The following is a 59,091-nucleotide window of genomic DNA, read 5'->3' as shown; positions in this document are numbered from 1 at the left end:
TTCATCAATAGTTAAATTTTAATTTTAAATTCATCTCCCAGATATTCCATTGTTTTATGCTATTGTAAAAGTAATCAATTTCTTTACTTCCTTTTCAGAAATTTTACTATTGATGTATAGAATTGCTACTGATTTTTGTATGTTAATTTTGTATCCTGTAACTTTCCTGAATTTTTTGATTAGATTTAACAGGTTGGGTCTAGGATTTTCAATATATAAATTATCCCATCTGCAAATAGAGACAATTTTACTTCTTCTTTTCCAGTTCTGACACCTTTTATTTCTTTTTCTTGCCTGATTGCTCTAGCTAGGATTTCCAGTACTATGTTGAATAGGAGTTATGAAAGTGGACAACCTTATCTTATTCTTGATCTTAGAGGAAAACCTTTCATCACTGAGTATATTAGCTGTGGAATTGTTATATGTCATATATGGCCTTCATTATGTTAGGATATGTTCCTTCTATCTCCAATTTGTTGAGTTTTTATTGTCAATGGATGTTGAATTTTGTCAAATCCTTTTTCTGTGCCTATCGAAACTATCAAATGATTCTTTTTATTTCATTTTATTAGTGTAATATGACATTGATTTGTGAATGTTGAACCAATCTTTTTTAATTTTATTTATTTATTTATTTATTTATTTGAGAGAGAGAGAGAGCATGAGGGGAGGAAGAAGCAGAAAGGGAGGGGGAAGGAAGGGGAAACAATCTCAAGCAGACTCCACACTGAGTGCAGAGCCCAATGTAGGACTTGATATCATGATCCTGAGATCATGATCTGAGCTGAAACCAAGAGTCAGATACTTAACCAACTGAACCACTCAAATGCCCCCAATGTTGAATCACTCTTGCATCTCAGGAAAAAAATGCTACTTGAATCTATGAATAATCCTTTTAAATGAGCCACTGAATTTGGTTTGCCAGTATTTTATTGAGGATATTTACATTCATCAGGAATATTGGCCTACAAGAAATATTTTTAACAATCAAATATATAGTTGTATAATTTGTCAATGAAAAAGCAAGATTTAAAACATTTAAATAATTTATTTTTTAAGATTTTATTTATTCAAGAGAGACACAGAAAGAGAGAGAGGCAGAGACACAGGCAGAGGGAGAAGCAGACTCCATGCAGGGAGCCCGTCATGGGACTAGATCCCTGGTCTCCAGGATCAGACCTTGGGCTGAAGGCAGCGCTAAACTGCTGAGCCACCAGGGCTGCCCACTTCTAAGTAATTTAAATGGAATATCAATACCAGGTCTATTTATCTTGCGATTATAATATGGGAACAACTGAATAATATTAAGAAACTTCAAAAAAAGCAAAAATTAATAAAAATAGCCTACTGTTGATGAAATAGTGGATATAACTAATATTGGCATGATTAACTGCCTTTCACAAAAGAAAATATGAAGAATGTTGTTTGTTAGGTATTTCCAGGAGACAATGTAATGTGAATGCTCCCAAAATCCTAGTAAGAATAAGTATTTCCAACTTAAAAAAATCTTAAGGGGTATATGTGCCTGAAATCATAAACTAGTCATTATAAATTCATTGGCTTTCCCACCTAAACACATTCTTGTTTGGCTGGAATCACTAGAGTGAAAGCAATGGAGAAAATTAAGAATGAAGAAGAATAACATATATGGTTCAGATACCAGGATGTAGTAGTACTCAGTGAATGTTAGCTAGGCAGTGGTCTTATTCAACAATACTGAACTGCATCATTGGCCAGGGACCAGCAGATTTACTCATTTAGAAAGACCCTCTAGATTCACCATCACTCACTCTTTCATCATTGGAAATTAAGAATCGTCAATCAGCACAGAGATTGGTGGTGAAAAGAATAGTAATGCCAAGCAAGGAATGAAAAGCAGAACAGAGAGATTTGGTAAGTTCAAATTAGTGGGGGAAGGGGAAGAAAGCATTCAGTCTTGCTATTTGCCAAGTCAGTTCTTCTAGGGTACATAGTTGCTTCAACAGGAAATATTATTGACCCACAGCTCAAGATTGAATTCTCCCACAGCTAAGGCTTCATGATTCTGTACATAAGGGGCAGGTATTTTGCATTTTATTCAGATAGGTAGAATTGTGAGAATCTTCCATTAAAACCATTTTAGTATTCTCTGTGACTTGCAGAAATGTTTTTCCTCTGCTTGATTCACAGCTTGCTCTTGCACTATTTTCCAGAAGGATAAGAACCAAAAGAGGACATTTTTTCAATTCTATTAACCTTTCAAAGAAGGAAGTGGTTTGAATTTGCACCAAGGGAAAATATGGGTTTTATTTTGGGGTTTCTCAATTTATGATCTATATATTTTTGTTATTATTACCAAAAATATTTTTGTTCTTAGAATAAATCCTGTGAAATAATATGGTGCCTAGAATTTGCCTCCAGCTTATCCAGTGGGGGCAGGAACTGAGTAGAGGTGTAGAAGAATTGAAAGTGACCATGAGTTTATTATTATTGTAGCAGGGTGATTAATACACACACGTTCAGTTGACTGTTTTCTACTTTTTACTATGTTTGGAATTTTCTATTAAACTGAAAAAAATCTAAAGTAAAGATCAAATTGCACAAAGTCACAGAGCCAGTGAGTTGAAGAACTAAAATTTAAGTTTCATTGCATTCAGTTCCAAGACCATGTTGTAATCTCAGGTCAGCCTGGAAATGAAAATGGATTTAAGCCACGTCAAAAGAAGAAAGATCCTGACTGTAAAGAACTAGTATTTGTATTGAATAAAGACAGGCAGATCTGGAAATTTCTCCATAAAATGTATCTTGTAAAATGGATGGGAATAGATGTTCTAATATGTGTGCCTATTACTTTCCATTTGTATAGATTTTTATTCCAGTACCAAAAGCCTACTGTTATCAATTCCCCAGGAGACCTCCAGAAGATAAAAGGGAGAACATGTGCCCCCCTAGGTCCTGTGGGAAAGTCTAAGAGTCTCTTCAGAAGGAAACACTGGGATGCTCTAGAAGCCATGGGACCATGGGGTACAGGTGCCTTAACCAAGTTGTAGTACCTATTTCTAGGGGTGGTTTGGATTTCATTCCTCAGCTATATTTACTTCCTCTCTGTTCTAGAGCTCTGTGTCCCACTAATATCACTGGAAGCTATTGCCCACAGGAATGGAGGCTTATATGTGTAACAAATCCCACCCATCACCTGAAGCTAAGGAAAGGGACTTTACACTAGCAAGGGCCTTTCCTTGGGAGTAGTCTTTTTGTCTTTGAGAACTTAGACCCTGCTTCTCCCCCAATCTTCCAGTTCATTACCAAGGACAAGTCCTTGTATGAAGACAAGCATCACATCTTTCTCCTCCTTCCATCTCCTTGTTCCCAACTGACAGTTGGCATCTTCTGAGGGCCCTCAAACCCATATATTCATTCCCCACAGCTCCCTGTGCTTGGTGCCAATGGAATGCCTACTGTACCAGTGCCACCTCCTACCACTGTGATCCTGGATTCACTTCTCTGTCTGGAGAGGTCATCTTTACCACCCCCTTGGAGGTCTGTACAGGTAGAGTCTCTACTGAGAGACAGTAGAAAGGGTCATCATAGAGGCATCTCTTGGGTGTATTCAGACTCCTCAGCCCTTGAAGCAAGACTAAGTTCTTTGTCAAGGGCAGGAGAGAGAAGCCAAGAGATAGGCAATCATGTCTCAAGGTCAAGCAGTATAGTGTTGAAAGTTTAGAATTTGGAGCAGGACTATCTGAATTCCAGCTCTTGTACTGACCAGCTGTGCAAATCCAAGCAAATTGTTTCATCTCCCAGTGCCTCAGTTTTCTTATCTGTAAACCGGGGACAATGATAATATCAACCTGCTTACTTATTACATGCTTTAAATCAATGAATACATATAAACAATCCATAAAAACAGAAAGCAAATTGGTGGTTGCCACATGCTGGAGAGGGATGAATGGGGAGTGACTACTTAATTGAGTAAGGGTTTTTCTTTTTTTTAATTAAGTTTTTAATTTTAATTCCAGTATAGTTAACATACAGTATTATATTAGTTATATTAGTTTCAGGAGTGGTGTAGTGATCCAAAAATTCTCAGTGATTCACAATTATTCAGTGCTCATTATGAGAACTGTACTCTTTTTTTTTTAATTAACTTTTATTGGTGTTCAATTTACCAACATACAGAAAAACACCCAGTGCTCATCCCGTCAAGTGTCCACCTCAGTGCCTGTCACCCATTCCCCTCCAACACCCGCCCTCCTCCCCTTCCACCACCCCTAGTTCATTTCCCCGAGTTAGGAGAACTGTACTCTTAATCACCTTTCACCAAAGGGGGTTTTCTTTTGGAGGGATAAAAGTGTTCTGGAACTAGAGACAGTTAGTGCTTCCACAACATTGTGAATCTAATCAATCCCGGTGAATTGTTCACTTTAAAACAGTTTATTTTGTTATGTGAATGCTACCTCAATAAAAAAAATACATAAATGATAAATTATACATGCAAAACATTTAGAACAGCGCTTTGCACCTGATAAGAAACCAATACATTTTGCTGTTGTTGTTATTGTTGTTGGCTGTTAATTGGTCAAAGACGGAGGCAGCATGTTGAAGGAGGTGTTTAGGGAGGGCAGTGCAACCATGAGAGATTTGGAATGTTCTACCAACCCTAGTACTCACTTTCTGGGAACTCCCTATAAGCCATAATCTCAGTTCCTCCATCCAAAAATACCCACATGCAATCTCATGCCAGGATGGCCATTCGCCATTTGTAAAATACTATTTCTGAAATTAAAATTAAACTACCCAACAACCAAATGGGTGGATATTGTTATTATCCTTGATTTATAGAGAAGATAACTGAGACATTGAGAGGTGGTTTTCTCACACTCATACAGCTGGTCATACAGCTGGAATTCAGAAAGGGATAATTTAAAGTCCACAAATCTCTCAAACGCTGTCCTTGAAGAAGTTCCGATCAGCCCCTTGATAAAGTCAAGTTGGTGCCATATTGTAGATAAGGAAACTGAGCTCAGAGAGGGAAATCCCTTCGTCCAAAGTCACACAGCTAGGAAATAGAAGAATCTGGACCCATGGTTCAAACTGTAGCAATCTGATGTCTGTCTGGGTGGTCATGAGTTGGATAAAATATGAAATACTTCTATGGAATATCTAGAGGCATTAAAATCATTTATTATTTTTATGTGGAATAGTAGTCATAAAATATTCTAAAATCCCAGGAGAATTTATATATGCCAAAAGCTGTGAATTTTTTTAAGCTATGGTCTGATGCCATGGGAAATTGATGAAAAAGTAGTAGAATTATCTTCATAATTGATAACACTGGGTGACAGGTATATATGGATTTATTATACTGTTCTCCATTATTTAAAAAAATTGTTGCAATCTCACTGGTAGGGTCTTTATGTGTGCATTTTCTGATTTCCTAGTTTTGTTCAAAAAACACTTTATTTTGTTTGGAAAGAAAATGTAAGGGGTAAAATCATTTGAATTTGGCTGCTACCAATCCTACCAGAATTTTGGACATTCCTAGCAGTTCTGACTTGTGTTCTAGATATCGAGTGTGGCCCACCTCTACATGTCTTATGGAAGCCTTGCACATTGTCACAATGTGGAGGAGGGTCACTACTGTGAGTGTGCCTTTGGGCAAAAGCTCCTTTTAGACAGCACCAAATTTCAAAAAGAGAACACTTTTCAAGGTAAGTAGCTTCCCATGACTCACATTTCTCCCACTCCCAGAACCAACCTCATCCTGTCAATTTTGACAATTGTCTTAGAACCATTATCCGTTAGGTCTGAGAGTCCAGGAGAGAGTACCTTGGGTCTATCAGAGGCTCATTCTTCCTATTTCTCATTCTTGTTCAGACTTACAGTGCCATGTTAAGGTATATCTAGAAGATTCTTTATTGCAACATTGTATGCAATAGTTAAAGATTGGAAACAGATGACTTCTATTAATGGAGAAGAGTCTGACATATTATGGTACTGCCATACAATGATAAGCTTCAGAGCCTTTTTATCAACTTGTTTTTCCCTTTGATGAACAGTTCTGAGTTTTTTCAAAGATTTTATTTCTAAGTCAACTCTATACCCAACATGGGGCTCGAACTCACAATCCCAAGATCAAGAGTCACATGTTCTTCTGACTGAGCCAGCCAGGGCCCCAAAGAGGTCTATGAATTTTAACACATGTACATATTTGGATTACCAACACTACATTCAGGATCTAGACCAATTAGTTCCATTATCCTGAAACATTCCTTCCTTCTGTTCCTTTACAGTCACTCCACCCCTCTATCCTACAAACCCAAACCTACAGATGTTTTTTCCACTTGTAACATTGTCTTTTGAAAATGCCATATAGATGAAATAATACAATATGCAGCCTTTTGAGTTATATTCTTTCCACTCAGTGTAGCATTTTTGAGGTTCATTCATATTGTTTGTGTATCAATAGTTTATTCCTTTATTTACTTCACTTTTTCTTTTTCTTAAAAGATTTTATTTATTCATGACAGACACAGAAAGAGAGAGAGGCAGAGATGCAGGCAGAGGGAGAAGCAGGCTCCATGCAGGGAGCCCGACATGGGACTTGATCCCTGATCTCCAGGATCACGCTCGGGGCCGAAGGTGGTGCTAAATCTCAGAGCCACCCGGGCTGCCCTTCTTTTTTTTTGTTGTTTTTTAATAATGTATTTATTTTTTTATTGGTGTTCAATTTGCCAACATATGGAATAACACCCAGTGCTCATCCCGTCAAGTGCCCCCCTCAGTGCCCGTCACCCATTCACCCCCACCCCCTGCCCTCCTCCCCTTCCACCACCCCTAGTTCGTTTCCCAGAGTTAGGAGTCTTTATGTTCTGTCTCCCTTTCTGACATTTCCTACCCATTTCTTCTCCCTTCCCTTCTATTCCCTTTCACTATTATTTATATTCCCCAAATGAATGAGAACATATAATGTTTGTCCTTCATCGATTGACTCATTTCACTCAGCATAATACCCTCCAGTTCCATCCACGTTGAAGCAAATGGTGGGTATTTGTCGTTTCTAATGGCTGAGGAATATTCCATTGTATACATAGACCACATCTTCTTTATCCATTCATCTTTCGATGGAACAAATTATTTTAAGATTTGTGTGGCATCAGAAAAGACTCCAAATAGCCAGGGGAATTTTAAAAAAGAAAACCATAGCTGGGGGCATCACCATGCCAGATTTCAGGTTGTACTACAAAGCTGTGGTCATCAAGACAGTGTGGTACTGGCACAAAAACAGACACATAGATCAATGGAACAGAATAGAGAATCCAGAAGTGGACCCTGAACTGTATGGTCAACTAATATTCGATAAAGGAGGAAAGACTATCCATTGGAAGAAAGACGGTCTCTTCAATAAATGGTGCTGGGAAAATTGGGCATCCACATGCAGAAGAATGAAACTGGACCACTCTCTTGCACCATACACAAAGATAAACTCAAAATGGATGAGAGATCTAAATGTGAGACAAGAGTCCATCAAAATCATAGAAGAGAACACAGGCAACACCCTTTTTGAACTTGGCCACAGTAACTTCTTGCAAGATACATCCACAAAAGCAAAAGAAACAAAAGCAAAAATGAACTATTGGGACTTCATCAAGATAAGAAGCTTTTGCACAGCAAAGGATACAGTCAACAAAACTAACAGACAACCTACAGAATGGGAGAAGATATTTGCAAATGACATATCAGATAAAGGGCTAGTTTCCAAAATCTATAAAGAACTTATTAAACTCAACACCAAAGAAACAAACAATCCAATCATGAAATGGGCAAAAGACATGAAGAGAAATCTCACAGAGGAAGACATGGCCATGGCCAACATGCACCTGAGAAAATGCTCTGCATCACTTGCCATCAGGGAAATACAAATCAAAACCACAATGAGATACCACCTCACACCAGTGAGAATGGGGAAAATTAACAAGGCAGGAAACAACAAATGTTGGAGAGGATGCGGAGAAAAGGGAACCCTCTTACACTGTTGGTGGGAATGTGAACTGGTGCAGCCACTCTGGAAAACTGTGTGGAGGTTCCTCAAAGAGTTAAAAATAGACCTGCCCTACGACCCAGCAATTGCACTGTTGGGGATTTACCCCAAAGATTCAGATGCAATGAAACGTCGGGACACCTGCACCCCGATGTTTCTATCAGCAATGGCCACAATAGCCAAACTGTGGAAGGAGCCTCGGTGTCCATCGAAAGATGAATGGATAAAGAAGATGTGGTTTGTGTATACAATGGAATATTACTCAGCCATTAGAAACGACAAATACCCACCATTTGCTTCAACGTGGATAGAACTGGAGGGTATTATGCTGAGTGAAATAAGTCAATCGGAGAAGGACAAACAGTGTATGTTCTCATTCATTTGGGGAATATAAATAATAGTGAAAGGGAATAGAAGGGAAGGGAGAAGAAATGGGTAGGAAATATCAGAAAGGGAGACAGAACATAAAGACTCCTAACTCGGGGAAACGAACTAGGGGTGGTGGAAGGGGAGGAGGGCGGGTGTTGGAGGGGAATGGGTGACGGGCACTGAGGGGGGCACTTGACGGGATGAGCACTGGGTGTTTTTCTGTATGTTGGTAAATTGAACACCAATAAAAATTAATTAAAAAAATAAATAAATAAATGGTGCTGGGAAAATTGGGCATCCACATGCAGAAGAATGAAACTAGACCACTCTCTTTCACCATACACAATGATAAATTTTTTTTAATTTAAATTCAGTTAGTCAACATCAACATTCAACTAGTAAACATACTTAGTTTCAGATGTAGTGTTCAATAATTTATCAGTAGTGTATAACACCCAGTGCTCTTCACATCACATGCCCTCCTTAAATCCCCATTTTTGAAATTTTTAGTTTCCAGAAAGAAATATGGCTACAGTTAGCTTGGATTTATAATGACCATTTTCTTCTCCTATTTATCTGGATCCTGGGTTTGGCTAATAATACAGTTGCATAAAATTACTTTCCCTGTGTGGGCTGCATAATTCTAATCTGTTGTTGGATCTACAAGTCATATTAGTCCAGGGATTTTTTACAGAAGTGGGCATAGTAATTCTCAACTTGGGCTCTCTGGTAGAATCACACTGTATTTTAAAAAAAATACAGATGCCTAAGCCCTCCCTACCTAAGATGTACTGAACCATGCCTAGACATGTGGTTCGGATATTTATATTTCTTCAAAGTTCCAATGGTAATTTTGATGACTAGCTCATTCCTTTTTATTGCTAAGTAATATTCCTTTGTACAGCTCTACCGGAGTTGGCTTGTCCATTCACCTATCGAGGGACATTTGGGTTGTTTACAGTTTAGGATGATTAATAATAGAGTTAAAAGACATGTCCTTTGATGAGTTACATTGGAATGCTTTCCAACTTGTTTTAAACAGAAAAGCATGTTGTGGGGTGGTACCTATGCCAATGGCATAGGTGGTATATTATGCCAATGGCTTTTCTTCTCCCTTATCTTTCTTTTTCATTAATCTCAAGCATATTTCCATAAGTGTATTTTAATTTTAAAACTTTTCAAGTAGTAGTCCAAAAAGTAAATCCTACTTCTTAGTAGTATTCAGACAATAATTTCATCATAGGCATGATTTGGTTGTCTACCACTGCTCTGGGCTCTATGATAGGCACTGTGACTCCAACACTAAATAAGCATAGCCTCTGTCTTCTGGAGCTTTTACTCCAGTGGGCAGACAGACCTGTAGACAAATGCAATATAAATCAAGGGTTTGTGAAAAATTATAGTCACTCTTCACAAACCATACACTTCATGGGTAAACAAGGTATTTCTCACCACTGTACCCCAGTGCCTAGCACATAGAAGGAACTCTGGAAATATGCATAAGTGAAAAACTGGAAAATAGCTCCATTATCACAGTAATCAGCTCTATGAAAAATCAGAGAGGGTGACAAAACATGAGAGACTCCTAATTCTAGGAAATGAACAAGGGGAAGTGGAAGGGGAGGAGGGCGAGGGGATGGGGTGACTGGGTGACAGGCTCTTGATGGGATGAGCACTGGGTGTTATACTATATGTTGACATATCAAACTCCAATAAAAAATATACAAAAAAACAAACAAACAAGGATTTTCTTTAAAACTTGGTAAGTACTAGGATTTGTAATGAATCATTAGCAATAGAGAAAAATGGGAGGGAAGCAGGGGAGACAGATCATTGCATGTGCTTTTGTGATCCGTGTTATTTTTCCCAGCCCAAAAATATTATTTTTTAGCTGACCTGGTACAAATCCTCATGAAGGTGATCTCACCTGAGTAGGACTGAAGCATCATTTCCAGGAGAGCAACATGTAAAACTAATGAACATAGTGATCCACAAATTTCAGCATCAAAATAAAATCCTAGTATATTAAAGTCTTGATATCTTGAAGGAGGATTATCCTGTCACACAGGTACTGCTGAATTAATATGAGCTCTACTTCTCTTCTAGATATCAGACCGTCAGGTAATTCATTTTTAAAAAAATGAATTCTATGGGTTCAATATATTTGCAATAAAAATCAGGTTATAAGTGTACATACACTCCATGAGTTTTCCCAATTGTAAAGACCCTGTACTACAACACCCACTGAGCTATAGAACCATTCCATCACCTCAGAAAGACCCTCGGTGTCCTCTCCGTGTTCCCATCCCTAGTCCCAAGAAACCACAGACCTCATTTTATTGTTACAGTTTCCTTTTGACTGTCCCAGAGTCATTCAGTAAAGTAGAATTATTCTCTTTTGTGCCTGGCTTCTTTTGCTCAACATTCTATGAGAGTCTCCAGATATTACCATGTTACCATGTAACAATAGTTCACTCCTTTTTATTGCTGTATCGCATTCCAATATACACTACTCCACAAGTTGTTTATCTGTCCTCCAGTTAATGGGCATTTGCATTGCTTGCAGTTTGGGCTACTATGAATAAAGCTGATATGAACAATCTTCAACATTGCTTTTGTGGACACTTGTTCTCATTTCTCTTGGGTAAATGCCCAGAAATGGAATTGCTGAGTCATATGGCAAGTGTATGCTTAGCCTTAGTGTATGTTTACTTTATTGAAAAAAAAAACTCTCAAACTCCACTCCAAAATAGTAGTTATCTTTTATATTCTCAAACAGCAGTATATGAGAGTTCCAATTGCTCCATTTTGCTGGTATTTGGTATTATTAATGTTTTAAGTTTTCCCATTCTAGTCTGTGCTTTTTTATTTTTTTATTTTTTTATTGGAGTTCAATTTGTCAACATATAGCATATCACCCAGTGCTCATCCCGTCAAGTACCCCTCTCAGTGCCTGTCACCCAGTCGCCCCAACCCCCCACCCACCTCCCTTTCCACTACGCCTTATTCATTTCCCAGAGTTAGGAGTCTCTCATGTTCTGTCCCCCTCACTGATATTTTCACTTATTTTCTTTCCTTTCCCCTTTATTCCCTTTCACTATTTTTTATATTCCCCAAATGAATGCTTTTAAAGGTGTGACTGTGATCCCCTCTTTGATGAGTCTCAGAATGAGGGTCCTGTGCTGACTGTAATCACCTACCTGGAGCTGGGCCTCTCTCTGCTGTGTCTCCTCCTGGCAGCCCTCACCTTCCTGCTGTGCAAAGCCATCCATACCACCAGCACATCCGTCCACCTGCAGCTTTCAATCTGCCTGTACCTGGCTCCCCTGCTCTTCCTCATGGCCATCGACCAGACTGAAATCAAGGTACTGACACTGTTGCAGAGGTACCCCTGCCCTGCAACAGGGGATGCTCAGTTTATGGACCTGTGCTGCATTGGTACCTTAATAAAATGGCCTTGGGTTCTGAGGGGATTGGAGGGGTAAGTAGCCTATTCCACATTGACTAATGAACTAGAAGACAAATCCTCCCCTGACAACTCGACCATATACATGAGCATCTCTCCAATGGCAAGGTATGGAATAGGTCCTGGGGCCACCCTCCTCTCTGACAATGCCTCCTGGTGACCCTTTCTCCTCCCCTAGGTGTTGTGTGCCATCATCACAGGTGCCTTACACTATCTCTACCTGGCCTCCTTCACCTGGATGCTGCTGGAGGATCTGTACTTCTTCCTCGCTGCATGCAATCTGAAGGTGGTCAACTACTCCAGTGTGAATAGGCTCATGAAGAAACTCATGTTCCCTGTGGACTATGGAGTCCTAGCCATAATCGTGGCCATTTCTGCTGCATCCATGCCTCACCTTTATGGAACACCCACCTGGTAAATGCAAATTCCCACTGTCCTTTTCTCCAGCATGACCATAGCCATCATAGAACCAATAGTAAGTTAATTTCACCAGATCGTGATAGACAGAGAAGAGTCTGTGACCACTCCAAAAACATCTACCTGGTGGAAAATTGTTTAATTAAAGAGACTGTTTTTATTTAAGTCTCTAAGATTTAATTATTTAATTATTTTGTAACTTTTTATTTTCATCCCTATTTATTTATTCTTTTTCAATTTTGTATTTATTTATTTTTATTTTTTTATTGGAGTTCAATTTGCCAACATTTAGCATAACACCCAGTGCTCATCCTGCCATCAATTTTTCTTTATAACACATTCAGGAAATCACATAGCAGTTTCCAGAACCACTGCACTCCATCATGCCCACACCTTCGTGCATGCTCTGCCCTCTGCCTTCCCCTTACCTTGCACTCAGTGAACTCAGCTTCATCATCCACATATCACATCATCTGAGAGTTTGGAAATGCCCTCTGCTCTCCTCAACTTTTCACAGAATCAGAGGCCTCTATTTTAGGCAAAGCATGTCCTGGCTCATTCATGGAGAAGGTGAGGACAAGAACAGCCCTAGACTGGACCTGAGCAGAAGTAACTCACTTTGCAAATGGTGTAAGTGATCATTTGTTTTTGGGTTTCCACTAGACTTTAAGGCCTATAAAAACAGAAGTCTTATCTTTGTTGTTTTGAATCCCCTGGCCCCAGCCTAGAGCCAGCTGCACAGAACATTCTGGGTAATGTTGGTCGAATAAAATCAGGGGTCTTCATGAAACATCATGAGCTTTTTGAAACTCACATTCTGGAGTGTCATCATAATCCTCAGTCCTAGTCAAAATGCCATCCTGGACCCAAATAGTGTTTCTTTTTAGGGAATCATTGACAATAAAGATCAAAGTCGATCACAACTCAGTCAGAAACGTCTATGCAAGAGATATGAAACCAGCTCTGGTTGTGTTGCTCTTTGTGCAGGCATCATGAGCCTCCTTTCTCTTCCTACCCAGGATGCTGACATTTAAAGCCACAGCTCAGCTCCTCATCTTAGGCTGCACGTGGTGCCTGGGCATCCTGCAAGTGGGTCCAGCTGCCCACATCATGACTTACCTGTTCACCATCATCAACAGCCTGCAGGGTGTCTTCATTTTCCTGGTGTACTGCCTCCTCAGCCATCAAGTATCACTGCCCAGCTCTCACCTGGGACTCGTCCCCTCCTCAGTCCCCTCAGTGAGCTGACCGAAGAGTGATTTGCTTCGGCAGGTCCAAGAACAATACAAGAAATGGTTCAAGGGTGTCAGGAAAACCAAAGCCAAGTCTGAGAAGTACACTTTTTCAAGTGGGACCACGTCTGATGCCTCCAAACACAGCGTGGTAAGATTTTGCAGTGTTCCCAGAGCACTTCACTAACCAATCCCCTTGAGAAGTTCATGCCTACCTCACTAGACAACCTAGATGTATAATGGGCAATGCTCTTGGATGTCTCACACTTGATTTACCCCTGGACTCATTTGAAGGCACTTCTCTGTCTTGAAAGGAGGTCTTCCTGGACTTACACTCTATGCTCATATTGACCTTTGCACATGACTGTTCTCTTTTCCCACAATTGTACAGCACCCACTTCGTGTGACATGTTTCATATGGTTTTTAATTGTATTTGGTGAGAAGATAAAAAGATGGATACTTGTAAGCAGAGAAGGAACCCTGGTCAGCTAAATAATCAAGAGTTAATGATCTAGAGCAGTGATGCACAAAAAGCACAGAATCACCACACATCCTTTATGTGCAATGTCATTCCAGAAAGAAAGTGAGACCTACAGAGTTTATGTAAATTATGCAAGGTCTTCAGCCTCCTCTACTTTCCCCCAATTTCAGTGCCCCCTCACCCTGACTGGCAAGTCATCTGCACATCTCTCCCCAACTTATTTGTCCTCCTTCTAAAACCGTTCCTTCCCAAATGCTCTACTCATCAAAATCTCATCCTTCTAACTCTTTCCTCTTCCCAGCAGATGTTCTTACCTACTTCTTCATATCAAAAACATGACTCAGCAGACAAGAAACAAGATCAATTTTGCACTCTCAAAAACACCAATCATTTGGCATCTTGTTCATTGTCTCCTTATTCCATCTTGTTACCACAGATAGACAAAATATGCTTCCTATCTTTTATGGTTAACCCCTCTACCTGCACTCCTCTTGGCTTCTCAGTAACTTCACATTACTGATCAGACATTTACTCTCTAGTATATTTGCTCTCATGTTCTCAAAAGCATCCTTTCCACCTGCATTGCAATATGCTAAACCTTTCTCTGACTCTGAAATATTAATTTTATATATTTGATTCTTCCTTCATCCTCCTCCAGATATTCAAACCCAAATTTTGCCTCCATCATTCTACCAAAAGAGCTCTATCTTAGGCCTCCAATGTTCTCCACTTAATAAATATCCTTTGGTCCTCTTAGCATTCCTGTTAGCATTTGATACTCTTTGCAGTACTGGATGCCATCTTTGCCTCCCCCGTTTTGAAATACTCCTCTTGTGTCTCTGGCTTCTATGTCTTAACAATCCCTGGAATACTTGCTATCTTTCTACTGAGCTTTCTTCGTCTTTTATATTTCAACTACTCTACCTGGCTGAGTTCTAAAAACACTTCTATTCTTATAGCTTGGTACAATATTTTATGATGTATGTAGATTAATGTTTAGGAAAGTTAGTGAGTACATTTCAAAGTGTAAATCATAAGTGCCTTTGTAAAGCCCCTGAAAAAATCTATGTCCACATGTGCCTATGTATTGGAGGAGGCAGCCATAGGATGTGGGGGAGATGTTTCTTATTTTTCTGTATCTATATGTTGTTGGGTTTTTTTTAAGATTTTTTTAAATTTATTCATGGGAGACACACGAGAGAGGTAGAGTCGTAGGCAGAAGAAGCAGACTCTCTGTGGGTACCCCAATGCAGGACTCAATCCCAGGACCCGAGGATCACGATCTGAGCCAAAGGTAGGCTCAACCACTAAGCCACCCAGGTGCCCCTATCTATACGTTGTTAACATTATATGTTGGCAAATCGAACTCCAATAAAAAATATATATACAAAAAAAACCACATCATTTAAAAAAGAATATTCACATATTTGTGATTTGAAAAATAAAAAAAATTCTAAGTTGCTGCAAACCACAAAGAAAGAAATCTACATGATGTGTAAAACTACCTACTTTTCAATTTAAAGTGTTCACATCTAGGGCAGCCCTGGTGGTTCAGCAGTTTAGCCCCACCTTTGGCCTGGGCATGATCCTCGAGACCCGGGATTGAGTCCCACATCGGGCTCCCTGCATGAAGCCTGCTTCTTCTTCTGCCTGTGTCTCTGCCTCTCTCTCTCTCTCTCTCTCTCTCTCTCTCTATATATATATATATATATATATATATATATATATATATATAATGAATAAATAAATATAATTTAAAAAATAAAGTGTTCACATCTAGAAGGGCTTCTCCAGATCTTTCCTTGGTGCATTTATATTTTCCATACTAGTTACTCTTGCAGCAATCTCTTTTCCTGGAAACTGTTAATCGTCCACAAGACATAGAATATCCTTTGGATCGGTTAAGTAGGAGGAGTGAACAACTTTCAGTTACTCACAATATGATCTCCCCACTTCACTATGTGGAAATGCCTACCTGAAGCAGACAGTATACAGTACTTTTCCCCAAATGCAAATGCCCCTGAAAACAAGGCCCTCCCCACAAAAAGAACCTACAGAACAAAGTCCCAAGCAGAAATCCCAGAATGACCTTCTAACACACTCCTAGGGTGTTTTTACAGCTGGGAAATTCAGTTTGTACTGGCCTGAGTTCAAATACTGGCTCAGCTATTTGCTCTTTATTACACTTTAGACAAACTATTTTATATCATTTCTCATTTCAAAACCCTCTCCTATCCTCCCTGACTGCTTCCAGCACTGCTCCAGATTTCTCCCACCTAGCTGCTCCTCCAGGACCCCACCCCTCTTCCCACCATCAGGCACTCACATTCTTTTATCAGGACCCCTCAACCACTCTGGAGTATCCCTCTGGCCCAGACCAGTCTTCCCCATTATCAGACTCTCTCCAATTCCTTTTCAGGCTCATTCTTACAACTCCTCACATCTCCCACATGCAGAACTCCCACTTCCCAGCTTCATAGAATCCCCAACACCCAGTCTTGGATTTCTAGGTACAGGAGGCAGGGGTTTCTTGTGCCCAGGCTCCTCGAGTCACAAAATTCCAGTTTCCAGATTCTAAGGATTCCAGCTTCCAAGAATCAGCCACAAAGGTTTGAATCCCCGCTAATAAAGGTGCTCTTCATCCAGAGGAGTGTGTGCAGTCTTCTCTGCTCTTAAAAGCCTCTGAAGTAGGGGGCTCAGGGAAATGATGACTTCATTATATTCACTGAATCACTGGAAGGCAGAAAAATATAAACCACTCAAGTGAACCATCAATAAGAAATGGCAAAATGAAAAGTTATCTTGGATTTAAGGAATGCCAGTCCATAGACACAAAGATCAAATCACTTCTACCTATGTTGACATGGAAAATCTCCATGTACAAGTTGTTGGGTGTCTGTAGTACAATGCTGTATAATTCTAAGAGCCTAGATTTATTAACATCTTAATGTTTGCACAGATAGACTTTTTGCCTTAATTTTCTTTTTTAATTTATTTTTGTATATTTTTATTGGAGTTTGATTTGACAACATATAGTATAACACCCAGTGCTCATCCCTTCAATGCCCTCCTCAGTGCCCATCACCCAGTCACCCCGTTCCCCCGCCTACCTCCCCTTTCACTACCCCTTGTTCGTTTCCCAGTGTTAGGGGTCTCTCATGTTCTGTCTCCCTCTCTGATATTTCCCACTCATTTTTCTCTCCTTCCCTCTTTAATCCATCTCACTATTTTTTATATTCCCCATATGAGTTAAACCATATAATGAGTGAAGTAAGTCAATTAAAAAGGACAAACAATACACAGATATACTTTTATTTAACTTCCGTAATTCAGTTAGAGATTCTATGTTTGGCAGAACAAATGATAATTTGTTGATAATAGAGAATGCTTATTTAAGGGAGATTAGGTCAAGGTGAGGATCAATCAGATATCTCTTGCATTTGTGGTGTTATATTTTTTATAACAAAAATAAGTTCATGTTTTTACTTGTTATCAAAAATAAGTTTGTAAATATTTTAAATAAGGTGCCCTCTCCTGGAAAAAGCAAGAATATACTTGCTGAAGAGGAAAGTATAAGGCATGACATACTCCAACTCTAATTCTTTTTTTTTTTAATTGGAGTTCAATTTGCCAACATATAGCATAACACCCAGTGCTCATCCCATCAAGTGCCCCCCTCAGTGCCCGTCACCCAGTCACCCCATCCCCCCATCCACCTCTCCTTCCACCACCCCTTGTTCATTTCCCAGAGTTAGGAGTCTCTCATATTCTGTCACCATCTCTGATATTTCCCTCTCATTTTCTCTCCTTTCCCCTTTATTCCCTTTCACTATTTTTTATATTCCCCAAATGAATGAGACCATATAATGTTTGTCCTTCTCTGATTGACTTATTTCACTCAGCATTATACCCTCCAGTTCCATCCACATCAAAGCAAATGGTGGGTATTTGTCGTTTCTAATGGCTGTCCAACTCTAATTCTTAATTGGTTTTCTGCCCACAGTGCTTCTTAAAATTCCTTATGTATCCAGAACAGCTTAGATCTTTTGTTAAACTGTAGATTCTGATTGAGTAGCCATTGGGCCTTTACTTTTGCTTAGGAAGCAGACTTGTGAAGCAATCTCACACTCCCCATGGTAAATACTCATTTCAAAATAATTTGAAAATCAATACTTGAATAGGCTCACAATTCATTATGCTACCTTCAAGGTCATTCCCTTGGAAAGGAAATAAAAAAATAAGAGTCACCAGTACCTGAAAGAAAGATAAAGCAGTCATTATTCAGAGAAAGCATAATTGTCTGCCAAGAAAGCTTCAGAGAATTCACTGGAAAAATACTGACAGTCCAATCACATGCCAACAGCAAGGTCAACATTAAAAATGCAATGGTTTTCCTATCAAGGGAAAAACAAATTTTAAAATACAAAGCGCTATTTAAAATTTAAAACTAAAACTTCCACATTACCTGAGAACAATCCTACAAGAAATGCATGAAGTTCTCAAGGAGAAAACTATCAAGAGTAACTGGAAGAAATCATAACCTAGACAGAGAGTTAGTTTGGTGGGGTGGGGAAGTCTTAATACTGTAAAGAAGCTATTATTTCCAAATTCAATTACACAGTCAATGCAATACAAAGTCCCAAAACATTTTCATGGAATTTAGTAAACTAGCCAGCAGGTGTTTATAGAAGAAAAAAATGTGACAGAGGAGACAGTTCACTTGAAGAATAAGTGAACAGGAGCTCACAATGTCCCATGTCCTACTCTCTGCTTCATCTTGGCCAAACTTTAATCTGTCCCCTCTTTCCTACAGGCTTCTGAATTCTGCTTACCCTCAACTCTGAGCAAGTAACCAAAAAAGTGGAACATGCCCTCCCCATCAGCCTTTCCTGGGAATTGGCTGACCACAGCAAGACCCTCTTTTTGTCACAACACATTGATAATTTCCCCTTATTTGTCTAGCTTCCCCTCCGAAGATGCTGCTTACTTCTCTCTGCTTCTTCCTTTACACTATAAAATAAAAATATTTTCCTGTATGATTTTGAGATGCTCATGGGTTTCTGAGATCACAATCTTCTCCTTGTTGCAATAGTCCTTCTATGTGAAATCTCTCCTTATTCAAGCCCATACAGAGATCTGCCTCATAACATCTATAAAAACAAAAACATGGCATTTTTTAATGTGTGGGATTGTTCCAGGAACAGAAAATAAGTCAATGAAACAAGATAAAGGATATGTCATATATAGCAATGCAAGGTGCCACAGAGATTGCATTTCAAATTAATGTGTGAAACATTGCATGTGAAGTTAGGGAAGTCACAGATTTTCTCAATAAATGATGTCAGGACAACAGGGTATTCATTTAGGAAAAAATTATTTTTTTTAATAATTAAACTTTTTTTAAAAGATTTTTTATTTATTCATTCATGAGAAAAAGAGAGAGAGAGAGAGAGAGGCAGAGACATAGGCAGAGGGAGAAGCAGGCTCCACGTAGGGAGCCCGACATGGGACTCTATCCTGGATCTCCAGGATCAGGCCCCAGGCCGAAGGCGGCGCTAAACCACTGAGCCACCCAGGCTGCTCAGGAAAAATTATTTACTGAACAAATTCCAGGTACATTAAAATCCACCAAAATTATTAAAATATTAGAAAATGAAGGACATGTCCAAGGCAAGGTTAAAGCAAAATTCGTTTAGTCAGTAAATGAAAAAACCGGGACCAAAATGAAATTATAAGTTTATGGTGACACCACACTCAATTTCATCCTTATTACAATTATAATAGGATTGATATTTACCCAGTTTGTTATCAGTGTGAGCCTGGACATGCAGAAACATCAAGTGACATGGGTTTTTCAAGATACCCCTGCCCATGGTGGCCCCAAACCATACAATGAACAGGGTGTGGAGATCATCCTGGACCCCATACAGAGTGGTATGACTATTTGACTGGTGCATCCTCACTCACAGTGTCTGTCCTGCCTGTCGACTTGTTTACAGAGTCCCATCCCTGGGGGCAGTCCTGAGCTAGGCGATCAGATTCCAGTTTGGAAGGGGCAGCTGGATTGTATCCGGTTAATAATGCACATGATTTTTGGGTTCCTGGAGATCCTGTTAAGGGTAAGACAAGGGTTGAATCAAGAGACTAAGACCAGGGATGCCTGGGTAGCTCATTCAGTAAAGCATGTGACACTTGATCTTGGGGAGGTCACTTCAAGCACCACATTGGGTGTAGAGATTGCTTTTTTTGTATATTTTTTATTGGAGTTTGCTTTTAAGAAAATGAAATACTTTTTTAAAAAGAAGCAATACAACTATGATTTATAACTATATTTTTATTAACATTTTGCTTTTGCAAGGAGAAAGTTGGCCTTATTTTCTCTTATAAAACCTCATCTGGTGCTATTGGGGTTTTTGTTTCTTCTCTTTTTGTCTTTGTGAAAATGGATGCTCTTGCTCTGGAAAAATATTTATCTCTTGACTTTTCAAATTAGGAATTTTCAGTATTCCATTATTGACCAGAATGGCTTGAGGCCTAAAATTTTTGGTAATATTCCTTCTAATTTAGTTGCCTCTCAAATTCAAGTGAATATTTTCTCTTCTTCCTTTACCCTCCTTCAGAAATAAAGCAGATGGCAAAGTTTCCAGAGAGAAAAAATGTTTATATTGACAAAAAACACCATATTCAAAGTCTGAACGCATGTGATACAATAAAAAAATTTGCATTGTTTAACAAAAGATATCTAGATATGGATACATACATACCCACATATGATTTTAATGCCTTAAAGTCAGTAAGAAAAATACAGTGAATAAAATAAAGTGTGCAAAAGATCGGAATATATAAGTCACAAAGAGCACCATGAATATACAAAGACATATGACAATTGCAACAACACTGCTAATAAGATCCTAATTCATAGTATGTTAAGATAAATTGTTTACCCACCAAATGGGGGGAGGGAGATGAAAACATTTGATAATGTATAATTTCAAGATTCCAAGACATCTATAAGCCCTAAGCCTCCTAATAGTCAAATAGAAACTTAGAATTATAAAGGTGAAATGTCCTTTACAGATTGTCTAGACTTGCTGTGTCATTCTATCAATAAAAGAACCTTACATCCTCAAGAAGGATTGGCTTAGAGATCCCTGGGTGGCACAGTGATTTGGCGCCTGCCTTTGGCCCAGGGCGTGATCCTGGAAACCCAGGATCGAATCCCACGTCGGGCTCCCAGTGCATGGAGCCTGCCTTTCCCTCTGCCTATGTCTCTGCCTCTCTCTCTGTGAATATCATAAGTAAATGAAAATTAAAAAAAAAAAAAGAAGGACTGGCCTATATTCTTGAAGTCTGACTTTTTTCCTATCCACGAGTATATAATGAACATGCCTTCCTGACAATTATAAGTCCCTGTGTCTTTCTTCTATTAATTTCCTTCTAAATGAGATAAATGATTAACCAGAACTTAGACATCGCTTAAGCCATAGATCACCAAAATTTTTCATGTTAAAAATGAAAAATAAAGAAAGATATGATAGCAGTGTGGAAAACTGACCCTCTCCTATGGCACCTGGGCAATTTGATACAGTCTCATTAAATAGAAGAGTTGCAGAATTTATTACAATGTAAAATATATATGCACTGTAACCCAGTATATAAATCACCTGATAGCTAGTCTAAGGAAATTTTAAAATGTTCTCCTAAAAAAAAATAAATGATAAATAAAATAAAATAAAAATAAAAATGTTCTCCTAATGGCGTTTTTGAGACATTCACTGCAACATTATCATAACAATAGGAAACAGAAGACCATCTAAATTTGCATAAAAAAGGAGAAAAGCAAACTGTATTTTGTAATCTACATATATACAACAGCAGCCTAAAAGAAAGATGTGAATTTATATATAGTGACATGAAAAACCTCTTGAAATATTGTTGACTAAAGAATAAGCTGAGAACAAAGTACATAGTGGTAAAAACTTTATTTTAAAACATAACCACAGCTCAATTATATATAAACATTTTATACACAAAACAAAATTAGCACTCTAAAAGATAGAGGGAAGGGGGCAGCCCAGGTGGCTCAGTGGTTTAGCACCGCCTTCAGTCCAGGGTGTAATCCTGGAGACCCGGGATCCAGTCCCATGTCAGGCTCCCTGCATGGAGCCTGCTTCTCCCTCTATCTGTGTCTCTGCTTCTCTCTCTCTCTCTCTCTGTGTGTGTGTGTGTGTGTGTGTGTGTGTGTGTGTGTGTCTCATAAATAAATAAAGCCTTTTTAAAAAAAGATAGAGGGAAGGAAGATAGAACAGGGACCTTGGGGACCCAAAAAACTATGCAGTGGTGAGTCTCAAGTTCGTTTAGCCTCATCTATCCCAGGCTTGGAACTGAAGAGACCGGCAACCTAAAAATGCCGGCAGATACAGACAACAAAAAATTTCCCCCAGGAAAAGCCAGTTCTTCCTACCCAAAGGACCAGGAAAGGTAGTGCATAACAAAACAGAAAATATTTCAGCAGTAACTGCCCTACTCCAACCAAACAGCAGAGAAAAATTGGCCCCACACTTATTTTCTTTAAAGATTTTTTTTTAATTTTTATTTATTTATGATAGTCACAGAGAGAGAGAGAGAGAGAGAGAGGCAGAGGCAGAGGGAGAAGCAGGCTCCATGCACCAGGAGCCCGACGTGGGACTCGATCCCGGGTCTCCAGGATCACGCCCCAGGCCAAAGGCAGGCGCCAAACCGCTGCACCACCCAGGAATCCCCCCCACACTTATTTTCTATCAGCAAGGGTCATGTCTGGAAGCCCAGACCTTTACCCTTGCCCAGCTGTGATGACGCATTCCTTCCCATTCCCTGGGGTTGTGGCAGAAAAGGAGCTGGGACTTTCTTCATGCCAGTAGAGGTCCTGTGGGGAGCAGTAACAAGGTATCCCTATGACCCCCACCACCCATGTCAGGGAAGTGTACTCAGATGCCTGGCAGTGAGGGAGAACTTCCAACATGGGGGGGGGGGGGCAGCAACAAGGTACCCCTCCCACATAGGAGTGTCAGTGGGCCAAGAGGAAAGTCTGCATTCCCATCCTCATGTGCCAGCAACAAGACGGCCATTCTTCCCTCAACTCCCAGCATGTAAGTCAATTAGAGAAGGACAATCATCAAACGGTTTCACTCATACGGGAAATATAAAAAATATGAAAGGGATTATAGGGGAAAGGAGAGAAAATGAGTGGAAAAAATCAGAGATGGTGACAAAACATGAAAGACTCTTAACTCTGGGAAATGAACAAGGGGTAGTGGAAGGAGAGGTGGGTGGGGGGATGGGGTGACTGAGTGATGGGCACTGAGGGGGGCACTTGACGGGATGAGCACTGGGTGCTGGGCTATATGTTGGCAAATCGAACTCCAATAAAAGCATACAAAATATATACATATATATATACATATACACATATTTTTTTAAAAACTCCCAGCATGAAGTCAGAAGAGTCTGCCGAAAGAGATTTTAATACAATCAAGTTTCAAAACATAATAACCATAAAGACCAAGGATACAACTTAAAAAAATCATTGTCACACCAAGAACCAAGAAAACCTCAAACTGAGATAATATAAATGTTAGAATTCTCTGACAAATATTTTATAGTAACCATCATAAAAAGTGCTCTAATGAATTTAAATTTTAAAAAAAAAATTTAAAAGAGAGACAGACAGAAGGTAGATTAGAGGCTACTGGGGGCCAGGGAAGGGCATGGGAGAGTTAGTCCTTACAAGATACAGAGCTCCTGCAGAGAGTGATGAAAACATTTTAGGATTAGTGATGATGATTGCACAAAATTATTACCGATGTAATTAGTACCACTGAATTGTATACATTAAGATGGTTAAAATCACAACTTTTATTTTATATATTGTACCACAAAGAAAACAATTTTAAAAACTAGTTTAAACGGGGATGCCTAGGTGGCTCAGTAGGCTAAGTGTCAGCCTTCATCTCAAGTCATGATCTCAGGGTCTTGGGATCCAGCCCCACCATGGGCTCCCTGCTCAGTGGGGAATCTGCTTCTCCCTCTCCCTCTGCCCCTCATCCCCACCAACCCTGCTCCTGCTAGCTCTCTCTCAAATAAATAAATAAAATCTTTTAAAAATTTCTTTAAGAAATTTGGGTATAAACATTTCCAATCATGGGGCACCTGGGTGGCTCATGGTTGAGTGTCTGTCTTTTGGCTCAAGTTATAATCCTGAGTTCCTGGGATCGAGTCCCACATTGGGTTCCCCACAGGGAGCCTGCTTCTCCCTCTGCCTGTGTCTCTGCCTCTCTCTGTGTGTCTCTCATGAATAAATAAATAAAATCTAAAAAACAAATGTTCTAATGAGCAATTACCAGCAAGCTTTTCTGAAACAAATGAAAAAAGTAGAAAGACTCAGCAAAGAAACAGAACTTTGATAAAGAAACAGATGATTACAAAGACCTAATGGAAACTTTAGACCTGAAAAATACAAAAAGTGAAATGAAAACTCTATTGAATGGGCTTGCTAGCAGAATGGTGACAAAAGAGAGAAAAAAGAATCAGTGAACCTGAAATCAAAACAGCATAATTTATGCAATCTGAATAAGACAGACAAAATAAACTACAGGAAAAAAAATTATCAATGGTGCCTGGGTGGCTCAATCGGTTAAAGATCTGCCTTCAGCTCAGGTCAAGTCCACCATCAGGCTTCCTGCTCAGTGGGGAGTCTGCTTCTCTCTCTCTCTCTCTCTCTCTCTCTCTCTCTCTCTCTCTCTCTCTCCCTTTGTTAAATAAATAAATAAATATATAAATAATCTAAAAATCATTATCAGAGTCTCAGGAACCTATGGGATTACAAAAAAAAGTCTAATATTTCTGTCATTGAATTACATGAGAGATTCTTATCTATTGGAAACAAACTGAAGGTTGCTGAATGGGTGGAGGATAAGGAAGGGGATGGGGTGACTGGGTGATGAGCATTAAGGAGAACACATGATGCCGTGAGAACTGAGCGTTATATGCAACTGATGAATCATTGAACTCTACATCTGAAACTAGTGATGTACCATATGTTGGCTACTTGAATTTCTTTTTTAAAGATTTTATTTATTTATTCATGAGAGAGACACAGAGATAAGCAGAGACACAAGCAGAGCAAGAAGCAGGCTCCCTGTGGGGAGCCTGATTCAGGACTCAATTCCAGGACCCTGGGATCATGGCCTGAGCCAAAGGCAGACACTCAACCACTAAGCCACCCAAGTGTCCCTGGCTACTTGAATTTAATTTTTTTAAATGTATTCCAAAGGAAGATAGAGAATATGGAACTGAAAAATCATTCAGAGAAAAAAATGATTAAAGTTTCTCAAATTTCCAAAAGATGAAAACATATAGATTCAAAAAGCTTAGGAAACTCCAAACAGAATCAACTTAAACAAATTAGGGCCAAGATACACCACGATCAAATTTTTAATGACTAAATACATAGAAAAAAATCTTGAAAGTAATGAGACATTGTGATGCTTCATCACTAAGGGAACAAACATTTCACATATGAATAAGCTGTTATTGCTCATCAAAAATCATGGGTGCCAGTGGAATGTAGCACAACATTTTTCATGGTGTGGATGATTGAATAAATAAAATGTGGTGTCTATATATATAATGGAATTTTATATGTATATGAAAATTATTCAGCCAGTTACAAAATCACTAAGTCCTAAGGATATAGAAGTACAGCATGGTGATTACAATTAATAATGTTTTATTGCATATTTGAAAGTCACTAACAGAATAGATCTTAAAAGTTCTCATCACACACACACACACACAAAATTTGCAGTTATGTATGGTAATGGATGTCCAGTAGGCTTATTGTGGTGATTATTTCACAATATATAAGATATTAAATCATTATGTTGTATATATATCTAAAGCTAATATAGTGCCGTAAGGCAATTATACATTAATAAAATTGTCTTTTAGGGGTGCTTGGGTGACTCAGTCCATTATACATCCAACTCTTGATTTCTGCTCAGGCCATGATCTTGGAGTTTTGGAATCCAGCCTTGTGTGGGGCTCCAAGCTCAGCACGTAGTCTGCTTGAGATTCTCTTCCTTCCCTCTCCCTCTGCACCTCCCCCTGCTCGCACAGGATCTCTCTCTCACTTGCTCTCTCTCTCTCTCTCTCTCTGTCTTTCTCTCTCTCTAAAATAAATAAATAAAATGTTTTTTCAAAAACTGTCTTTTAACAAATACTAAATAGATAATTCTGTTCAGTCTAATCCAAGGTCTTCATAGGGTAGAAAGAACAGCAGAGTAATTCTTCACATTGGGAAATTCTTATAATACACAGGATCACATCTTCCCATACCACAAAGATTTTAAAAACCACCTTCAAGGAGGCTTTCAATACAAACACCCAGTAATGCTATGCAAATACTTATAAAAACAGAAGTGAATTTCTGAGAAGTTAATCATAGGACAGATTATCGGGAAAGAAAGGATCTAGACCAGTGGTTTCCTATGTCAGATCCTCTGGAGGCCAAATAAGACTTAAAACAGGAAGTTTTTGTAACACACGCAGACCAAAACCAGACGTCCTCCGTGCCTGGGCTTGCTGGTGTCTTGCACCATGAAAAACAGAAATCTACTGCTCCCAGGTAGGTAGAATTATAACAATAATGACAGATTACTAGAGCTATCTGGGAACTCTATCCAGTTAGAGAATATTCTGTGTTCTTGATGATCTGATTTGTTTTCCCACTTTCTATAAAGGACAAAGGGAAGAGATTTTAAGAAGGATATTGGCTCATTTATATTGTCTCAAAGGAGAAAATCAGTAAAATTTATTCCCAGAGCCCATCCAACAAAGACTTCTCATTTTACTACCTCTATTGGTCCAGTTTCTCCAGAGAAACAGAACCAATATAATGTGTGTGTGTGTGTGTGTGTGTGTGTGTGTGTGTGTGGTGTGAGAGAGATTCATTCATTTTAAGGAATTGGTTTATAAGATTGTGGAGGTTGGGAAGTTAATATCCTGCAGTGCAGGCCAGCAAGCTGGGACCCCAGGAAGACTTGATGTTACATCTCAAGTTTGAAGTCAATCTGGAAGCCGAATGCCTTCTTCCTCAGAGGAAGTCAGTCTTTTTCCTCCTAAGGTCTTCAACTGATTGGATGAGGCCCACCCACATTATGGAGGGTAATCTGCTTTACTCAGAGTCTACTGATTTAACTATTAATTTCATCCAAAAAACATCCACACAACAAATCTAAACTAGTGTTTGACCAAATGCCTGCATGCTGTAGCCCCACCAAATTGATACATGAAATTAACCATCATGTCACCTATACTGTGTTTTTCACAAGGGTATATAACCAAATTCTCTGAAAATGCTAATGAGCTAAGAAAAACATCATCCTTTAGTCCATAGACTGGGTGGTTGAAAGGGCAATAACGGTGCATAATGGGAAGGTCAGCTTAATTCTGATTAGCCTTTCTATCCTTTCATGCTTAGGATAATACCTGTTACATAGCAAATTAAGTGTTCCTATATATTGTCCTCATTGGTTGTAATTTGTTTCCTGGTTGTGAAAATAACCACATTTCTTATCATCTGATCTGTGGAACATGATTTTTTTTAATTCTGGGCACATTATAGGAAAATCCTGTAAAGGCCCTGAGATATTAAAAGGTTTTCATAGGGTTCATTGCCTCTCATGAATGGAATGACAGACTTTAACAGCTGGCCAGGTGATGATTGCCTGTGGGGTAGATTCCTTCCCACCTGCAATGGTTTTCATACCACGAGGCCTGTCCAGTGACCCATTGCTCAGGACCAGCCTGGGAGAGAAAGGGAAAGGCTGTGCCCTCAGTGTGCTGTAGGAGGGCCAGGAGGTCACTTGGAAGGAACCATAGAAACCACAGATGTTGCACCTGGAAAGGTCACTTAATCAGGAGATGGTGGTTCCACCTGCCAGTGCCATAGTTCTCACCCCTCACCTGTCATCAGCTCCCCCTCTCGTGATTCCAGGACTTCCTGCCTAGCCAATGCCACTGTGAGCTGGGACTCAGGATTGGGGCTCTCTGATCCCTCAATACACACTCTTCTCATGGGCCATGAAACATGTATGTTGAACAGGGAGGGGAAGTGTTCCTGAAAGAGAAATGTTCAGGGTAGATTTCTGCCACTGCCAGAGAACAAAGAACCTGGCTATGGGCAGAGAACAACAATCTGAGGACTTTGTGCTTCAAGATTTACCCCCTCCATTGGGAGAGGCTGGCATTTCTAAGTTTTGTCCCTTACATCAGCTGTCTGAATATATTCTGTCCCCTTACCTGTAGCACCAAGTCTCCATGAGGATGGTATCCATTAGTGAATGACTCTTCAGGGAGTCCAGGGAGAGGGAGGTAATGGGCCTGGTCCTCAATTCTACATAAGGTACCAGAGCCTTGTGGATGATGCTGGAAAGCTGTGGGCTGCAGGGCCAGAGCCACTTCCCCAGGAGGCAATGACCATGCCATCAGAAGTTGAAACTAGAGCTCCATTCTCCTCTCTTTGTTCTCTCACTGTTTTTTCTGCTCTAGAACTCTTGATGCTGCTGCTGTTGCCATTAGGAGCTTCAGCCCAGAAGACTAGAGGTGAGTCTGCCCAGACTTAGTGACATAAGCTGGAGAGTGCACACTGGGATCTGAGTCCTCTCATCCACAAGGAGGAAAGGAGACTTATTATCCAAATGAGGCTCCAAGAGGATCTTCTGGAGATAAGAGATGCTGTTTCTTCCTCTCTAAATGTCCAGTCTTCTGTCTTTTCCTCTTCCAATGGCATCCATCCCTTCTCTGCCCTGCTCTACTCATGGACTCTTAGCTGGCAGCTGGCTTCATCCATTCCTTGAAACTTCTGGCTTTAATCTTTTTTCTGCTAGTGATCCCACACCTATGCTCACTGGTGCCCTCTGAACTCTCCATGGGTCAGTGCCGTCATGTGTCACTGCTCTCCAGGATTTGTTCTTTGTCTGGAGAGATCTTTACCTTTACCTTTGGAGAGTTGTGATGTACAGGGCCTTGGGATGGTGGAGGGGCATGGAGATGTGGGGAGAGATGGGGGAGGGGGCCCTCATTGAGAGCAGGGGAAGTGTGAAGAAAGTGGACATTCAGATTTTCATGATCAGTAGGTAGAGTGTTGAGAGCTTACACAGCAGAGCTGGGATAATGTGGGTTCAAGGTCCAGCTCACCACTGACTACATCTGACATGTAAGAAATTATTTCTCCTCTCTATGCCTCAATTTGCTTGTCTGTAAATTGGGGATAATCACTGTACCTATCCCCCATGGATGGAGTCAGGTTTAAAGTTTATGTGTGTGCAGAACAGGTAAAGACTGGTATGGAGCAGACTGTCAAATATGAGCTATTATCATGGTCACTGCTGTTATTACTGTGATTATTTTCATAAGATGAGGAAAGGACCCCCAAACCTGAAAGCTCAGGCTCTCTTCCTAGAATGAGCCGATGGGGAACTCCTGCCTCATGGTCATGGTTTACCAATTTAAATTCCCTCCAACAGTGCGCAAGATTCCCTTTTTCCTATATCCTCACCAGCAGTTGTTATTCCTTGTCTTTTTTATAACAGCCATTCTGACAGGTGAAGGTGATATTTTATTGTTTTGATTTGCATTTCCCTGATGATTAGCAATGTTGAGTACATTTTCACGTACCTCTTGACTATTTGGATGTCTTCTTTGGAAAAAATGTTTATTCAAACCTATACCTATTATTATTATTATTATTATTAATCATCTTTGGAAGGGTTTTTTGCTATTGAATTGTATGAATTCTTTATATATTTTTAATGTGAATCCTTTATCAGACATATGATTGGCAAATATTTTCTCCCAAATTGTAGGTTGCCTTTTAATTTTGTTGGTGCTTTCCCTGCTGTAAAAACAATTTTAGTTTAATGTAGTCCCACTTGTCTATTTTTGCTTTTGTTGCCTCTGTTTTTGGCGTCAAGTCCAAAAAAATCGTTGCCTACACCAATGTCAAAAAGCTTACTCTCTGTTTTCTTCCATGAACTTTATGATTTCGAGGTAGCATCATTTTTTAAATTATCAAATTTGGTCTCAGAGAGATTGAGTGACTTATCCAAAGTCTTACAACTAATAAAGTGGTAGAAGCGTATCCAGGTATAAAACTAAGGGGTTTTTAAGTATTGGTGAGGATGTGGAGAAAAGGGAACCCTCATGCACTGTCAGTGGGAATGGAAACTGGTGCAGCCACTGTGGAAAACTATATGTAGGTTCCTCAAAAAATTAAAAATAGAAATACTATATGATCCAGTAATTATACTACTGGGTATTTACCCAAAAAACAAAAAAAAAAAAACTTATTTACCCCAAAGATATAGATGTAGTGAAATGACAGGACACCTGCACTCCAATGTTCATAGCAGCAATGTCCACAATAGCCAAACTGTGGAAGGAGCCACAATGTCCTTTGACAGATGAATGGATAAAGAAGATGTGGCATATATATTCAAAAAGATACATGCACCCCTAACATTTACTACAGCATTATTTACTATGGCCAAGACATGGAAGCAACTCAAGGGTCCATCATAGATGAAAGAATAAATAAGATGCAACATCTGGGGCACCTGGGTGTCTCAGTCTGTTAAGTGTCTGCCTTTGGCTCAGGTCATGATCCTAGAGTCCTGGGATCAAGCCCGGCTTCAGGCTCCCTGCTCAACACAGTCTGCTTCTCCCTCTTGCTCTGCTCATTCTCTCTCTCCCTCTCTCTCTCTAAAAATCAATAAAATATTTTTTTAAAAAAGATGTGACATCTGTCTGCAATGGAAAATTACCCATAAAAAAGACATCTTGCCATCTGCACTTTTGCCAAGTACAGTAAGTCAGACTGAGAAAGACAAATGCCATATGATTTCATATATATGTGGAATCTAAAATATAAAACTAACAAAACCAGCCTCTTAAATACAGAGAGCAAACTGATGGTTGTCAGAGGGGAGGTGGCAGGGGGTTGGACAAAATAGATAAGGGGATTAGCTTAAAGCTATAAAATAAATAAGTCATAGAGATGAGAAGCACAGCATGGGGAATAGAGGCAATAATACTATAATAACATTGTTTGGTGACAAGTGATGACTACACCCACCATGGTGAGCACTGTGTAATGTCTAGAATTGTTTTTTTAATAATAAATTTATTTTTTATTGGTGTTCAATTTGCCAACATACAGAATAACACCCAGTGCTCATCCCGTCAAGTGCCCCCCTCAGTGCCCGTCACCCAGTCACCCCCACCCCCCCCGCCCTCCTCCCCTTCCACCACCCCTAGTTAGTTTCCCAGAGTTAGGAGTCTTCATGTTCTGTCTCCCTTTCTGATATTTCCTACCCATTTCTTCTCCCTTCCCTTCTATTCCCTTTCACTATTATTTATATTCCCCAAATGAATGAGAACATATAATGTTTGTCCTTCTCCGATTGACTTACTTCACTCAGCATAATACCCTCCAGTTCCATCCACGTTGAAGCAAATGGTGGGTATTTGTCATTTCTAATGGCTGAGTAATATTCCAATGCAGAATTGTTAAATTATTATGTTGTACATCTTGAACTAACATAAAACTATATGTTAATTATACTTCAATGAAAATACACTTTAAAAAAGAAAAAAGATTTCTTTTTTAAATATTTTATTAAAGTTCAATTTGCCAACATATAGTATAATACCCAGTGCTCATCCCATCAAATGCCCTCATTAGTGCCTGTCACCCAGTCACCCCATTCCCCCCACCTGCCCCCCCTTCTGCAACCCTTTGTTTGCTTCCCAGAGTTAGGAGTCTCTCCTGGTTTGTCTCCCTCTCTAATTAAAGAAAACATTTCTAAAGTCTGCTTTATTTAAGTATATGTGACACACAATGTTACATTAACTTCATATGTACAACATAACGATTCAACAAATTTATACTATGTTCACCCCAAGAGTAGCTACCATCTGTCCCTATAAATCAACACATTGCTGCCATGACTTATTCATTCCATAACGGATAGCCTGTATCTCCCACTCCCCTTCACCCAACCCCCAACTCCACTATCCTCCATCAGGAGGATAGTGCTCTCTGTATTATAGGCCTGATTCTGCTTTTTGTCTGTTTGTTTTATTCATTTGGTGGGTTTTTTTAGATTCCATTGATGAGTGATATCATATGGTATTTGTCTTTCTCAATCTTATTTCACTTAACATAATACCCCCTAGATCCACCTATATTGTCTCAAACACAATAATCTCCTCCTTTTATGGCTCTATAATAGTCCACTGTGTATATACCACATCTCCCTTATCCACTTAACTGTTGATGGACACTCAGGTTGCTTCCATATCTTAACTATTATAAATAATGCTTCAATAAACAAACAAAAAAATTTATAAGCTAAAGAGCAGTGTGCACAAATAAGATAGTATTATTTAGTACTATTTCAATAATTTATTTTGATCCTGAAATAATTTTTTAAGTATACAAAAATAAACTTTCAGGGCACCTGGGTGACTCAGTCTATTGAATGTCTGATTCTTCATTTCAGCTCAGGTCATGAACTCAGGGTCCTGGGATGGAGCACCACATCAGGCTCTCTGCTCAGGAAGGGAAGGAGGGGAATCTATTCCTCTGCCCCTCCTCCTGCTTTCTCTCTCTCTCTCTCTCTCTCTCTCTCTCTCTCTCTCTCTCTTTCTCTCTCTCCCTCTCAAAATAAATAAATCTTCAAAAAAAACTTTTAAAATCCAAAAATTAAATTGTACTACGTATCTGCTTAAGAAATGAAATAAGTCAATCAGAGAAGGACAAACATTATATGGTCTCATTCGTTTGGAGAATATAAGAATTAGTGAAAGGGAATAAAGGGAAAGGAGAGAAAATGAGTGAAAATATCAGTGACAAAACATGAGAGATACCTAACTCTGGGAAACGAACAAGGGTAATGGAAAGGGAGGTGGGCGGCGGCACTTGGCGGGATGAGCACTGGGTGTTATGCTATATGTTGGCAAATTGAACTCCAATAAAAAAAAGAAATGATACAAAATGATACAAAAAAGAAATGATCAAAACATTAAAATAAATGTAACATAATTTTAAACTAAAAAGAATGAGTGAAAGAAAGTTTTTCAATCTCATTAAAAACAACTATTTTTCTCAAATCAGGAAAACAAAAATTGATTTTCCTTTAAGATGAAAATAAACACAACTTGAATGAAGTTGGAACTGAATTTTGCTTTTAAAAAATTTTAAATGACACTGAAGAGGTTTTTATTCAATGAAATAGGATCATAAAAAGAAATTATAATACTTAAAAATTGTTAAGACAGAGGGCAGCCCGGGTTGCTCAGTAGTTTAGCATCGCCTTCGGCCCAGGGTGTGATCCTGGAGACCTGGGATCCAGTCCCGTGTCGGGCTCCCTGCATGGAGCCTGCTTCTCCCTCTGCCTGTGTCTCTGCCTCTCTCTTTCTCTCTCTCTCTCTCTCTCTCTCTCTCTCTCTCTCTCTCTGTCTCATAAATAAATAAATAAAATCTTAAAAATAAATAAATAAATAAATAATTTTAAAAATTGCTAAGACTGAAAATTTTGTTTTGCACATTTTACCACAAAAAGAAAATAGGGAAATGCAGAAAAATATATAGTTTTTACACCAAGAAATGCTTTCATGTACTCAAAATAGTCTTAGATGCATATATACTGATAATTAAAGGAAAAATTTCTAGTATGTTTGAAAAGATAAGAAAAATTACCCTAAAATTTCCCAGTAGTCTGTGTGGTAGACTTATAGGTAATTTTCCTTATTTTCATTTTTCTTACATTTTCTTTATCTTCTGAGTATCTGTGTGTCATTTATATTTGGGATAAAGTAAATTTAATCACAGACAAAAGAATGGTGGTGTGAATCTTGCCAAGGCCCTTCATTCCCAAGAGGTATCCTTTTTTTTTTTATTGGAGTTCAATTTGCCAACATATAGCATAACACCCAGTGCTCATTCCGCCAAGTGCCCCCCTCACTGCCCATCACCCAGTCACTCCATCCCCCCACCCACCTCCCTTTCTACCACCCCTTTTTTGTTTCCCAGAGTTCGGAGTCTATCATGTTCTGTCTCCCTCACTGATATTTCCCACTCTTTCTCTCCTTTTCCCTTATTATGTTTCACTATTTTTTATATTCCCCAAATGAATGAGACCATATAATGTTTGTCCTTTTCCAATTGACTTACTTCACTCAGTATAATACCCTCCAGTTCCATCCACGTTGAAGCAAATGGTATTTGTCATTTCTAATGGCTGAGTAATATCCTTGGGAGATCCCCATGCATTTGCATATGTGTCTCATGGAAACTCCTGGCTGGGTGAGCATGGAAGGTGACATGGCTGGTGATTGGATCTCAGGTCCTTTCTGGGAGCTCACCTGTCAGGTTGAGGATTTCTCATTGTCATCTTTCCCTCCTGTACATCTCATTCCCATTTGTCCGCCACTCCAATCCACCCAACCCATGAACCTTGAAGGCAGGTATCCAGTCATTCTCATCATCTGAGAAGAGAGGTCAGTCCCTTCGCCCAGGTGGAGGTGAACATGAATGTGTCAGGTGTGCATCTTCCCACATCTGTCATGTCCTGATGCTGACACCCACAGTGTGGGGTCTGGATCCTTATAAAGGAAGTCCACAAGTTCTGGTGGGAAATTCTGCTCTGGGGGAGACCAGTTGCCTGCCCTGACTTAGCATGTTGTCATGAGTCCTTTCAAGCTCTGAGAGTTTTTTGGTCCCCTGTTTAGAATGTATAGGAGAAAACATTCTTAAATGAACTTTTTTTAAAAAAATATTTATTCATGAGAGACAGAGAGAGAGAGAGAGAGGGAGAAGCAGACTTCATGCAGGGAGCCCGACGTGGGACTCGATTCCGGGTCCCTAGGATCACACCCTGGGCTGAAGGCAGTGCTAAACCGCTGAGCCACCTGTGCTGCCCTAGGAGAAAACATCCTATCCCTGCATTTTGATGCATTCTTGTCTTGTTGGTTCTTATTTTTTTAAAGATTTATTTATTTATTTATTTATTTATTTATAAGAGACAGAGAGAGAGGCAGAGACACAGGCAGAGGAAGAAGCAGGCTCCATGCAGGGAGCCTGCTGTGGGACTCAATTCCGGGTTTCCAGGATCAGGCCTTGGGCGGAAGGCGGCGCTAAACCGCTGAGCCTCCCGTGCCACCCTTGTTGGTTCTTATTAAACTGTTATTTTTAACCAGTGATGTGTAGCCCCAGCTCTGTGGGACCCGAAGCTACTCAAAGGGGACCTAGCTCACAGGCATCTTTCCTCTCATTTTTAGAGAACAAGAAGAGATAAGAGGCCAGGAACCCACCCTGCAATGACTCAAATAGGAGTATCTTCCTGTTGTTTCTTCATTTCTCATATATTGTGGGCTCTGGTTAAAGGGAATTCTCCCCAGAGACATCCTGGGGCACCTGTAAAAGGCTCGACATTGGGATTTGGGGGAGTGCTTGATGAGGATTGTGAGGTGACCTTGGGCCACTCTGAGTATGGGCCTGACCATCTGTTTCTATCATCAGGTGCAAATGATAAATATCATCACTCTGGACAGCCCCTAAGCTGCCTCAGCATCAAGGGTGGCCTTCTATGCTACTGTCACCCTGACTAGAGCCCACCACCCCAGGTCTCCAGTGGTGCAAACAGCACTACAGAGGAGGGTCTGGAGCCTGACTCAGTGCCTCTGTCCACCCCCGCAAGGCCTGCAGAGGAGAGTGGCCTTCCTTCCTGTCCCCATCATGCAAGGCACAGCAGTGTCTGAATCTAGGGGGCCTCAAATCCAGCCAGAGAGCAGAGATGAGCAGAGCAGAAAGCAATATTTTGGAGCAGCTGGCTCTAGCTGAGATCTCCCCCAGGAGTGCTGCCTAGGATCTGTGTCTTTCCAACCTTCATCATGGGGTCAGACTAGAGACCAGGGCCTCTTCCCTGTAGGAACTTATTCCTTTGAGAAGTGATCCTTCATCTTGTTGTATTCCAGATATCAACATGTGTGAACCATCATTGAGAAAGTCCTGTGCAGCCTATGCTGACTGCCAGGGCATGGATGGGAAGTACTGTATGTGCGGCCCAGGACAGGAGCTTATTTCTGAGACAGCCTTCAGGAATGAGAGTGAGAACATGTGTCAAGGTAAGAATGACTTTGCACCTTCCATCTCCTCATCCCTGTGGTTTGAGATTATTCAGCCCACTTTCTCCAAGCATCAGAGAACACCCTGGGCATCTACCTGGTATCCTGTCCCTTTCCAAACCTCAAGGCTCAGATCCCTCCAACGTGCCACTCACACAGTCTTAGAACATCTTCTTTGACACGTGGCACTTTATTTTCAGAAAACAGCAGGGTAGCATTCAAGATACTTCACAAGCTTACAGCATGTTATGTTTCAGTGCAATATCCGTCTTCCTCTGCTTCATCAGTAGCAGCCAAGATGAGACCTTCCCACCCCTCCCCAGAATCCACAAAGGCTCAGCCATGCCAGAATGAACCCAGGAACCCTGTTCAGAAATATGGGAAGGGAGGAAATTCAAAGGTGGGCCTACCTTTCCTGACCAGCCCTGCCCCTGGCCAACAACCTTGCCTGGAGAAGATGCCTCCTGGCACTGTGAACAGCTTCTTGGCCTTTGTCTCTAGTTTCCCATGCAAGGCTCTTCCCTGAGCCTCTCTGATAATTTTAGTCTACAGTCTTGTGGGCAGATGACTAGGACCTGGAAGATGTTGTACAAGGGTGGGTGGGCAGAGTGATGTGGACCACCCTACACATACTCTGAGATTTAGGTGAATGGAGGAGGCTGCCATCTGGACTGGATGGAAAGAGAGGGTACTATTGCCAGACACCTGACCTACTTCCAAGGAGGTCAACCCAGGCCCTATTTTGACCCAGACCACTCAGAGACAGAAGATGGAGGCTGATCCCTACTTGGCATGGCCCACAGGTCTGCATCCCTGGTGGGAGGCCAAGGGCCAAGAACACAGAAACATCTGCCACCTTTCACCCATCAGCACCTGCTCCGCTCTTCAGCCACTCGCCCCCACCCACCACTGATCTTTATCAGATGCAAATTCTCACCACTTTCTTTTAGTCTGGATGATTCCTTCATGGGAATCAGAAAAGGCAAATTCACTGCCCCAAAGCTGCCTGACTGGATCTCAACCCCACTGTTTACTACAGCCCTGGTGCTCACTGTCCAAGTGATCTTGCCTATCTGGCATCACCTTCATTCTCCTGACTCTTTCCCTCAAGCCCCTTAAAGTGCCTGGTTCAGGTGTGTTTCTTGGCTATCTCCAAGAAGCTGGAGTCTCACAGTTAGCATGGATGGGAGTTTACTGTCCCACCAGGACAACCAGGAGTCCAAGAGTTATGTAGGCAGTGAGAATCCACCTGGGGAAAGTCAGGACAAAGGCCATCTCTGGGAACCATGACAGGTCCTGGTAGGGAATGCAGCATTTCCCCTGTACTCAGTTCCCAGAAAGGCCCACCCTGGACTTGTCCGAGTCCTTAGGCTGGGACTCAGGTGGCCATGATGTCCCCACTCCACCTGGGAACCACCCAGGGAAGCTGAGGGCACTAAGCCTGACAGAGTAAGAGGGCTTGGGCCACTTCCATCCACATGGACAGCAGAGGATCTAGTCACACTATTCTCCCATAAGAGGCTCCATATGAAATAGAAAAGGCACCAACTCACCACAGAAGAGAGCACGGGGCCTTCTCCAGGCATATTTCTGCTATTGCCAGAGAACACAGAACATGCATATGGGCAAGACACTTGGATTTGAAGAGTTTCTCCTTCAAGATGTACTCCCTTTCTTTGGGAGAGGTTGGAGTCTCTAGGTTGTGTCTCTGACATCAGCTGTCTGTGTGTTCTCTGTCCTCTCACATGTAGCACCTCGGGTCCCATAAAGGCTATGGTTATCTTGATTGACTTCTCAGGGAGTCCAGAGAGATGGAGGAGACAGGCTGAGTCTTGTTCTGTGTTCACTATAGGAGGCTTGTGGATTCTGCTGGAAAGCCTGGGCTACAGGCAGAACCACCCCTCAGGATGCAATGACCATGCAGACACTGGTTGAAACTGGAGCTTGACTATTCTCTCTTTGTCATCTGTTTTTCTTCCCCAGGGATGTTGGTGCTGCTGCTGTTGACACTGGGACCTGTACAGAAACTGAGAGGTGAGTCTGCCCAGCCAGCTCCATTGGTGACATAAGCTGAGGAGTGCATGCTGGGGTTTGGATTGTCTCACCGACAAGCAGTGGGGAAAGAATCTTATTCCACAGATAAGGCTCACAGATGGTCTTCTGGGTATAAGAGAAGCTGCTTCCTCCTCCCTAAATATCCAGAGTTTCCTGAGCTCTTCCAATGGCAGCCATCCCTTCCCTACCCTCCTCTGCTCTACTCCTGGACCCCCAAGCTGGCAGCTAGCTCCCTCCATTTCTTGAGCCTTCTGACTGTGGCCTTTGTTCCCACAGTCTCTGCCCCCACAGACTGTGCTCCGTGGTGCCCTCTGAAATCCACATGTGTCAATGCCACCGCCTGTCGCTGCTCTCCGGGTTTCAGTTCTTCGTCTGGGGAGATCTTCACCAGCCGCTTGGACAGTTGTGATGGTACAGGGGCTTGAGAGGGTGGAGGGGCACAGACACAGTTAGCTGAGATGAGGGGGAGTGGGGGGACACCTCAAGCCCTCAGCCTCACTGAGAGCAGCACCCAGCACTTCAACAAGGAAAAGAGATGACAGAGCAAATAGAGTAGGAGGGAAGTGGACAATCAGGTTTTCATGATCAGTAGGTAGAGTGATGAGAGCTTACACAGCAGAGCTGGGCTACGTGGGTTCAAGGTCCAGCTCACCACTGATTATACCTGACATGTAAGAAATTATTTCTCCTCTCTATGCCTCAGTTTTCTTGCCTGTAAATTGGGGATAATCATTGTACCTACCCCCCACGGATGACGTGAGGTTTAAACTCTACATGTGTGGGAAACGAACTAGGGGTGGTGGAAGGGGAGGAGGGCGGGGGGGTGGGGGTGAATGGGTGATGGGCACTGAGGGGGGCACTTGACGGGATGAGCACTGGGTGTTATTCTGTATGTTAGCAAATTGAACACCAATAAAAAATAAATTTATTATAAAAAAAATAACAGGTAAAGACTAGTGCAGAGCAAACTGTCAAACACAAGCTATTATCATGGTCACTGCTGTTATTATTGTGATGATTCTCATAGCGCAAGGAAAGAGAAGTAGTGGAAGCAACAAGAGGAGAGAAACACTCAGGGCCTAGAAGCTCAGGTTCTCCTCCTAGCTTGCTCCTCACAGCAGCCCCATGAAACAAGCAGTTAGCATGGCTTTCCCTTCCCACTTACATCCATTCTTCCCACCCCGCCCCCACACCCAAACAACCCCTCCCCACCTCTGGTACTCACTCATCTGCTCTCTCCATGAGTTCTAGTTTGTTTGTTGTTTGTTTTTAAATTCCACATATAAGTGAAATCATGTGGCATCTGTCCTCTCTGTCTGACTTGTCTCGCTTAGCATAATGCCTTCAAGATCCATCCATGTCATTGCAAATGGTGGGACTGCCTTCTCTTTTATGGCTGAGTGATATTCCCCTGTATAAATACACCCACTTTTTCATTATCCACTCATGCATTGATAGAAACAGATTGTTTGCCTAGTATAAATAAAACTGCAATGAACACAAGGGCACGGATATCTTTTCAAGTGAGTGTCTGATTCCTTCAAATAAATATCCAGAAATGAAATTACTGAATCATTTTTAATTTTTTGAGGAACCTCCAGAATTTTTCCCACAGTGGCTGCACTAATTTGCATTCCTTCCAACAGGACACAAGATACCCTTTTCCCCACCTTGTCACCAATACTTGTTATTTCTTAACTTTTTTTTAATAGCCATTCCAACTGTTGTGAGATGATATCACAGTATGGTTTGGATTCACATCTCCTTGATGATGAATGATGAAATGAATGAGTACCTTTTCATGTACCCGTTGGCCATTTGGATGTCTTTGGAAAATGCTTATTCAGATCTTCTCCCCATTTTTAAGTTGGGTTGTTTAGGTTTTATCTGTGGTGTTAAATTAGTTCTTTATATTTTTTGAATGTTAATCACTTCTCAGATATATGATCTGCAAATATATTCTCCTAAATTATAGATTGCCTTTTCTCTTTGTTGATGGTTTCCCTTGCTGTTCAGAAGCTTTTTAGTTTGGTGTGTTCCCACTTCTTTATCTTTGTGTTTGGAGTCAAATCCAAAAAAAATCTATGCCGAGACCATTTTAAAGAGCTTATCCCATGTTTTTTTCTATGAATTTTATGCCTTCATCTTTTTAAAAGATCATAATTGGGCTCAAAGAGATTGATTTATCCAAAGGCACAATTAATAAGGTCATAGAACCTAGATCAAGGTCTAAAACAAAAGAGCTTTCATTCTTCAAGAATGCAAGATCATAAAAGAAATTTATATGCTTTAAATATGGTTAACAAGGTAAATTTTATGTTATGGCATTTTACAACAATAAAAAAATAGTGGAGAAAAGGGGAAATGTACAATTTTTGCACCAAGAAATATTCTTCTTCTACTCAAAATCATCTTAGATGCATATTTATTGATAACAAGGGAAAATGTTCCTGATATGTTTGAAAAGCAAAGGGAAAAAAAATAACCTAAATCATCCAATGGTCCATGTAGTAGACTTACAGTTGATTTTCTTTGTTCTTATTTTTCACATTTTCTTTGTTTTCTAAGTATCCATGTGTCATTGGGGAGAAGATGTTACCAGATTTAAAAAAGAAAAGATATTATCGTGACTATTAGCCAGTCTTGATGCATTTGCACATGTGTCTGTCATGGAGATTCATGGCTGGGTGATCATGCTGAGGAGATCCTGCAGCTAATATAACTGGATCCCAGCTCCTTTCTGGATTCACATCTATCTGCTTGAGGGGTTTCCTGTCCTCATGCCTTCCACACCTTGCACCTCATTCTCAACCATCCCCTTTGAGTAGCCCAGGGACTCAAAGAGCTGAGGCTGGACACTGTTGGCTAAATACAGCAACAGTTTTATAAGAACCATGGACACAAAAATGAGTAAGAATGCAGGGACAGAATATTTGGTCTTGTACATTCCAATCAAGGGAACAAGACTTTGAGAGTCTGAAAGGACTCAGCATGATGCTGAGCAGTTTCCCACCAGAACTTGTGGACCTCCTTCTAAGGCCCCAGGTCCAGGCTATGGGACCATAGCACCAGGACATGACAGATGTGGGAAGATGCACACCTGACCCATTCATGTTCACCCCCATCTGGGCAATTGGAATGCCCTCTCCTCTTTTTAGATGGTGGCAATGGTGAGATACCTGTCCTCAAGGTTGTGGGGTGGGGTGGAGGCCCAGCTCTGTGAGTCCCTGAGCTACTAAAAGAGGATCTGGCTATGGATATCTTTCCTGTCATGCTTAAAGAACAGGTAGAGATAAGATGCCAGAAAACATCCCCAATGGCTTAGCTGTGTGCAGCTTCTTCATTTCACATCCCCAATGTCTTTTATAAGAGAGGACATCCCTCCGGAGTGGAGATAGTATGACTCCCACAGAGACATCTTGGAGAACCTTAAAAATGCCTGACATTGGGAGCTTAAAGTAGCAGGTAATAAAGACTGTGGGATTTACTAGGGTCACAGTGAGTAATCAGAGGTAGAAGCTGTCAATGGGCAGGGGCCTGACCACCGGGCTTTGTCCTCAGGTGTGAATGAGTGTTATCCTGGACAGATTCCAGCCATGACTCCCTTCACCAAATCAGCATCGAGAGTGGCCTTCAGTGCCACTAGTCACCCTGACTGGAACCCACCCCTACATCCCCAGTAGTGCAAACAGGGACTCAGTGCCTCCATCCTCCCTACAAGGCCTGCAGAAGGGGATGCAGATCTCCTTCCAGCCCCCGTCATGGTACAGCAGAGTGTCTGAATCTAGGTGCCCTCAGGCCCAGCCAGAGAGTAGAGATGAGCAGAGCAGGCAGCAGACTTTCTAGAGTGGCTGGCTCCAGCTCAGACGTGCTCCAGGAATGCCACCTGCAAACTGAGTTCTCTCCAGTCCTGTTGGCAGAGTCAGGCTGGAGGTAGGCCTCTGCCCTGTAGGAACTCACACCTTTGGGAGGTGACCCTTTGCCCTGTTGTGTTCTAGACATCAATGAGTGTGGACCACCCCCAACAGTGTCCTGTGGAAAGTTTGCAGACTGTCAGAACACAGAAGGGAGCTACTACTGCATGTGCATCCCGGGATATGTGCTTGCTTCTGGGGCAACAATGTTCATGGATGAGAGTGAGAACACGTGTCAAGGTAAGAACCTCCCCATCTTCCATACCCTCATCCATGAGGCTTAATCTGCTCCACTTTCTCCAGGCATCAGACAGCCATCCTCAGCACCTACCCAGTCACCCATCCAGCTTTAAAGCCCAGGGCTCAGAGACCTCTGAAGAGGGTCACTTTAAAGCATCCCCTTGCCCCCCTGCTATCTTATATTTGTAAAATAAAAAAAGGATGGCATTCAAGATATTTCAGAAAAACTGGGGCATCTGGGTGTCTCAGTGGCTGAGCATATGCCTTTGGCTCACATTGTGATCCCAGGGTTCTGGGATCGAGTCCCACATTGGGCTCCCTGCAGGGAGCCTGCTTCTCCCTCTGCCTATGTCTCTACCTTTCTCTGTGTGTGTCTCTCATGAATAAATAAATAAAATATTTTTTAAAAAAGATATTTCAGGAACTCACAGGATATTGTTTCCAGTGCAAAATCCCTTCTCATCATCATCAACTGCCAGGATTAGACCTTTCCCCTGCAGAGCCTACTTGGTTTTAGCCATGCCAGGAAACCTCAGACTTCCTGGCCATGTTGGACCCAGGAACCCCATCCAGAAACACTGCAATGGGAATATGAGAGGGCCATCCCCCTTTCCTGGGCCAGCATTCTCCCTGGCCAACAGTTATGACATCCAGGTGCCCCTTCTCAGCTACCCAGCCTCTGACTATTTCCCTGCACAAAGCTTACCCTGACTGTCCCAAATAATTTCAGTTCATAATACTACGAGCAGACCAGATGACCAGAACCCAGAAGGATGTTGTGTCAAGCCTAAGCTGGATAACAAGGATCCACCCCCATACACACATGGAGAGCTGGATGATAAGAGGTTTTCATCTAGAAGAGGTACCAATGGAAGTTATCATTGAACACCAGCAAGTAAGCAGTTGCCGTGATGGAATTAAAACAAAGACCATCACTGGGAGCCAGACAGGATCTTGATTGGGAACTGTGGCATTCCCTGCACATGGTTCCCTAGAAGACCTACTCTGGCTTTTGTCCAAATGCTCAGGCCAGGACACAGATGGCCATGATTTCTTCACCTTGGCTGAAAGCTGCCCAGGGAAGCTGAGGGCATTGGGGCTAAAGACAGGGAGGACTCAGTCCAATTCCATCCACACCTAGATAGCTGAGCATCTGGGCCACCACATTGACCCATAGTGCATCTCTGTATAAATAAGAAAAGGCACCCACTCAACAGGGAGGAGACATAGGGCCTTCCTAATGCTTATATGCCCAAACTAGGGTCCCTAAATAACCAAGTGACCACCTGGGAATTTACCTAGCCTTACCTATCCCCAGACCACTACCCTCAACACACACTCAGAGATATTCTCACACCTAGTGAACCACCGTTATCCCCTGCAGGCATCTTTTTCCCCACCTGGACTCCACCCCGTGGAATCAAGAGCCAGGTGAGTGGCCCCAGCAGGGACCATAAGACAGGAAATCCTTCCTTAAAGCATGAGCCCCTCACCCTGCCTGGCCACCATTTTCCTCAAGCTTCAGGACCCACACTGAGGCTCTTTGACTTCCTCATCTCCTCTCTCCCCAGACACTCTCTCGCTTCTTTCAAAGAGTCCAAGATCTACACAGAGAGTTCAAACCAGACTTTGTCCAGAACACCATCCAGGTAAGACCAGAATCCAGGGGAAACAAGTTGGAGGCATCCCATCAAGGCTCTCTGAGGCCCCACCTCTCCCAGGGTGGACAGGAAAAGCAAACATCCAAGTATTTGTACTCCCTATTAGACACCTAATTGCACTTACAACCCTTCCTCTTACTATTCCTGGAATTTGGGTTGATGTCATCCTTGGCATTCATGAGTAGGATTGACCATGAGTGGCTGGATTGCAGGGGTAATCCCAGGATATCCCAAACAATGCCACTTTGATCCCCCAAATAGATAGTCTCTAGGATCTTTACTCTGAGGCTAAGTGGAAAGCCTCTTCATGCAGTCTGCCTGGCCCATGAATCACTACTTCAGCAGCTGCTTTCCCCCAGGACCTCATACAGGGGGTGGATGAGCTGCTGGAGACCCCCGAGGACCTGAAGGCCCTGCCTCGCTCAGAGCAACACCGTGTGGCCACTAATCTGCTCACTGGCCTGGAGAATTCCCTGAGAAATATGAGCCAGGCCCTGTCCAATGGGACATTGACCTTCAATGCATCTGCAGGCACAGGTAAGTACCGGGCTCCTGCTCTACCTGTTCCCCACCTCATTTGTTGCCCGATCTCACTGGAGCAGAGAGACCATACTTGTATCTTAGTGTTACAGTTATAAACAACTTTTAAAAAGTGGCTAAAAAGAAATGAATAAATTATGCTAAGTAAAATAAGTCATAGAAGGACAGTGTCATGTGATCTTACTTATATGTGGAATCTTTAAAAAAAACACACACACAAACACAAGCTCATAGATACAGATTGGTGGTTGCCAGCGGTGGGGATGAGAAGGGTATTCATGCGGTGTGTGGGTGTGGGCAGTGAGCTAAATGGGTGAAGGAGGTCAGGAGATACAAAATAAATAAGCCATGGGATGTAAGGCACAGCATTGTGACTATAATTACTAATATGATGTTACATATTTCAAAGTTGCTACAAGAGTAAATCTTGAAAGTTCTTATCACAGGGAAAAAAATTTTTGACTGTGTGGTGCCAGATCTTACCTAGGCTTTCTGTGGTGATCCTTTTGCAATATATACAAATAAGAAATCATTATGTTGTACACTTGAAACTAGTATAGTGTTCTATGTCAATTATACCTCAATAAAAAAGGAAATGAATAAAAGTATAACTAATATACATGTTAATACAAAATAAATTATGAGCAGATGAATTAATGATAGTGAAGAATTTAAGAGAGAAGAGAAATGGCTTCCCAAGAAACCAATTTATTTAATTTGGATTAATATGAATTTAATACAGTCTGATATTTAAGTGTTTTATTTGAGGTAAAATTCTCCATGTACCATAAAATTCTCCATTTTAAACAAAGTGTGCAATTCAGTGGCATTTATTTTTTAAGATTTATTTATTTATTTTAGAGGGAGAGAGCAGGCAAGAGCAGTGGGGAGGGACAGAGAGAGAGAAGAAAATCCTCAAGCAGACTCCAAGTTGAGAAGGAGCCTGATGCAAGGCTCTCTCCCATGACACTGAGATCATGACCTGAGCTGAAATCAAGAGTCAGATGCTCAACCAACTGAGCCACCTCGGTGCCCAAATTCAGTGGCATTTAGTACACTACAAAGTTGTAATCATCGTCTGTACTTCTAAAATATATTCATCAGCCCTGAAGTAAACACTGTGCCTCCTTCAGGAGTCATTCCTCATTTCTCCCCTCCCTCAATCCCTGGCCACACTGGTCTGTTTTCTATGCCTGTTCTGGACATTTCATATAGAGAGAATCATACACTATGTTGCTTCATAGTGTGGCTTCTTTTACCTAATATAATGTTTTCAAGGTTAATCCATGATGTAGATTCTATCAGTGTTTCATTCTTTCTTATGGCTGAATAATATTCCATTGCATACGGATATAGCACCTGTTCAGCCCTCCATGCACTGATGAACATTTAGTTTGTTGCCACTTTTCAACTATTGTGAATAGTGCTACTATGAATATGGGTTCATGTTTTTTGGCTGAATAACTGTTTTCAGTTCTTTGGGGCTACACAATTAGCATTGGAGTTTGTGAGTTATAGGGTAATTCTATGTTCAACATTTTGAGAACCACCAAATTATTTTCCATCCCCACCAGCAATGGGCTCCAATTTCTACACCTTTAGCAACACTTGGTACTTTCCTTTTTTTGTTTTTGTTTGTTTGTTTTTTTGTTTTTTGTTTGTTTGTTTGTTTTCCTGTAGTCTTTTCAGTATATGTCAGGGGATATCTCATGGTGGTTTTGATTTGCATTTCTCTGATAATTAATGATGTTTCACATATTTTTCTGTAAATTGTTGAACATATGTGTAACTTTTTTGGAGAAATGTCTATGCAAGTCCTTTGACTATGTTTTAATTCATTTGGCTTTTCGTTGTTGAGCTGTAAGAGTTCTTTATGTATTCTGATAGTAGACTCTTTTATTTTTTATATTTTATTTAAATTCAATTTGCCAACATATAGTATAACACCTAGTGCTCATCTCATCATGTGCCCTCCTTAATGCCTGCCACCCAGTTACCCTACCCCCCTCACCCACTTCCCCTCCTGCAACCTCTTAATTGTTTCCCAGAGTTAGGAGTCTCTCATGGTTTGTCTTCCTCTCTGATTTTTCCGCACTCAGTTTCTCTCCTCTCTCTTATGGTCCCTTTCACTATTTCTTATATTCTACATATGAGTGAAATCATATGATAACTGTCTTTCTCCAAGTGACTTCTTTCACTCAGCATAATACCCTCCAGTGCCATCCATGTCAATGTAAATGGTAGGTATTCATCCTCTCTGATGACTGGGTAGTATTCCCTTGTATATATATGCCACATCTTCTTTATCCATTCATCTATTGAAAGACATCATGGCTCCTTCCACAATTTGGCTATTGTGGACATTGCTGCTATGGACATTGGAGTTCAGCTGTGCTCTCTATGACACATATGATCCACTAATTTTTCCTCCCACTCCCATAGATTGTCTTTGCACTTTCTCTTTTTTTTTTATAATTTTTTTTTATTTATGATAGTCACAGAGAGAGAGAGAGAGAGAGAGAGAAAGAGAGAGAGGCAGAGACACAGGCAGAGGAGAAGCAGGCTCCATGCACCGGGAGCCCGATGTGGGATTCGATCCCGGGTCTCCAGGATCGCGCCCTGGGCCAAAGACAGGCGCCAAACCGCTGCGCCACCCAGGGATCCCGTCTTTGCACTTTCTCAATGGTCTTTCACTTTAATGAATAGATGCTTCCATTGTGATGAAATTCATTTTCTCTGGTTTTTTTTTTCTTTTGCGAAATGGATATTTGGTGTCATACCTAAGAATCCATTGCCAAATCCAAGGCCATGAAGATTTACACCTGTGTTTTCTCCGAAGTGTTCTAGTTTTACCTCATAAATTGTAGGTCTTTCAGATGAATGGATGAAGAGAATGTGTTTTGTATATTTATGTTATATATATATATTATATATTATATAAATGTGGTTTGTATATATATGTATATATATGTATGCAATGAATATTACTTGGCCATCAAAAAGAATGAAATCTTGCCATTTGTAACAACATGGATGGAACTAGAGAGTATTATGCTAAGTGAAATAAGTCAGAGAAAGAAAAATATCTTATGATTTCACTCATATTTGGAAGTTAAGAAACAAAACAAATGAACTTAGGCAAAGGGTAGGAAAAATAAAATAAGATAAAATCAAGAAGGGAGACAAACCATAAGAGACACTTAACTATAGGAAACAAACTGAGGGTTGCTGGAAGGGAGGGCAGTAGGGGATGGGGTAACTGGATGATAGGCATTAAGGAGGACACTTGATGTAATGGGCACTGGGTGCTATATGCAACTGATGAATCACTAAATTCTACCTCTGAAACATATAATACACTATATATTAATTAAATTGAATTTAAATTTTAAAAAATGAAATAAATTTTTAAAAAATTAAATGTAAGTCTTTGACTCATTTTGAATTAATTTTTCCAGCTTCCTTTTTTGTGTGTGGACAGCCAGATGTGCCAGGACTTGTTGTGCCAGTTTTTGTTGAGAGACTTCTCTTTTTCCACTGAAGGGTCTTGGCACCAGTTGTTGGAAATTAATGAACCAGAGATGTATGGGTTTGTTTCTGGACTTTCAATTCTATTTTACTGGTCTGTGTGACTCTCTTTATGTCAGTGCCCTACTGTTCTGATTACTGTAGGTTAGTAATCAGTTTTGAAATTAGAAGGTGTAAGTACTCCAATTTTGTTTTTCATTTTCAAGATAGTTTTCAGTATTTGGCCCACTTGCAATGCCCTGTGAAGATTAGGATGAGCTTTTTCATTTCTGCAAAATTAAATAATTAAAACTATTTTGGAATCCTGCTAGAGACTACATTGAATCTGTACGTCTCTGAGAGGACTACTGCCATAATAATAATGAATCTTCCACCCATGAACATGGTTTACAGTTTTCTATGTACAAGTCTTGAGCAATCTTGCATAAAATTATTCCTCACATTTTATTGATGATTTTGGGATCTATGTTCATAACAGATTGGTTTATAGTTTTATTTTCTTGTGATGGTTTTTTTAATTGGAGTTCAATTTGCTAACATATAGCATAACACCCAGTGCTCATCCCGTCAAGTGCCCCCCTCAGTGCCCATCATCTAGTCCCCCCAAACCCCCACCCACCTCCCCTTTCACCACCCCTTGTTCATTTCCCAGAGCTAGGTGTCTCTCATGTTTTGTCACCCTCACTGATATTTTCACTCATTTTCTACCCTTTCCCCTTTATTCCCTTTCACTATTTTTTATAAATGTATTTTTTTATTGGTGTTCAATTTGCCAACATACAGAATAACACCCAGTGTTCATCCCGTCAAGTGCCCCCCTCAGTGCCCGTGACCCAGTCACCCCCACCCCCCACCCACCTCCCCTTCCACCACCCCTCGTTCGTTTCCCAGAGTTAGGAGTCTTTCATGTTCTGTCTCCCTTTCTGATATTTCCCACTCATTTTTTCTCCTTTCCCCTTTATTCCCTTTCACTATTTTTTATATTCCCCAAACAAATGAGACCATATAATGTTTGGCAAGTTGAATTTAAATAAAATATTAAAATTACATATGATATCTAAAATATACATATGCTATATTATACTTATATATTATGTGTGCATCCATAAATTATACAATATGTAATATTCAACATCATATCATATATTATTTTTTGTGTATTTTTATATTATATATACAGTATCTATATTATAGATTTATGTAATGTATTAAATATTTTTAGAAAAACATATCTATATACACACATAAAATGATATTATACCAACCACTACAGCCACAAATACTAACTTACTCCCTTATATAACTCTGACATCATACAGATCTGTCCCTGAAACTGTGGGAGCAAGGAGACAGAAATGTCATCTTGAGTCAGAATCAGGTGAAGATGATGTTGAACTGGGATGTGGTGCATGATTCTGGTGACTCAGGTAATGGCCGAGATGGGAGGAAGCTCACAAGATGCCAAAGGATGTGACAAACAGGGAACTGAAGAGTAAAGGGATAGGGGGCTTTAGTGGGACCACAAAGAGTCCATCTGAGGAGGACGGGGTTCATTGTGCACCGCAAGATATCAACATCGGTCTCGTCCTGCAGGCCCTTCTGTGGTGGGCCTCATCTCCACTCCGGGGATGGGAAAGTTGCTGGCTGAAGCCCCTCTGGTCGTGGAGCCTGAGAAGCAGGCAGTTCTGCATGGGGCACACAAGATCTCGCTGCAAGAAGCCTCCCCTGTCCTGCTCTCAGATGTCATCTCTGCATTTATGAGCAACAAGGTTACCCAGAATCTCAGTTCCCCCGTCACTTTCATCTTCTCCCACCATGTGAGTGCTGATGGCATGGGGCTGTGGATGTGGAAGGAGCCTGGGTCCTGGGCACAGCCTCGCTGCCTAACTCAGCCTTGAGGCTCTGCGGGAGGTCCCCCATGAGTGCATCATTCCCCCAGGAAAGCCCTTTGCAAGCCAGCTTTGGATAAGCATTTCTGAGCACCAGAACCACCAACTCCCACCTATGTTTTTCCTACAGTCAGTGACCCCTGGGCCAACACAAAAGGTGTTCTGTGTCTTCTGGGAGCACAGTCAGAATGGATCTGGTCATTGGTCCACCAGAGGCTGCACAATGGTGAACAGTAGAGATACCAGCACCACCTGCCAGTGCACCCACCTCAGCAGCTTTGCCGTCCTCATGGCCCACTACGATGTGAAGGTGAGAGTCCCGAAAGGGGCTGCACCTCATGTCTATTACTTTTAAAAAAAACAGATGTTTATATCTTGTGGTTTCTTCAGAGCAGCAGTCAGTCATGGTGTGTCTCAGTTGCTGTTCAGGGTCTTACAAGTCTGAAATCAGCCAGAGCTGCATCCTCCTCTGAGGCTCAGGGTCCTCCTGTGAGCTCCCTGGTTGCTGGCAGGTTTCAGTTCCTTGCAGTTGTAAGACTGGGGTTCCACTTTCTAGCAAACTGTGAGCAGGGGACCCTGCTCAGCCCCTAGGGGCTACCTCCATTCCTTCTGTCATGGGCTCTTACACAGTGTATTGCCATTTTTAACCAGAGGCCAGCAGGAGGAGCCCTCTCACCGCAAACACTCAAATTTTGCATCTTCTTTTGGAGTGCCCAGAGCTTTTAAGAGCTAACATGATTAGGCCAGGCCCACCCACAATAGACTCCCTCTCTTAGAGACACAGGACCGGAATTACAGCTCCAAAATCCTTTCACAGCAGCACCTCAAATGGCTTTAACTAAAGAAACTGTGTGTACACATTCTATCATTGCCAAATTAAAATTCTGCTTATCACAGGGGTCTTCAGGACAGGAAGCCTGTAGACAGGGGCTCTCTGGGGCCTTAAGAAAGATTCCGTGGTGGCAGAGGTCCAATGGGGCCAGGAAAGCCAGTGAGTGCAAGTGGGTTAGGAGTTATGTTTGCCTGCTCCCCTGGCCACGTGAACTGGTTACTTCCTCTGGATTACAACCAAAGACTTACTTAGGTGATCTGTAAAGTAAAATAAGCCGTTGGGGGTTCCAGAGCTTTGTCTTAAGTAAGGACTCTTACTCCTCACTTCCAAGGACTGAGTTAATCAGTTCAGATTTCCATAAAATTCTAGCATTCTGATCCTGGAGGAACTTACTCAAAAACATAAACTTACCTGCCTCCTTCTTTCCTGATTTGGCTACAACAAAAATAAAAAAAAAAAAAATTTAATGGAAGAGTCATTACCCCAGACCAGGAAAATGTGACTGTGATGTCTTTGCTTCTCTTGGCTGGATCCCAGGAGGATGATCCCGTGCTGGCTGTGATCACCTACATGGGGCTGAGCCTCTCTCTGCTGTGTCTCCTCCTGGCAGCCCTTACCTTCCTGCTGTGCAAAGCCATCCAGAACACCAGCACCTCCCTCCACCTGCAGCTCTCAATCTGCCTCTTCCTGGCCCACCTGCTCTTCCTTATCGCCATTGACCAGACCAAGATCAAGGTATTGACACAGTCTCAAAGGAGCCCCTGCCCTGCCCCAGAGGATGCTCAGTTCATGGAGCTGTGCTGCATTGATATCTTAATAAAATAATATTGGGTCCCAGGGATATTTTGAAGGGTAAATAGCCTATTCCACATTGACTAACGAACTAGAAGACAAATCCTCTCCTGACAACTCCACCATATATATGAGCATTCTCTCCAATGCAAGGTATGGAACAGGTCCTGGGGCCACCCTCCTCTCTGACAATCACTCCTGGTGGCACCTTTCTCCTCCCCCAGGTGCTGTGCTCCATCATTGCGGGTGCCTTACACTATCTCTACCTGGCCTCCTTCACCTGGATGCTGCTGGAGGCTCTACACCTCTTCCTCACTGCACGCAACCTGACAGTGGTCAACTACTCCAGTGTGAGCACGCTTATGAAGAAGCTCATGTTCCCTGTGGGCTACGGAGTCCCGGCTGTAATTGTGGCCATTTCTGCTGCATCCAGGCCTCACCTTTATGGAACACCCACCCGGTAAGTGCAAATTTTCACTGTCCTCTTCTCCAGCATGACCATGGCCATCATAGAACCAATAATGATTTAATTCCATCAGATCATGATAGGCAGAGAAAAGGTCAATGACCACTCCAAAAACATCTACCTGGTGAAAGATTGTGTTCACTGAAATAATTGTTTTTAAGTCATTAGGATGTAATTATTTTAAATGTTTATTATAAAGTATGTTAATAATTATCTACTTAAATAATATTGTGCATTATGTTAATAGCTGTACATTAATATAACATTAATGGTGTTTAATGATTACAAATTAATCTTTACTTAAGATAAATGAGGTGATGGTTTTTAATCTTTTAGATTTCATTATTTTAAATATAGAAGGAGCATTCCAGAAAGATTGTACTCTAGTTGGTAAATTGTTGCCCACGGGGACACTAGTTAACAATTTTGAATGGCTTTACATATATTCTAGAGTTGAAAAAAAACTGGAATTGGTCAGAGAAGTAAGCAGAAAGGCTGAAATAAAAGGGATTATATTCAAGACAAATAAATAAATAAATAAATATTAAGTGTATATTATATTAATAGCTATTTTATATTAATGAATACAGTCTATAATATAAATAGCTTTATATGTATTAGTAAATATATATTAATATAGTATTCATTGCGTTGATTAAGGGGCAGTTTTATCCTCCAGAAAGTAAAACTGAAATGAATAGATGGCATTGATTTGTGTAAACTCTCTTCTAATTTTATTTTTTTAAAGATTTTATGTATTTATTCATGAGAGACACAGAGGGGGGGGGAGAGAGAGAGAGAGAGAGAGAGAGAGAGAGAGAAGCAGAGACACAGGCAGAGGGAGAAACAGGCTCCATGCAGGGAGCCTGACGTGGGGATCGTGGGACTTGATCCCCGGTCTCCAGGATCACGCCCTGGGATGAAGGCGGCGCTAAACCGCTGAGCCACCTGGGCTGCCCTCTCTTCTAATTTTAAAGGAAACAGAGGGTCATTTGCATGATGAAGTAACTGACCACAGCTAAGATCTAGAAACAACTTCTGATATACAGTCACTGTTTTGTGTGTCAGCTCAAATCATCTCCCCACAACCTATGAAGTAGAAACTAGTATCAAGCCATTATACAGATGAGGAACTGAGATACAAGGAGATTCACTAACATGGCCAAGGTCACACAGCTGGTTGATGGCAGAGTTGGTCACATGCAGTCTGGCACTCACAACACACACCTATCCTGATGACATGAGTACTCAGCTGCATCAGCGAGCCCTGGCCAGCTAGCCTCCCTAGGTCAGGGAACTTTTCCATAAAGAGCCAAATAATCAAGACTTCTTGCTTTGTGGGCCCTCTGGTCTTTGCTGCAACTACTCAGCTCTGTCATCAGAGCACAGGAACAGTCACAGACAATCCAGGAGGGAAGGACTGTGTGTTCCAGTAAAACCCACTTACAACAGCAGGTGGTAACCACCCTGGCCCACAGGCTGCAATTTGCCAACGCCTCCCTTCACAGCTTCACTTTGATGCTTCTTGCTGGGTCCGTTTGACCCTCTCCCTGGCCCTCACACCTCCCACCTCACTCACAGCAACCCTCTCTGGGGCTGAAGTCCAACTCTGTCGTTGCTCTCAGAGTGTTCTTGAGACGCCTGACCTGTGGGCATGTGAGTACCTGTGTCCGCAAGAGGAATAAAGTATGTAGTACTCATGAGCCTTACCACTGGGGCAGGCTCACTGTGTTGTTTCATTTGTGTTTTTTTACTCATCTCTTCCATGGTCCAAAATTTTCACCTTGTCTATATACCTACTCATCCCTCATACCTCAGCATAAATACAATTCAGTTCTTTCAGGGAAACCCTTCCCAAGTATCTGGATTTCCTATACTCTGGACCAAGTTATGGATCCAACTACATGTCCTCATAGCTCCTCATACTTTTTTTTTTTTTTGCATGTTAGACACAGTATTTTATTTTATTTTTTTATAAATTTATTTTTTATTGGTGTTCAATTTGCCAACATACAGAATAACACCCAGTGCTCATCCCGTCAAGTGCCCACGTCAGTGCCCGTCACCCAGTCACCCCCACCGCCCGCCCTCCTCCGCTTCCACCACCCCTAGTTCGGTTCCCAGAGTTAGGAGTCTTCATGTTCTGTCTCCCTTTCTGATATTTCCTACCCATTTCTTCTCCCTTCCCTTCTATTCCCTTTCACTATCATTTATATTCCCCAAATGAATGAGACCATATAATGTTTGTCCTTCTCCGATTGACTTACTTCACTCAGCATAATACCCTCCAGTTCCATCCACGTTGAAGCAAATGGTGGGTATTTGTCGTTTCTAATGGCTGAGGAATATTCCATTGTATACATAAACCACATCTTCTTTATCCATTCATCTTTTGATGGACACCGTTCCACCGCTCCTTCCACAGTTTGGCTATTGTGGACATTGCTGCTATAAACATCGGGGTGCAGGTGTCTGAGCTCCTCATACTTGATCATAAAACTAATCATCTTGATTTTATCTAAGGGCTAATTGTTGATCCTCCCACATCACTGATGTCCCCCTGAGGACTGAGACCACGCTACCCTAATCCAACTGGGTCTTCAGAGCCAAGCACAGATTCTAACATAGAAGAGACACTCAATATTTGTCAAAGAACATAATTTGTTGATCAATACCTTTATTTTCTTTTTAAAAATTATATTTATTTCTGCCAGCATACCTGGGAGCCAAGACATAGAAGAGCTTTTTGAAAGGAACTCATCTTTTTTAAAGACCACTTTAATAAGGTGTGATTGACATGTAAAATGATGTATGTAATTAAATGTACACAACCTGATGAGTTTGGGGCTAATACCCATGACCATTGCCACCATCAAAGGCATATACAAAGTTGTAGTTCTATAAAAATAAATAAGTTTAGATCTATAGCACATAGTACATATCATTAACAATAGTGTATTATATACTTAAAGTTTGCTAGGAAAGTATATTTAATGTTTTAACCAAAAAAAAAGCAATAATAAAATAATGAATGAAGCAGGAGGAAACACTAGGAGGTGAGGGAGATGTTTATTTATTAATCCTTTATCCACAAGGCCCATATTTTCTTGAATCTCTTTCCATCTCTCTTAGGTGCTGGCTCCACACAGACAAGGGATTTATATGGACCTTCCTTGGCCCCATCTGCACCATCTTCTCCGTGAGTAGTGCATGATATCAGAGCAGCCCACCTGCCCAGCTGAGGATCATTCAAAGTCCAGGTGTATCAGGAGGGTTAAAGGCAGGATGAGCAATCATTCCAGTTGCCCCAGGAATGATGAGAGGCTCCCAGGAGGCAGGAATTCCCATTGTAAAACCAGGACTAAGGTGTTTCCTGAGACATGGCACTGTCAGGACTAAAATTCGGAATTCCCATGCAAATTGCATTGAAGTGGTCATCGAAGTTACGGGACAGACATGGGTCTGAGTTACTACTGGGTGTTTAGTCTGCTTTTCTCGGACTGTTTGAAACTCAAATCTTCCTTGCTGGGTTAGGTGTTGGGTGAGCAAAGAGGAAATTTTGCCAGATGTGGAGTGTAGGTAATATATCTGTGGGTTTTCTGCAGATAAATTTGGCTTTCTTTCTGATGACCTTTTGGATTGTGAAAAAGAATCTCTCTTCACTCAACAGAGATGTATCCACCCTCCGGAACACAAGGTGAGGATGGGTCAGAGGTACACACCGCCCCCCATACAGAGCATTATCCTCCTGGCTCCAAGGCTCTGATGTCCCTTCACAGGGCTCCCTAGCGGACTGGAGGAGAGGTGCCACCACCCTCCTTGGCCACCAGCTCAGATTCTGTGATTTGTTACTGACACCCATGCCAAAAACATTCCATCTGTGCACACCCCACCAATAAACTACTTCAGCTGCAGAGAGAACCAGCTTTGTTCTGATAAGCAGGGATTGCTACTATGGCCCTATGAAAAAAATCCTGAGAACATGCATACCCTTATAATGCATTCAGGAAATCACATAGCAGTTTCCAGAACCACTCCACCCCATCATGCCCATACCTTCATGCATGCTCTGCCCTCTGCCTTCCCCTTCTCTTGCACCCAGTGAACTCAGCTTCATCATCCACATATCACATCATCTGAGAGTTTTGGAATGTCCTCTGCTCTCCTCAACTTTGCAGAGAATCAGTGGCCTCTATTCTGGGCAAAGCGTGTCCTGGCTCATTCATGGGGAGGGTGAGGACAGGAACCGCCCTAGATTGGACCTGAGCAGAAGTAACTCACTTTGTAAAGGGTATAAGTGATCATTTGTTTTTGGGTTTCCACTAGACTTTAAGACCTGCAAGAATAGAAGTCTTGTCTTTGTTGAATGCCCTGACCCCAGCCTAAAGCCAGGTGCACAGAACATTCTGGGTAATGTTGGTCGAATAAAATTGGGGGTCTTCATGAAACATCATGAGCTTTTTGAGACTCACATTCTGTAGTGTCACCACAATCCTCAGTCCAAGTCAAAATGCCATCCTGGACCCAAATAGTGTTTCTTTTTAGGGAATCATTGACAATAAAGATCAAAGTCGATCACAACTCAGTCAGAAGCATCCATGGAGTAGATATGAAACCAGCTCTGGTTGTGTTGCTCTTTGTGCAGGCATCATGAGCCTCCTTTCTCTTCCTACCCAGGATGCTGACATTTAAAGCCACAGCTCAGCTCCTCATCTTAGGCTGCACGTGGTGCCTGGGCATCCTGCAGGTGGGTCCAGCTGCCCACATCATGGCTTACCTATTCACCATCATCAACAGTCTGCAGGGTGTCTTCATCTTCCTGGTGTACTGCCTCCTCAGCCATCAGGTATCACTGCCCAGATCCCACCTGGGACTCCTCCCCTCTTTTGTCCCCTCAAATGAGCTGACCCAAGCATGCTTTGCCTCTGCAGGTCCGAGAGCAATACAAGAAATGGTTCAAAGGTATCAGGAAAACCAAAGCTGAGTCTGAGCAGTACACTCTCTCCAGTGGGACCATGTCCAATGCCTCCAAACACAGTGTGGTAAGATTTTGCAGTGTTCCCAGAGCACTAACCAATCCTCTTGGGAAGTTCATGCCTACCTCACTGGACAACCTGGGGTATATAGCAGTCAATGCCCTAGGATGGCTCACACATTGTTTTCACCTGGACTCCCCTGAAGGCACTTCCCTGTCTTGAAAGGAGGTCTTTTTATACTTTCATTCATTTATATGCTCATGTTGACCCTTGCACATGACTGTCCTCTTTCCCCACAATTGTAAAGCACCCACTTTGTGTGACATGGGTGCAATCCCTTTTTAATTGTACTTAGTGACAAAATACAAAGTACTCATAAACAGAAAAAGATGCTGTGGTCAACCAAGTAATCAGGAAGTAATGATCTGTAACACTGTTACACAAGATGCTAAAAAAAAAAAAAAAAAGATGCTCAGAGTCACCGCACATTAATTATCTCAAGTCACTCTATGCCATCCCTGTATGTGATGAACAATAAATATGTATCTATAGTCATAAAATTAAATTGAAATAAGTATTAAGCTGGAATGGAGACTTCTCTTCAAAGTCTGCAATCATTCCTAGTGTTTCCAAATACACAAATACTGCAAAACCCCACTAGAGAATCACAGAGGGCAGAGGGGAAATCCCAGCAATGTGAATTATACTGAGCATTTGTATGTTCGAGTTAACAAAAACCTTTCCTCTTCTTAGGCTTCTCTTGACAATATTTTGTAGTTTTCTGTGTACCCATCTTGCACTTTCTAACATAGAATCACCTTCCTTCTTAGGAGAATTATAATTAACAGCTAAACCTGATGAACTTGTGTCTTAGAAAATGAAGAAAATACTGCCTGCCATCCTTTGGACAAAGAATATAAAAAATGCTTTTTTCATGTTTGTTACAAATAACTCTTCTTGGCACCACTGTGGGAGAAAGTATGCAGGAAATATTTGACATTCAGTTGCTAGAAATTTGGATTTTCTGGTGCATACAACACTCTCATCTTACTCCCAGTATAATCAGGAGCTATTACCGAATATCTCATTAGAAGCCTCTTCTACAAAAACTCTTCCTCGGGTTGATGATATATAATAAGGAAAACCTGCCCCATAGGACTCTCCTAAAATAGCATAAGAGAGGAAAGTAATTCACATACCTGCATATAGTATAAACAACTAATCCCAGTTGCTCAAGACATTCCCAGTTTTAGTGCTGGAAGTATTACATCCCAGAAAACACTTTGGTTACAGAAAAGTAGACCAGTTGGTCTCTGTATAGCATGCCTCAACTTCACTCTCCATTTCTAAGGACTTACTAATTTTTTATTCCAAAAATATGTGCTGGGAACAGATCAAGAAGATCCAATTTCTGATTTCACAAAATTTAAATGTGAAGAAAAAAATTTCATCAGAGCAAAATTAGAGCTTGGAACTAGAATCTGCATCTTTATGTTTTTAAGCTGAGTTGTGGAAAAAGGTGTATACAGCTACTACACATTTTGTGAAATGTATTTCAAGATAACATATTATTTCACCTTCATCATGCAGCCTAGGCAAGATCTAAATCTAGAGCAGTTACACCTACAGAAAACTCTCCATGGGATTCCTCTGACCAATTCTGTATCAATTTGAATATCAAGGAAAATGACTGTACATGATTATATTTTAAATAAACATATCCATGAATCCATAGTGATACTTTAAAATATCAGCTACTAGATGCAGAAAAATACAACAGAATTAGAAGAGCATGATTCTTTCAATATCCCGTAAGTGGCCACTAAAAGCATTGACTGAAAGGCTTTGGAGAGCAGGCTGGGACCATAGCACCAAAGAATCACCTCAAGACTGCCAACTAATTACAAAGGCTGAAGTGTACATTTGCAATGTAGACATCTGACAGCCACCATCTGAAATTAATGAAGCTTAATATCATCAATGGT

At 41.2% G+C, this 59,091-nt stretch overlaps 1 protein-coding gene across 2 annotated transcripts; it reads left to right on the top strand.

Moving 5' to 3' along the window:
• The first annotated feature begins 26,578 nt into the window (after positions 1-26,578).
• LOC121494289 (adhesion G protein-coupled receptor E2-like) lies at positions 26,579-58,838 on the top strand. 2 transcript variants are annotated; one of them, XM_041760547.1, is made up of 20 exons: positions 26,582-26,650; positions 28,576-28,629; positions 36,064-36,213; positions 38,197-38,247; positions 38,545-38,679; positions 42,267-42,422; positions 43,153-43,284; positions 43,807-43,853; positions 43,994-44,071; positions 44,443-44,620; positions 49,471-49,578; positions 49,745-49,968; positions 50,171-50,350; positions 51,410-51,607; positions 51,889-52,124; positions 55,263-55,329; positions 55,736-55,827; positions 56,808-56,976; positions 57,062-57,172; positions 57,937-58,838. In XM_041760547.1, exons 1-20 carry the CDS (start codon positions 26,623-26,625, stop codon positions 57,949-57,951), a joined length of 2,409 nt encoding a protein of 802 aa, XP_041616481.1. In that variant the 5' UTR covers positions 26,582-26,622; the 3' UTR covers positions 57,952-58,838. The 2 variants fall into 2 exon arrangements, with proteins under 2 accessions (XP_041616482.1, XP_041616481.1); XM_041760548.1 differs by lacking the exon at positions 28,576-28,629 and having other exon boundaries at positions 26,579-26,650.
• The last annotated feature ends 253 nt before the right edge of the window (positions 58,839-59,091 follow it).

Source organism: Vulpes lagopus, chromosome 7, assembly GCF_018345385.1.
Source record: "Vulpes lagopus strain Blue_001 chromosome 7, ASM1834538v1, whole genome shotgun sequence".
Lineage (NCBI taxonomy): Eukaryota > Metazoa > Chordata > Mammalia > Carnivora > Canidae > Vulpes > Vulpes lagopus.
This window is presented reverse-complemented; position numbering and strand designations above follow the sequence as displayed.

What these genes read in the sequence shown, in the direction of transcription:
- LOC121494289 (XM_041760547.1), top strand. Translation starts at nt 26,623, where the DNA reads ATGAAAAACAGAAATCTACTGCTCCCAG. An exon ending in ACCTGTACAGAAACTGAGAG is followed by an intron (nt 38,248 to 38,544) that starts GTGAGTCTGCCC and finishes TTGTTCCCACAG; the next exon opens with TCTCTGCCCCCACAGACTGT. An exon ending in TTGTCCAGAACACCATCCAG is followed by an intron (nt 44,072 to 44,442) that starts GTAAGACCAGAA and finishes GCTTTCCCCCAG; the next exon opens with GACCTCATACAGGGGGTGGA.